The 72,089-nt window shown below is 44.5% G+C and overlaps 3 protein-coding genes and 1 non-coding gene across 4 annotated transcripts; 2 read left to right on the forward strand and 2 right to left on the reverse strand.

Annotated features, from left to right (window-relative positions):
- The first annotated feature begins 15,157 nt into the window (after positions 1-15,157).
- On the forward strand, positions 15,158-22,476 carry LOC127297207 (uncharacterized). The gene is made up of 13 exons (XM_051327508.2): positions 15,158-15,425; positions 15,574-16,879; positions 17,083-17,301; positions 17,424-17,644; positions 18,390-18,461; positions 18,637-18,708; positions 18,861-18,959; positions 19,072-19,143; positions 19,217-19,331; positions 19,419-19,487; positions 20,854-21,154; positions 21,472-21,577; positions 21,665-22,476. Exons 1-13 carry the CDS (start codon positions 15,297-15,299, stop codon positions 22,097-22,099), a joined length of 3,216 nt encoding a protein of 1,071 aa, XP_051183468.1. The 5' UTR covers positions 15,158-15,296; the 3' UTR covers positions 22,100-22,476.
- Positions 22,477-23,589: 1,113 nt separating this feature from the next.
- On the reverse strand, positions 23,590-26,191 carry LOC127297209 (probable adenylate kinase 1, chloroplastic). Its single transcript, XM_051327509.2, has 4 exons — positions 25,779-26,191; positions 24,784-24,924; positions 24,235-24,507; positions 23,590-24,033 (listed from the first exon to the last, which is right to left on the reverse strand). The coding sequence occupies exons 1-4, from the start codon at positions 26,058-26,060 to the stop codon at positions 23,890-23,892; spliced, it is 840 nt and encodes a 279-aa protein (XP_051183469.1). The 5' UTR covers positions 26,061-26,191; the 3' UTR covers positions 23,590-23,889.
- An 11,235-nt stretch (positions 26,192-37,426) lies between these two features.
- On the forward strand, positions 37,427-37,586 carry LOC127297701 (U1 spliceosomal RNA). Its single transcript, XR_007849392.1, has one exon. It is a non-coding gene; the product is annotated as a U1 spliceosomal RNA (small nuclear RNA).
- Positions 37,587-38,368: 782 nt separating this feature from the next.
- Positions 38,369-39,119, reverse strand: LOC127297210 (defensin Ec-AMP-D2). Its single transcript, XM_051327510.2, has 2 exons — positions 38,971-39,119; positions 38,369-38,858 (listed from the first exon to the last, which is right to left on the reverse strand). The coding sequence occupies exons 1-2, from the start codon at positions 39,032-39,034 to the stop codon at positions 38,668-38,670; spliced, it is 255 nt and encodes an 84-aa protein (XP_051183470.1). The 5' UTR covers positions 39,035-39,119; the 3' UTR covers positions 38,369-38,667.
- Positions 39,120-72,089: the final 32,970 nt, after the last annotated feature.

Below are 72,089 nucleotides of genomic sequence, written 5' to 3' on the forward strand. Positions count from 1 at the left end.
CTAGTAACGGAGAGCATGCAAGATCATAAACAACACATAGATATAACTTTGATAATCAACATAACAAGTATTCTCTATTCATCGGATCCCAACAAACGCAACATATAGAATTACAGATAGATGATCTTGATTATGTTAGGCAGCTCACAAGATCCGACAATGATAGCACAATGGGGAGAAGACAACCATCTAGCTACTGCTATGGACCCATAGTCCAGGGGTAGACTACTCACACATCACTCCGGAGGCGACCATGGCGGCGTAGAGTCCTCCGGGAGATGATTCCCCTCCGCAGGTGCCGGAGGCGATCTCTGGATCCCGAGATGGGATCGGCGGCGGCGGCGTCTCTGGAAGGTTTTCCGTATCGTGGCTCTCGGTACTAGGGTTTTCGCAACGGAGGCTTTAAGTAGGCGGAAGGGCAGGTCAAGAGGCGGCACGAGGGCCCCACACCACAGGGCCGCGCGGCCAAGGGGGGGGCCGCGCCGCCCTAGGGTTTGGGCGCCTCGTGGCCCCACTTCGTCTCCTCTTCGGACTTCTGGAAGCTTCGTGGCAAAATAGGCCCCTGGGCGTTGATTTCGTCCAATTCCGAGAATATTTCGTTACTAGGATTTCTGAAACCAAAAACAGCAGAAACAAAGAATCGGCACTTCGGCATCTTGTTAATAGGTTAGTTCCAGAAAATGCACGAATATGACATAAAGTGTGCATAAAACATGTAGATAACATCAATAATGTGGCATGGAACATAAGAAATTATCGATACGTCGGAGACGTATCAAGGGTAAAACTGAGCATATTGCACTAGCCAGTATTAGCACTCAAGGGGAAAACTGAGCACACAAAAAATGCTAGTATAATGCTTGAGGTTATACCTGAGTATATCTAAATTTCCAGGGTTAGACTCGAGGACGCGTGTTGCGGTGCAGAAATGAAAGACGTGCAATATTTGACGCGTAGACGCCGGTCGCGGTGCAGAAGTCGAAGACGTGCAATCGTGGACGCGTGGCGCATTGCAGAAGTCCAAGACGTGCAGACGTGCAGCGGTGGACGCGTAGGACGCGGGTCACATTAACCACCCCTTGCCTTTATAGACGCCTCCGCCCACTATCTCTGTCACTCTCACTCGCCTACGCAACGCCGCCTCTCTCACGTCCCATCATCTTCTCCAAAGCAAAAACCCTCTCCCTCTCCTCTGCCGGCGAGATGGACAAGGAGAATGCCAATCCCATCGTCCACGGCGCCGTCGGCTCCAAGCGCGACGCCTCCCTCTTCGACGCCGTCCCCTCAACGGACGTCGCCGCCGTCCCCTCAACGGACGTCGCCGCCGTCTCCGCCGGTGCATCAGAGGCTGCTGCCGCCGGTCGCGGTCAGATCCCGCCGGGATGGGACCCCTACGAGCTGGTGTCGTACGTCCCGCCCCCGAACCGCTACGACACCTCCATAGAGGACCCATGGAACGAGGTAACTACGGTTTGCTTCCTTTTTTGTTCCCCATTCCTTTTTGAACCCTATTTGTGCTGGTGTAGATGGATCTGTGGATGGATGAGTATTGGGCTAATATTTGCGCCGATTTTATTCCATTTTGCTTTGATCCCTCCTTGATTTCGTTCAAGATTTGGGTTTCGGCCGTTCGGTTAATTTATGCAAGTAATAATGGGATCTCAATCAATTAATTTATGCAAGTAATCATAGGATCTCAATCAGTTATTTTATGCACGAATCAAAAGATATCAACCGTTTAATTTTGCAAATAATCTGGAATGTGTTCAAGTTCAGATCTGGAATCTGTTTCTTTGCCTATGATGAATCGGTGGCACAGATTTTTACAGGAGGGTTCAGCGAACCATTTACGTGTACAAATCTGTTGTGCATGAGCTTTGGTTCGCTTACACCGTCCCTGTAGACATATAATCGTGTCCACTCTAACTGAGGCTGCCTCTGTTTTTCCTAACTTTGTTATCATGCACGTTTGCAACTCATTCACTAATAAATTCCCGTTTGATATGGATCACCTGTGCAGCGACGTCGGCAGCGACGACGAGCACCATGACGTCAAGACTCGCCAGTGCCGCGGAGGCTGCGGGTCGGCCAAGATGTCTCCTACCTCGACGTCGCCAAGGGTGTCTACAGTGCCCCTTCGCACTAGGAGGCTCGGCGGCACTGACTTCAACTGCGTCCTCACGCATGCCGAGAACATCGGCCACACCAACCCCAAGGTCGGCGCGTCGGTGAACCCCAACTCCTTCCGCGCCAAGCACTTGGCGCTCGGCATGCACCTCCGCAGCATCCAGCGGGTGGAGATCTCCGGCGGGCGCATGCCTCCGCTCAAGCCCAAGGCTCCCAAGGGGAGCAACAAGTGGAGGCAGAGGCAGATGGGGTAGGCGGAGTCCTAGACGTGCCGCTCGCCTCCTCCATTTTGTTGTTGGGATCCCTTTGTTGTTAGCTAGGGATCCCTCGTTGTTATGTTGTTAGTATGATGGTGTCAGATCGCTGTGAAGAACCTCGAACCCTACTATGTTTGGCTGCTGAATGCAGCTTATTATCTATATTATCTATCCCTATTCTACTATATGACCTTGTGAATTTATCGTACATTCCCTGTAGATTTGCTTCTAGATTTAACTACATACATATGGACCAGATGGAGTACTAGATTGGGCTCCCTACTAGATTTGCTGCCATATTGGGAAAACAACCAGGGCCAAAAGGCACAAATAATAATTGAAGAAAGACAGAAATGCAAGCTTCTCTAGATTTGATACTAATTATGTGAAAAAAGGCAGAGAGAAGGAGGCAGAAAAGGTACTCTTAAAAGGGAAATGCCAATGGCCGAGAGAGACAAAACCCAGCTCCTGCTCACGTGCAACCAAATGCTATCTCGTCCTGTCCCACGCGGTCCCTTTCTACCAGCCCCACGCGACGCGGGCCCACACGACGCGGCCCCACACATCAGCACGGAGCGGTCAACTTAACGGGAATCCTGCCGTCTGAGCTGCCTTCTGCGGGTTTCAAACAAGCACTTGGGGAAAACTGAGGAAAAACTAAGGAGCTGGGGAAAACTGAGCACAACTAAGGAACGGAGGGCACGAAAATAGAAATCCCATTTAACTATGGGTACCAACACGGAGAACTTGCATACCATCTATTGTCCTACCTGCCCATTTATCGGGGGCCATCGTGGGACTATAAGTAATTAAGGTCTATCATTTCGAATAGCCCAGAACAATGCATTAATACTTCATGAATACACATAATCATCAAACTAGACATATCCCCCTTGATATCCCCATCTATCAACATGGGGGTCGCAGGATCAACAGAATAGCAGGTAATACACTTTGCAGATAGATACCAATACTCATATATATATGATGAAGCAATAAGATTTCAGTACTAAACTCATGTCACTCGGGCTCTAGTATCAAGCATTTAACATATCAATAGTGCATCAACACCCATACAAAAATATCTTCAAGACAAACACCTCAAAACTCAACTTCTATAAATGATTACATGATTAATGTCATCCAATTCCCATGTACCTCACATGCCTACAGAGAACTACTCACACATAATGATGGAGAACAAGCACTTGGTTGGCGGAGACGCTGTTGACAATGATGGATGTGAAGAATCCCTTGAAATCCACCTCTCCGGTGTGAAGAACGGGATCAATCAAACTCCAAAAAATGAAGATCGTGGTGGTGGAGGCACTCTGGTCCACGAAAAGCTCGGTCCTCCTGGCGGTGTAGGTTTTCAGGGGTATATAAGGACGTGGCTCGAAGGAGAGGCCGAGTCGACATCCGAGGCCCAAACGGGCGTGGGTGGCGCGGTCACCCACCTGGGCCGCGCCACCTGGGCTCGTTGGCAGGCAACCAATGAGTGGGCTTCTATAAAGCATGATGGTTTCTTTGAGATGGTAGCCAATTAGTGAGCTTCTATTTTGAGCTAATTCGATGGAAAAAATGGCAGAATAAGACCAGTCACCTTCGACGGTTCCACACAAGTTGGGCTAGAAATCTGAATGGTACATAAAAAAGAAAAAAGAACACATGCTTAATATCATGGACATCCTAGATCGAATAGCAGAGTCTATTCCTTCAAATGAAGCCAAACGGAAAGCAAAGTGTGATGCTAATGATGAAGTTGTGAAATTGAGGCGTGATGAGGCGTCCAAGTAGGCTCAATGTGCAAAGGTCAAACATATTCAAGAAGGAGGAGACAACACTAAATATTTTCACCTTATTGCAAACAACAAACATAGGCGAAAAAATATTTCAACTTGAATATGATTATAGAACGATATTTAGTCAGGAAAGTATAAAGCTTGCATTTCAAAATACTTTAAATCTTTTTGGGGTACCACTTCAAAACAATATTACGCACATTGAATTGGTTAATCTAGACATACAACAGCTATCCAATGTTGAAAATGCTATATTAATGGCTGACTTTACCCCAAAAAAGGAGGTAGATGATGCCATTATGGAAGTGGAGAAAAACAAAGCACCATAACTAGATGAGTTTCCAGCTAAGATCTACCAAAAGTTTTCAAATATATTGGAAGGGGGTTTGATGGATATTTTTGTGGATAGGTACCATTGTTCCATCTCAATTATGGAATATATCCTCCCCCATAGAAATAAAATGCAATTTAGAGTTGTACCATCCCATTTGTCTAGTCAATGTTAAGAAAGGAAAACCATCAAGACTAGATGGTCCTTCAGTACAAGGGCCAAATACAACCTCCTTGATTTTTCTTCTTTAGAAAATTCAATATCTAATATGATCTTATGAGTTATTGATACTTCTTCCTTAGGTTCCCAAAAATCTCCATCTAAATTAATATACATCATATTCTTAATTCCAAAATTGATTCATAGGTTGGACTTCAAGTTTGATTGTACCTACAATATCATGTATCTCTTGTTGGGATTCATTGCATAGAAAACAAAAAATTTCCTACCGCGAGAACGCAATCCAAGCCAAGATGCAATCTAGAAGACGGGAGCAACGAGGGGATGATCAAGACTCACCCTTGAAGATTTCCAAAGCCTATAAGAGTAGGCTCTTATTGCTGCGGTAGACGATCACTTGCTGCTTGCAAAAGCGTGTAGAAGATCTTGATCACGGTGCCACGATCGGGCAGCACCTCCGTACTCGGTCACACGTTCGGTGTTGATGACGACGACGTCCTTCTCCCCGTTCCAGCGGGCAGCGGAAGTAGTAGATCCTCCATGGAATCCCGACAGCACGACGGCGTGGTGGCGGTGTCGATGGAGATCTCCGGCGGAGCTTCGCTAAGCATATGCGGGAGAGGTGGTGGAGGAGAGGTAGCTAGGGTTTGGGGAGAGGGGGCTTGGGCGCCGGCCCTCAAAGGGGTGCGGCCAAGGCTGAGCCAAGAGTGGCCGGCCACCCTCCCCTTTCCCCTCATTATATAGGTGGAAGCCCCAAGAGTTGTGGTCCAAGTCTTCGAATAAGACCCCAACACCAAAACTTCCCAAAGGTGGGAAACCTACTGAAAGTATAGAGATGGTAAACCTAGAGGGGGGGTGAATAGGTTTCTACAGATTTAATCCTTTCTTTGCAATATTAGGCTTTGCGGAATATAAAGGTGAGCCTAATGCAAACTAGGTGAAGCAACCTATATGAAGATACAACTATCTCGAGCACGAAGGCTCTCTCGGGCAGTTTAAATCACAAGTAAGGAGTTCGGTTAGAGATAACCGATAGCACGCGGAGACGAGGATGTATTCCCGTGTTCCCTTGCTTTGCAACAAGGTACGTCACATTTGGAGGGGTGGAGGTCCCACGAAGGATTCCCCACGCCACGAAGGCTCACCCTATTCTCCGGAGCCTATCCCACGAAGGAATAGCTCACTCACTTGTGGTAGACTTTGAGGTAGCCTCCAAACCTTCACAATCTTGCCCGGAGCAAATCCACAGCCCGGATGCTTCCGGACTCCTCTTGCCCACCTAGGGTTTCCAAGGAACCCTAGGAAGCAAGCTTCTCGATGAATACAAGGGGGAATGAGATTTGGCTTGGTAGAACAGTAGATCGGGTCCTCCTCTAGTGATTCCCCGGAGGGATTTGAGTTTTGGTGGAGGAGGAGGGAGATCGAAGGCTTTTGGTGTTTCTAATAATGGAGTAAGAGAGAGAGAGCTCAAGAACAGCTTGTAGTATGTTGCCTAACCCTTCCAAGGTAGGATAAGGGGTATATATAGTGTTCTTCAAAATCTGGCCGTTGCAACTTGCCACCTCAGCATTTTCCTCGACAAACCCGGTTGACCGGACCACAGACCGGACAGCCCGGTCGTGAGGCCGGTCAGACCGGATCAGCGACCGGATCCCCTTTGCGTCGTCCTGGCGCTCCTTCGGTTGGTGGCCGGTTGGCGCCCGGTTGGCGCCTGTCGACCGGACGGTGCGCCGGACCCGCGGTCTTGGGGGTTGACCGGGCGGCAACCGGATCTGCGGCTCTTCGTTTGAAGCCCGGTTGGCGCCGGTTGACCGGCTGCCAAAGACGTCGGACTGGCCGGTTGCTGGCCCGGTTGGACCGGGCTGCAGACCGGATTTCTCCTGTAGACCCTTTTTGATTGTTGTCGAAGTGGGGGGGTCTCCTTTAGCCTTTTTGTTCCTTTGATACACCATTTACGCCTCATTGCCTAATACCTGAGATTATCCTTATAAACATATTAGGCCAAATACTTTAGCACGGTGTCATCGTTATCAAAATAATGGATAAGGGTAAAATACCCTTACAATCTCCCCCTTTTTGGTATACGATGACAAACCGAGCTAGAGTCACAAATAGATATTATGATAAGCTCTAAACCTTGATTCCATATAAGATATTACGACAGCTCCCCCATAATGGTTGAGACTTCTCTCCGACCAATAACCAATAGCGGGATCTGGAGATCCATAATGGCTCCCACATATTCAACGATGACTTAGTGATCGAATGAACCATTCACATACGATACCAATTCCCTTTTTCACGCGATATTTTACTTGTCCGAGGTTTGATCATCGGTATCACTCTATACCTTGTTCACCTCGTCTCCTGACAAGTACTCTTTACTCGTACCGTGGTATGTGGTCTCTTTATGAACTTATTCATATGCTTGCAAGACATTAGACGACATTCCACCGAGAGGGCCCAGAGTATATCTATCCGTCATCGGGATGGACAAATCCCACTGTTGATCCATATGCCTCAACTCATACTTTCCGGATACTTAATCCCACCTTTATAACCACCCATTTACGCAGTGGCGTTTGATGTAATCAAAGTACCTTTCCGGTATAAATGATTTATATGATCTCATGGTCATAAGGACTAGGTAACTATGTATCGAAAGCTTATAGCAAATAACTTAATGACGTGATCTTATACAACGCTTAATTGGGTGTGTCCATTACATCATTCATACAATGATATAACCTTGTTATTAATAACATCCAATGTTCATGATTATGAAACTAATCATCCATTAATCAACAAGCTAGTTAAGAGGCATACTAGGGACTCTTTGTTGTTCACATAACACACATGTATCAATGTTTCGGTTAATACAATTATAGCATGGTATGTAAACATTATCATAAACTCAAAGATATTATAATAACCATTTTATTATTGCCTCTTGGGCATATCTCCAACAGTCTCCCACTTGCACTAGAGTCAATAATCTAGTTTACATTTGTAAAGATATAACACCTTGGCCTTCCGGTGTTTTATCATGTTTTGCTCACGGGAAAAGTTTTAGTCAACGATTCTGACATGCTCAGAAACGTATGTATTTTGCAATTCATTTGCGTCTTAACGCATCACTCATTTTCCAAATGAGTCGGCATTAAATATGTTTTGGTCTTCTGGTGGAACCTTAATTCCGCGGTCTGAAATATGTCACTAATATTGTCATACACAATATAGCTTCAAAGTTCTGACACTATCGGAACTACACCAAGTTCTCAAAGAACCTCTTTGACTTAACATCCTCAGTCATTGTCAAAACAATGACATACTCTGCCTTCGTTTGTAGAATCCGTCACAATATTTAGAACTCTTCTAAATCTAGCATAGACAACTTCTAGCTCATTGTGCTACCTTTTAAACAACACTTAGTCTAATTTGAGATTGAAATTTTATTTTCATATGTGACAAAACAAATATCGGTGCAACATCTTACAGCGATTTGTTTGTCATTTCTCCATACAAAACTATATATATATATACTTGGTTCTTCTTAAGTACTCAAGAATATTCTTACTGTTTTTCAATGATCATCACATAAATCATTCTGGTACATGCTCATAACACTTTTAGAGCATAGGATATCTGATTGTGTACATATTATTCGTGATCTATAATCACTCATGTGTTTTTACTCATTGAGTGTCAGATACACTCAAGTCTTGTTAAACCTTCACATGACAAGAACATTTTCTTAATATTTCTTTATTGAACTACTTCAATATCCATCCTATGTACTTTGACTTAAACTTATTTATGTGTTTCAATCTATCTTCATAGATCTTGACACTAAATTTATTTCAGTCCATATCCTTTCATTGAAATTAATTCTCAATGAAACCTTTTTAATCAAGTATATAATTACATCATTTATAACCAACTATATGTCATCTACATAAAGTATTATAAATATGTCTCAGCGCTCCCACTTAATTTCTTGCAAATGCAAGCATCTTCATCGTCTCTGATGAAATCAAAAACTCTTTGACTATTTCATCTGGTGAAGATTCCAACTCCGTGATACTTACTTCATCCAATTGAAGTTTGTATATCTATCTAGTATTCCACGGACTAGCAAAACTTTTGGTTGTATCTTGTATACACCTTTAATACACACTTCTTATAAGTAATGTATTTTGCAGTCCTACTAGCATATTTCATAAAAGAAATATGTAGTGATTACTAGAATAATCCACATAGACTATAAGCATTGCTACGGAAGATCTAATCTTATCGTAGTCAACTCTTTGAACTTTGTCGTAAACAAATTTTCAACAAGTCAAGCTTCATCAATTTTATAGATCCATTTACTTTCAAAAAGTATTCATCTATCTTGGATTTCATGGCGTATAGCTATTTTAACGGAGTCAGGGCCCATCATAACTTCTTTGTTTGTAGTTGGTTTATCATTGTTCAAAATCAATCTTTTGTCCACAAATCATTTATTTGATCACAAAGTAAACCATACCTACATGGTTCAATATGTACTTTGATCTCCATGGCTAAAACAATTTGTAGTCATGGGAGCCATGATCGTCGTGGCCGCTTCTGGAACCAATTCCGATGCTGCGCTACTCTGATCATTATGCTCAGGTTCATAAACCTTATCAAGTTCTATTGTCCTCCCACTCAAATACTTCGTTAGAAAACAATTTCTTGGAAATAAGCAAGTAACATTAACAAACACTTTTGTCTTTTACTTCATAGTGGAAAGAATTCCCAATCAATTCTTTGGGATAACCAACAAAGACATTTATCCGATTTCGGTTGTAAACTTTTAAACCAAAATTTAAAGAAAGGACTATTAGGGTTTATACCCATGCCATAACTCGTATGGTGTCATTTCTACGGATCATGATGATGCTCTTATTTAGTGTAAAAGCGGTAGTCTCTAAAGCATAATCCACAAAAATAAAATGGCATCAATATTTTATCTCATCATTAATCCAACAAGGTTTGGATACGTCTTTTGGATACTTTATCATCACTATGATACTCCAAGAAACGTGAGTTGTAGAACAATTTCATAACTCTCTTAGATGTTTGCTAAAACTCATAATTCAAATATTTTCCCAATGATCCAATCATAGATATTTGACTTTTCTATTACGATGATTTCCACTTCATGCTGAAATTTATTTGAATCCATTCAAATGTTTCAAACTTCTTCCTTATCGAATATATCCACATATATATACTCAATTCATTGTTTGAAGTTTTCATGAAGTAGAAGAATCTCCCGCACACAACTATGTTCAGTGAACCACATACATCATCATGTATGTTTTCACTAAGTTAGTTGCCCGTTCAACTCTTGGCCTATGAACGGTATTTTAGTCACTCTCTTTTAGAAAAGTTTTGCAAGCGCCAAACGATTCAAAAAATCAAATGACTCCAAAAATCCATTTGCATGGAGTTCCTTCATGCGTTCCTTTCTAACATGACCTAAATGGCGGTTCCACAAATAAGTGGAATTCAAATCATTTGCCTTATGGCATTTTAGCGTCAGTATTATGTGTGTGTGTTTCACCATTAAAATTTATAATAACTTATCCATCGTACATGGAGTAATGTCATAATTTGAACAACTCATTGTTTTCATTTGACCAGAGCAAAATAACAATTATTAAGTTCTTTATTATAAATTCTAAGGGCTAGATAGAATGCCAACGACGAACATAATAACACTTTATTTTGTTCCAGACGTGCATTCCTATCATATTCCTTGTCAGTCACTTAGGCCATTGTATTCTTGTATTGTGTTGTTTTGTATGACACTTCATACCAACCAATATGGTACTAATACCCAAGAATTTTATTGTGTGACCTAACTAGGAATACAACCATAACATGTATATCATTTATATACACCTGAGCTAGACTTTCTAGTCTTTTCTTTCTGCCAATAATCTTTTGTAGTTTCTCTTTTAGCTTTCCTCATTATTCAGAAAAACACTTCAACATTATTAACTTCTAGGTTTGTTGGTCAAATACCAATAACCTTGAGGTTCTTACTTTTAAGTTGATCATCATATGACAGGTGTTTTAGATTTCACTATTTCCGGTATAAATGATTTATATGATCTCATGGTCATAAGGACTAGGTAACTATGTATCGAAAGCTTATAGCAAATAACTTAATGACGTGATCTTATGCTACGCTTAATTGGGTGTGTCCATTACATCATTCATACAATGATATAACCTTGTTATTAATAACATCCAATGTTCATGATTATGAAACTAATCATCCATTAATCAACAAGCTAGTTAAGAGGCATACTAGGGACTCTTTGTTGTTCACATAACACACATGTATCAATGTTTCGGTTAATACAATTATAGCATGGTATGTAAACATTATCATAAACTCAAAGATATTATAATAACCATTTTATTATTGCCTCTTGGGCATATCTCCAACATCTCTCCATTAGGGCCTTCTAGGACAAAAATCTACTATTTCCGTTTCTTTTATTGGCCATAGCATGGAAGATGTGTTATAGTCACCCTCCAGCATATCCATCTCTCTAGAACTGTGTGCGGATTTAATCTTCGCATTCCTACTTATTTTCTGGAGTTCACCTGCATTTTTGTTTCATCTCTGTAGCTCGTGGAGATACAAGTTGACTATTTAAGAGAATATCTAAGACATCATATACATCGATAAGTTGCTTCTTATGTCTATACTGATCAATCTCTACATTAATAGCCCAACTCCTAACCATTTTTCTAAGATCTCTCCTTTGAACTGCAAAATGTCTATAGCTTTAGAACCATCAACTTGTTGGTACCATTTTTTAAATGAAATTGCTTTGCCTTTGGGATAGAAAGACCTCGTGTCAAACATCAAAGTGGATGGTCACTTTCCAATAGGTATTAATAAACACCTTGTCAATTACATCCATTATCAAATTGATTATTGGCCCAAGTAAGATTTTTTAGATGAACAAGGAGTGCTACCCAGCTCCATTTTCATTGAAATGAAACATAACAGCGCGGCTAGATTTTCAGCAAACTAAAACTTACAATAATCATCCATAAGCGGGAAAAGGTTCAGCTAAAAGACTCACTCCAGTCTAACTACTACCTGGAAGCTTTAGACGAAACACATCAAAGTTTTTAGCGACACCACTTAAACAGTAAGGACAGACATTAGCCGCCAACTGGACAAGTTAAACCTAGATCACCTCATGTTTCTCCAGGAACTCATTTCCCTTTTGATTGAAGCCTCCATCTTCAGGTCACCACACAAATGTTGTCTGATTATTCAGGGTGCTTCAGTAGGAAGGCTTCAGAGGCACGAACAACGTATGGGGATGATGAAGAGGCTTTCCAGGTTGAGATCCAATCAAAATAAGTACATCTCAGTATGGCATCAACGACGGCAAGCTCTTCGGCTTTCTAACCGGGGCAACTTTGTATCTTTCCACCTGATCCCACTCCAGGTTTTTGAAAGGCATCTGCCAAGTCCTTAGATATGAAAGGTGGTGTCCCCATACCTGTTTCCTAGAAATCCAAGTTCTCTTGTTAAACACCAAATGGTTTCTATTGCTCCAAATGCTCCAAACTACAACAGATGAAACTACATTGAACTGCTCAAATCTTTTATTGCGAAGTCATTTATAAGCAAGAGAGAGATAGTTATTAACTTCTACTCCAAAAATTTCTTGCACTTCAGACCAAAGCAATTTAGGTACTAGGAAGTCAAAGAAAAGATGTTTCATAGATTCAAACTCTCTACAGAGCTCACCATTCTAGAGGTTTTGGGATACCTGGCTAAGATTATCCCTAGTCATAATTTTATTTTGTGACAACAACCAAAGGAAAATCTGAACTCTAGAGGGAATTTTCAAGTCCCACACATCTGGCAAGTAGACAGGTTGCACCCCCCCTAAAATTTATGACAACATATAGATGTTTGGAAGAATAAAAACCAATAGACTCATATTTCCAGATAAGATGATCTTCCTCATTAGATAAAGTAATAGGTTTAGCAATTTCTACTATCTCAAACGACATATCCATCATATGTCGTGTGTGGTTCTCCTAAATCACACCTTAACTGTTAACCATCCCACATTTTAGCAATGGTTTCCATTTGTTGATTAACTACAAACTAGATATCCCAGTATTGACTAGAAAGAGGTGCATTTCCAAACCAGGTGTCTTCCCAAAATCTAATTGGTCTACCATTACATACCTTCCATTTATATCCAAACTTAACTGCTCTAAAAGCCCACATTAATCCCTTCCAAAAAATAGAAGGATATTCAAATCTTGACAGCAGAGTATACTAGGGGTTTTAGTGTTGTATTTAGCATCTACCACTCTCTTCCACAAACTTTCTCCCACATTAATATATCTCTTAATCCAAGAGCTAACTAAGCAAATATTTAAATCCTGAAGGTTTGGTATGCCAAGGCCACCAAACTCCTTTTTCATGCATACAAAGGGCAGTTAGCCAAATGGATCTTTCTATTGCCATCTCTATCATCCCACATACAGTTAGCTATTTGTGTATTAATTAATAAGATCTATGGCCCATTTTGAAAATCTAAATAAAGACAACATATATAAGGGAATGCTATAAAATAGTTTGGATGAGGATTCTTTTTTGATTCAGAGGAGAGCAATTTCCCTCTCCATCCCGCCATTCTACTAAGTAAACTATCTACTAGAGGCTGCAAGTCCTCCCTCTTAAGATTATTAAAATGCCAGCCACACATTGGAAAATTTCCAGGAAGGGATCAATCTCCAGGGGCTCCATGTTTATAGCCATTAACTCACTCTTGTGGTAATTTATTTTCATCCTAGACAACTGCTCAAAACAAGTGAGAGTCCATTTAAGATTAATGACATATCTCTCATTATTTTCGAGGAAAAGGAGAGTACCATCTGCATAGTGCAAACTGGGCACACCTCTAGGAATCAGATGTGGGCATAAACCACTTATCACCCCGCAAGAGGCTCCTTTAATTACCATTTTAGAGAAAACATCTACCACGAAATTTTAAAAAAAGGAGCAAAATGATCTCCCTGTCTCAACCCCTTACCAGTCAGGAAGAAATCCCCCTCAATATCATTTACTTTCACCCCACCAGATCCCCCCTGAGGGATTTGTTTAATCATAGCGATAATCTTAGGGCCAAAGCCTCTAAGATGTAGGATCTCATATAAGAAATCTAAATTAACCCTATCATAGGCTTTTCATAATCTATCTTAAAAACTAAACCTTTCTCTTTCCTTCTATGCACCTCATGAATTATTTCATGGGCAGAGACAACACTTTCCAGAATGAAACACCCCTTAATGAAGGCAGATTGTTGTTGAGAAATCAGTATGTCAATCATCAAGGCAAACCTATTTGTAATAACTTTGTGAAAATCTTAGAAACACAATTCAATAAACTAGTAGGCCTAAATTTTCTCATTTCTTTAGCATCATCCTCTTTTGGGATAAGAGTGATCATGGCAAAATTTAATATATAAATGTCCAGTCTACCGTTAAACCAATCCTCAAATAACTCTAACAAGTCATCTTTTATGATTTCTCATAAAGTTTGAAAGAATAAGAAAGATATGCCATGGGGCTCCTTCAGCATAAGAACCAAAGACAGACTCCCTGACTTCGTTTTCAGAGAAATTCACCCAAGTAAGCTTTCTATCTGTATTTCTTAATTCTGTCAAAATAAACTTTTTGATCCAGTCATTGAATAGATTGGCCCAATGGTTATTAATAATGCTAACTTTTTCTCTTTGCTTTTTCTAAGGAGATTAGAATCTCCCCTAATAAGTGTAGAGCCATCCCAACAAGGAGCCACATCATGGAGTTCATTAATAAGCTCTAATTTGAACCTCCATATACTAGAGTCACTTTTATTTTCAATCAAACAAGAAACACAATACTTATGAATATCCCAAGAGATAACCTTAATCAAACATTTTCCTTGATTTTTCTAAGTGATCTGAATAGATTATTTTTCCATCACTACACTTGTCTTTTTTTTTCATGGGCTTGAAACCCATCCTATCTGCATGAAATTTAAAGCCCACATAGGATCAACGTATTATTTTATATTTCAGAAAAATACTTGTAAGTTGGCTTTTCTTCCGGAGCATGGCTGCCACCTTCGAGTACTGTATCTAACAATATATCCCCTTTTTTGAGCTTGTTTAACCAATCTTCCTTATTTCAATTGCTATTTCTCTTGTAATAAGATCATGATCATAAAATAGTTCAACTTCAATATAGTTGAGCATTTCAGCGAGCACAAACTAATTTTAAATGATCAGCAATTCGATAGCACAATAATCTTGATTGAAAAGGCATGAGATGAGAGTGGCAATTAGCAAAGTTTTAGCTGCAACTCACCTTCCGGAGGACCCCAACCACTGCCCTCGCCCGCCCGCCCGCCCGCCCGCAGACACACAAGAGAGGTTCGTGCGACACGCTCCCCCGAGATCTCCCACACCACGCGGGCAGCAGATCCGCGCGGCCGCGGCCCCGTCGGCGAGGTCTCCGGCCCGGATCCCGGAGATGGCGGGGATGGAGGCCTTCGAGGCCTACTTCCGCCGCGCCGATTTGAACCAGGACGGCCGCATCAGCGGCCAGGAGGCCGTCGCCTTCTTCCAGGGCGCCGGCTTGCCGCAGCAGGTCCTCGCCCAGGTGAGAGCTAAACCCCCCTCCTCCCGCCCCAATTCCTGTCGCCCACTGGGCATTCTTCGAATTCTTGGTGTGATCTCCGTGATCGAGCAGCGTTAGATCTCCCGAGCCGCCAATTCGGAAGAGCTAAGGGTTGCTGGTGTGCGTGCAGGTTTGGATGCACGCCGATAAGAACAAGACCGGCTTCCTCGGCCGGCCCGAGTTCTTCAACATGCTTCGCCTCGTCACCGTGGCGCAGAGCGGGCGTCAGCTCACGCCCGACATAGTGCAGTCTGCGCTCTACGGCCCTGCCGCTGCTAGAATTCCACCCCCGAAGATAGCTGCCGCGGGGCCATCCCCTCCACAGCCGGGTGCGGCGGGTGCACCTAGGCCCCAAGTTAATGCTGCGGCTACACCCGCTCCGGCGCAGGCTGGAGCTGCGCAGATGAATCCGGCTGCCGCTCCGAGGCCACAGGGAAGTGGTATGATGCCGACTGCCACTCAAACACCGCAGGTGAATGCTGGCGCTGTTCCGAGACCCCAAGGCATCAATTCGATGATGCCGGCAGCGAGTCAGGGTGGCGCCATGCCAGCAAATCAGTTTGCAGGGCCGAGGGGCACCCAATCACAGCCTCCTAACATGGGATTTAATCAGCAGCTCCCCCCTTCAAGCACTGGTTTCATGAGGCCACCTCAGGCGGGAGCTCCCCCAACATCGCTTCAAACAGCTGGAATGAATCAAAGTCCACTGGGTGGAGGCAGCATGGGAGGATCACTTCAAGCAACTGGAATGTATCAGAGTCCACTGGGTGGTGGCAGCATGGGAGGATCAGTTGGCTGGCAAGGAGGTAATGCCGGAGGTTTCTCACAACCTTCCCCAGGACCAGCTGTTCCTCCGCAGACAACATCAGGTGGATTTGGTCTTGGAATGTCTAGGCCAATGGGCGGCCTGGCTTCTGGGCTGCTGGCACAGGCAATGTCTTCTTCATCGTTGCCTCCCCAGAGCAATAGTGCTGTATTGCCTCAAGATTCCAGAGCTTTGGTGCTATCTGGAAATGGCCCTGCCAGTAGCTCGGGACCAAGCACTGACATCTTCTCTGCTCTTACGCAGCCAAAGCCAAGTACATCCACACCTGCACTTCCAACAAGCACAATGCCCAACTCATCCAGCTTCATGTCCACGCCAACTGCCTCCCAGAACTTTGCTAATCTAACACAGCCTGGTTCTCTCCACGGTACCCCAACAATGAGTTACGGTGGCAGCCAATCTCAACAGACACTGCCCCCTGCGAAGCCTAGTGTTCCAGCTCCAGGTGTTTCTGCCGGGGTTTCCAATTCTACTTCTCAATGGCCAAAAGTTAATCAATCGGATATCCAGAAGTACACTAAAGTCTTTGGGGATGTGGACAAGGACAGAGATGGCAAAATAACTGGTGCCGAAGCTCGTACGCTGTTTCTCAGTTGGAGACTTTCAAGAGGTAAGGTCTCATCACCAACTTTACTGTCCTAGGCATGCAAATGTGTATGCCTGTATATAAGATACTCTAATGCATTTCAGTAACATGACCATTGTATTTTGTTTCTGTTTCTGCGATGGTTTCCATATGATCTGTGTAACATAGCCCCTTATGAATACCATTGCCACTGGTTAATGCAATTGTTGTTCATTTATACTTCGCAGATGTACTGAAACAAGTGTGGGACTTGTCTGACCAAGATAATGACGGCATGCTTTCTCTGAGGGAATTTTGCATTGCTCTTTATTTAATGGAGAGGCACCGAGCTGGAACTCCTTTGCCTCCATCGCTCCCTGATTCTCTTAAATTTGACGAGACTCTCTTACGAGCAACAGGCTTGCCTTCGACAGCATATAGTGCCCCATCATGGCAACAGAATCAAGGTAATAGTTGTATTGTCTGGCTGATCTCAGTTACATGAGATAATGTACCGCAAGTTGCAACATGGCATCTCGTGTTCAGTTTTCTTGGCCTGCTGCTCATAAGATATTTGATGTTGGGCTAGGGTTACCAAATAGGGGCCCTGCCACACCTGGCTTGCCTACTGGTGGTATACGCCCACCCTTGCCACAACCTTCGCATCCACAGACTGATGGAGCTACAAGACAAGCACAACCAAGATCTTACATGCCTGGTATGGATAATCATGTGGCACCTCAGGGAAGCAAAGATGACATAAGTGGGGTGAACTCAACTGCACAGGAGGTAGCTAATGCTCCTAAGAAGGTACTGGACCCCTCCCTTAAATCTGAAATTACTGTGCCGAACTTCTGATCATTTACCATTCACGCTCCAATTTGACCAGACAGGATTTATGGTGTCTAGCACCAGTTGATATACATTTAGAATGATATAGACTGCTTGTATTAATCATTTAAGCAAATACAGCCAAATACGTGATTTAACAATGACCAGGGTTGTACCGCTGTACTCTAGAAATTGGAGTCCTGGTGAAAAATCTAAATTAGGATCTTGGGAGAATCCAGTTACATAGAAAGTACATTCTTGACAGATACATAGAAAGTCTTTTATATACCATACCAGTAATCCAATTGTTTGAATAATTAAATTTAATTGAGCAGCAAATCTTGGAACTCTGGACTGGGTATTTAGTAGAAGCATTCCATCCGTCTAGCATTCCTTGATACAAAATCTGTACTTTTAGTTCTTAATAACCAACCTTTTCCACACCATTTAGAGAGGTATTACTACTTTCTCGTGCTTTTGTTTAGAATTCCTTTTGGACACTTTTTTACACTTATCTAATTGTGTGTTTGGATAGCCTTTTTCTATTACTCTACTGTAAACTAAAAATTTGTATAGCTCAACAAGCAATATCCTATAAATGCAGGAAGATGTTGTTATCATGCTCTGTAGCTGCAGCAGCTGCTTAATCTATTCCATGTGTCCTTCGCTGTGAACTATATATGAAACATTTTGTCTTTATTTTTGTATCTTTTGCATTTTGAAGGTTGAGGTGGAGAAGCAGATCCTAGACTCTCGAGAAAAACTAGAGTACTACCGCACAAAAATGCAAGATCTTGTAAGCACATTCGATTTTTTGTTAGTAGTTTCCATATGTGTACAATGATAAGGACTCCGTAAATAAATTCTGATCTGTATGCAGTATGTAATCTATTACTGTATTACATTTACTGATCTTATTTAGACGTGTCTTATTCATAATTCTTTTATTCCTTACTTCTCTTTTGTGCCAGGTCCTGTATAAAAGTCGGTGTGACAATAGACTGAATGAGATCACAGAAAGGGCGTCTTCTGATAAACGTGAGGTACATTTATGATGTATGTTGGCATTGTAGTTATTCCTTTAGAGCTATTTTCTATGGGTAAATGGTGCTTGTATGCAAATTCATTTTTAATCGTCTTTTTTTGTGGATTCATAATTCATTCAAAATGACGGGCAGTGTTTACTTTAATTCAGGTGGAATTGCTATCTAAAAAATATGAAGAGAAGTACAAGCAAGTGGCAGAATTAGCGTCCAAACTGGCAGTTGATGAAGCTGCTTTTCGTGACGTTCAGGTTTTGCAGCACTACACCTTAGAAAAAATTCATTTGGCGATTCTTACTGTGATTTCATTCTTTGATGCCCCCGTCTTCATTCCACCTGCCTCTTCTTAATAATCTCTTTCAGGAAAGGAAAGTTGAGCTTAATGAGGCATTAGTTAAAATGGTACAAGGTGGAAGTGTTGATGGTTTGCTTCAGGTATGTTCTAGCTCCACCTTCAGTCAGTTCCATTTTGTGCCTCTCTAAATAACACTGTGCACTGCACACTTAGGTTCGAGCCGATCGAATCCAACATCAGTTAGAGGAGATGGAGAAAGCTTTTAGCGAACGGTGCAAGCACTTTGGACTGCAATTCAAGCCATCAGCATCGGTTGAGCTTCCATTTGGTACCCAACTTCCCAACTTTCAGTTTTTATTTCACCTAAGATATGTAACCCATACATTCTTTGATCACTTGCGTCTTTGTTTGCTAGGTTGGGAACCTGGACAGCAAGAGGGAGCACTTGAGTGGGATGAAGACTGGGATAAATTTGAGGATGAAGGTCAACTACTTTCTACCCATCTTGCTTACTTAGACATACTTAAAGTACTGTGCTTGTTTTGAACTCTGATTTAATAAGTATTGAAGGGAGCAATTGTAGTTATACATTCTTAATAGTTAGAATGGGAATGGGTCGACCCGGACCTGGCCTTGGACTTGGCCCTATGGCCCCAAGGCCATTTTGTGAGGCCACGGGTCGACCCATTTCAAGAACACATTGTGGCCTTGCTGGGCTGCTGGGTACCCAGTGACGACCCATTTTCACGTGGAATAGAATATCATGTAACAAAATTCACCAAGTCATACCGGGAGTTGTTAATTATCAGGGAACTAGATTAAACTTAGGATCACTTGGATTGTTCAAGCATTCATGCATGTCGTAGGAATCCAAGAAAAAGATGGACACGACCTAGTCTGCAGCTAGCACCTAATAACCAACAAATGAAGCATGTGTCAGGCTTGAGACTAGTCGGAGTTGTGCTTGGCAGCGGCACTAGCGGACCAGAAGGAACTCGACTTGAATTGGACGGAAATGCGAACATAGCACCGTCGACGTCGCAGAGATGTGTCGGCCCCGCCGACCCATTGGGTCACTCAGGAGTCAGGACCGGCACCACCAACCCAAATTTCAATCAAGGCCGACCCACCTGCCCCATCGGCCTCGAGTTTTTGGGTCGGGTCAGTGACCCAGTGAGCTGACCAGGCCCATTCCCATCCCGACTTTTTAGTTCGAGAAAAAAACTCTGGTTTTATTTAAAACTGGGCCATAGATTTTGCTTGCCCATGAGTATGCCAATGCTGTCTGAAAAAATGGGCTAGAGTTGGTAATTGATATGCCAGAAAGTTGTATACTATCCAAAGAAAAACCAACCTTTTTCTGTCATGACCAAAGTATTGTTTTGTATCAATCCAAACATATTTCCTTTCGAAATTGGTCATTGTCTGTTTGTGGTGGAGTAATTTTGCATGCATGCAGACCATTCTTCCAATCCAAGATATCATGCTTACACCAGTTAAGTCCATGAAATATTGGAAAATTTCTAGTGGGTACCTTCTCTTTGGCTTGTCACCTACACCAGTTATGAAAACATAGTTGAAGAATGACTTCACATAGACCTATTTCTCTATTGTCAAATAATTTTTCACTGTGTATGATGTAGATAAAACTAATCTGCTACCTCATATATTGAAATGTCATGGAAGTCTGAACTTCTTTAATAGTGAACCTTTCTGCATTGCTACTGTGCAACTACACATTGATCTTGGCCACACAGACATTTATTTGTTCATGCTGTCTGCATCAGCAATGTAGTTCCTCCATTTTTGGTCAATCTTATGCTCTTAACTTCCCCATGTTGTCATAACAGGGTTTGGCCTTGTAAAGGACAATGGTACAATTGTTGAAAACCCAGCGTCTGAAAATGCAAAATCATCATCTCTTTGGGATGATGGTGTCATGGATTCCCCTGTTGCATCTTCTAATGGTCATGCCAAGGATTTCAATCATTACAGAGCTGGTGATCAAGTGCCTGAGAGTGAATTAGTGTATGATTTTGGTGACGAATCTGTAAGGAGCCCTGGCAGTGCTGGAAGAAGTGCCTCTGGGAGTCCATTTAAGTCTTCCCGTTTTGGGCATGACTCATCTCCCACCAAAAAGGGAACATACAGGTGTGTGTTTTCACATTTCTGTTCATGTAGAATTCTCAAGATTTAACCCTCAAGTTGTATGGCCTCAAGAACTGTCATATATCAGGCATAGTATACATGAACGTAATGAGCTATATTCCAATTATTTTTGTTCTTAATGAACTCTGAATTGTCAATCTATTTGTTGTCCTTTTCTAATTACAAGCCTTCCATTGAGCCAAACCCACTGTAATCTCGAGCAACAGTAGCTAGCCAGGATTTGTCGATTCTTATGGCCTGAAAGAGTTATACAATCTAAGTTTTTTGTTAGAGTGGTATTGATCATTATTTTGTAACAGTGATCACGGTGGCTCTGAGTCCGTGTTTGGTGATAATTATGCTGATGAAACTTCATGGAATTTTGATGACCAAGACACTGAATCTGTTTGGGGATCTAATGCGAATGTAAGCTTTGCAGTCGGTTCTTTCTAGTTCTGGTGATTTTGGTTCTGTCGGCCCTTTACCTGTTTCTGATGAATTGTCTTGGTACAGGAGGCTGGCAATCATGGAAGTAACTCTTTCTTTGGGTCAGACGACTTTGGTGGAAACTCTGTTAGAGTGAGCTCTCCAACTGGCCCTAGCGTCTATGGAAAGAAAAGTTCATTCTTTGATGAATCTGTTCCAAGTTCCCCTGCGTACACGTCTGGATTCTCACCGAAGTTTGGCGAAAGCCGTGACGGTAGCTCCTCGTATAACTTTGGGAGGTTTGATTCCTTCGCATCCCAAGACAGCGTCGTCCCACATGAACAAAGTCGCTTCTCCAGGTTCGACTCTATAAGCAGCTCAGCTGGCGAGAACACAGCAGGGTTCGATTCATCAAACAGCTCTAGAAATTTTGGCCGGTTCGACTCCTTTGATGAGGCTGATCCGTTTGGTTCGACCGGACCTTTTAAAGCGTCAGGAGCCCGGTCGCCCCCCAAGTTCTGATATGCATGTCTGGTGTTACAAAGGATTTGTCTCTTACAGAGTTCTTTGTCGATGCAAGGCTCAGATTGAGGAAACTACAGCGCAACGGATCCATTTTTTTGGTCAGCAAGTTATTCTGTTCGCCTTGTGTGCATTTTTTCCTGTACATTCCCACGTACAGAGTGGACATATTTTGGTTGTGCTATGTAAAGTAATATTCCAGAGTTCATTTTTTTTGTTTTGTTTATAGTGACTTGTATCTCTGGAACAGTTTACACACTGTGCGTGGACCCTGTTTCTTTCTCTTGTGCAATACAAATGTCAAAGTTCGTTGTAAGAGACAAGGGCAGCTTTTGCATCGTGTAATCGTCTTGAAATGAGTATTTGTTTTCTTTTTGTGACGAAAGATGTGCTGCCCTTGCGTATAATTTTTTGTGTTGCTATAATCCCATTTGAAGGATTTGAGCCAGGGGATTTACTTTCAATGACAGAAAACGACTGTATGTATACTTGCCCATACTACTATAGCATGCTGATAATTTGCACCTGATCTTCCCTAGTCAATGAATATAGCTGCTGGTTGTTTTCAACAGGAACCCAGCTGGGAGCCTGGGATCGATTTCCATTACTACCCAAAGACAACGGAGCATATGCTGCTGAAACCATCGACAACAGAAAATGGTGGATGCATCACAATTCACAAGTGACCTGTGCCCTGCAACGGCATTCTGAAGCCCCGAATTGGAACGAGCCGAGGAGATGGGATCGGGACTCGTTATCGTTAGCCCAACTGTCTTCTCGGCACAGAGGTGCTGGCGTCGCTGATGCATCATGCAATGGGGCCGTCGTCCCTTTGCTGCGATGGTCCACGCCATGTGCCCTCCTCTGCCTGGAGGCGTCCGCTTGGCGTGGTGTGGAAAGTGGCACATAGCCCCACTGCTGCACTTGTGCCCGGTAGTCCCATGTACTCAATGACGAGGTGGACATTCATACACGACCACGACCACGATGGAAGAAAAGTGATGTCAAGGATGACACAACCCAGTCTATTCCTTCCCACTTGGGAGTAACAGCAACATCATCAAAGACAACTTCACACATTAAGGGGAACTAGAGAACATTTGAATTTAAATTATGAAGCATGAGTGTACTTGGATGAACAACATGCTTCTCTAATCTGACCACCAATATTAGAGCATCTCCAGACGCATTCCACAAACGACGTTCGGCAAAAGCATTGGATTGATCGTTTGAGGGACGTCCAGACAAAATTCGCGTTTGGGAAGCTCCCATTCATAGCCCCATCCCCAAACGTGACCTTCAAATAAAAAGTTCAACATCCCTAATAGAACCTCTATACAGAGAGGATGGGCTAGGAACACCGGAAAATATTTAGGGCACATCCGGAAGCAGCCTTTGAAACACCCTCAAATCCCTTTGGAAGATGCTTTGGGAAACGCAGCTGAAGATGCTCTTAGACATCACCAAGGCAGAATCACACATGCACTATCTAGTAAAAATCGATCACTCTTCATCTTGAACAAAACATTACATCATGTCCAGATTGCTGATGATGCACTACAAACCGCGCAACAAGAAATGCTGCTTAAGATCAAAATTTCAATATGATCGTTACAGACCACCGGCTACTTCAAAACACCGGCAATAATAAATAGCTCACTACTGGTCAAAATTACTGCCACAAAGCCACACACACATCTATGGAATAAGAGTTTTATCTTCTTTCCATTATTGAGGCAAAAAATGTAAGGTATGCTTTGGACTATGTAAGGTCTTCCGCCCCACAGGACTTAAGCAGTGGCCAGCTTCAGCTCTTCTTGGTCCTCCAGATTTAGAACCTGGAGCAGCTTTGGCCAGGATTCTGGGATTCCTCCAGGTAAATCGAACTCCAAAACCTTTCCCTGCTTCTGGTAGAAATCCTCCACAGGCTGACTCTGAAAAAAGTGGGAAGAACAAATGTTACTTGTGATTACTAACTCCATCATGTAGGAAAGCAAATCTAAGCCCTACTGATGCTGTTCAGCAGCACACAAACAGAGTGCAAGAATCATATCCTTCAGAGAACACATTTATAACCAGCTAAACGACAAGACAGGAAGGAGTAATATTACGAATGGAAATGCAAAGTGCCATACCATTTCATTGTATATCCGTAGCCGATTTCTCACAACCTCGTCAGTATCATCATCTCGCGTTTTAAGCTTCGACATGCAGTTCTTGGGGGGTAACAATGGAGACATGTAGATAGGTGGCAGCCCATTTTCAGCCTTGACGTCAATGCAGGCCAGATTGAAGTTCTTACCACATTGGCCACAAATGCGTCTGCCAAGGCACTTCTGTACAATGATATCTTCTCTCAGCTTCAGATTAACCACCATATCAATGTCTGTAACTCCGTCAAGAATTTCCTGTTGTAGAGAGAAATTATTTAACTTGGAGTCAACCACTATGATTCAGTTAATGAACTATGAAAGAGTATCTGGTTGCAGCTTTTGCTCGACAGGGCTAGTTAACAGAAAGAAATTACTTCTATACAATCACACAACCAAATACAGTTTTTGTATATGTCATGAACAAGCAGGCAGGAAACATAAATAATTGAGATTGATCAAATCTATCACCATGTTCTTTCCCCCAGAAGGAATAAAAGCAGAAATTACTCATGGTATGTAAACAATACTCACAGCTTGATTTACGGTGCGTGGAAAGCCATCAAGAATAAATCCTGATTCACCCTTCTCTTCTCCTTTCTTAAGCCGTTTAGATAAAAGGCTGATGATAATTTCATCAGAAACCAACTTCCCTTGGTTCACAATTTCCTTGAGCTGTAAAATAAAAACCCACCATTGTCATTTCCAAAGGGATAGAAAAAATAATAATAATCGGATAGAGAGCAACACTAATACAGCACGATCATGCACCTATCTAAGGACAAAGCAAAGCAAGGCCTTGGGCAAATAGAGATGTCATAATAGGAAGATGCATCATTGCCATGAATTACATATTGAATTACACATTTACAGTCCATAAGACGCTTAGCAAAGAACTTTGGTGAAAGTATCTGTCGACTCTTCCTTTCTATCCACGCCCAAAAGTATTAGTAGGAAAAGTTTTAGCTTTAGCCCACTACCCTTTCCCAATTGGAAGTGCCTACTAGAAAAAAAGATGGTGAATAGCCTCCTACACTTTCCCAATTGGAATAATACATGGTCCTAGGAAATCAAGATATACAATATAACTGAACTTGTCATTGTTTACGGATTCGATAATAACAATACCAAATTTGCCAAAAAAAAAATCGTCATCAAATTAAGTCCACTATGTAAACGAAATGGATAGCAATATCACGCAGAGTCACCTACCAGATCACGTGAATGCTAAGAACAAATCTCAACATTTACTTGTCTGGATCTACATCTAGCTCGCAAAAAATGGAGTCAACAAGATGACCCTTCTGAGCTGAAATTCATCCCCGAATCACGCTTAGCGCAAGGCTATGCGGGCGCAGGTAATCTCTGCTGATCCGTGATCCGGACGGAGATCTTAGCAGAAACAAACCGGAATTCCAGGTCGTGGCTTACCCGCACGCACGAAACCAGATCGGGATTAGCGAACCGTGTGTGATGGGATCTGGATTCAGCAGAATAGGGCGTGGGAAAGGGGTGGGGTGGGGTCTGACCTGCGCAGCGAGCGGTCCGGTGGATGCGAGCTCGTCGCGGACGAGGTCGCCGGTGGCGATGTGGGGCACGGCGAGGAGGCGGGAGAGGCGGCTGGCGTAGGTGCCCTTGCCGACGCCGGGGCAGCCGAGGAAGACCCACTGCACGTTCCGGTCCTGCGCCGGCCGCCGCCCCCTGCTTTCCGCCCCCGCGAACCCCGTCATGCGCCTCGTGCCCGTGGCCGCGGCGGCGCCGGAGGACGACGACGAGGCCGCCGCGCGGAGGAGACGCTGTACGGCCGCCATGGGAGGCGCGCGGCGTTGCAGCGGCGGCGGGGTTTTAGGGTTCGGGATTGAGCGCTTGCTCCGCCTCCGGAGTATTTGTACGCGCGGCGGCTTTGGGACGGGGAAGGCTCGGAGGAGACGACGACGACGATGGTGGGCGAGCGAGCAGAGGAGGGGGAAGACCCCACCTGTCGGTGTAAGATGTTCGGTGCACCGGGTCCGCACTCCTTTTTCCACCCGTACGATTTCTGCGCTTCCACTTTCAATCGGCCTTGTGGGACCAAGTTGTCAGTGGGAGCTGGCTGTGTGCATCCAGGCTTGATCGCATCTCGTGAAGACGAATCTGCAGGAATATTCTTCTCGGTGCGGAGTGTAAGCTTGATTGAGATCACGTGGAGCTTGCTTAGATATCTGCGTCCTCCAAAACCTCTCTCAGAGCAATTTGGGATGCGCCGGACAAAAAAACTGTTCCAGTCGCGTCCCTCAAAACTCATTTTTGTCCGGCGCCGTCGATATGGTGGCTGGCACCCTCCGATACGGTATCCGGCGCCCTGAGCCCGTCCCAGTCCCACAGGGGACGCTCCGGGCACGCTGGACACAACGAAAAGCGAGGCGAACTGACGCGGGCCCGACGCATCAGCAAGTGGCGGAGCCAGAAACGCGGAAAGGGGGGGTGCTAACTAATTGCAAAAAAAATCTTCTTTGTTGCAACGAAAAATCTCCATGGTAAAAGTACATTGGTATACTAGACAAAACATATAAGTAGCTAATTGAGTAATTGATAAAAAATATAAATAAATGCATCCTCTCTAGAAATACCATCGTGACGTTGAGATATCCTCATGGTTGACAAATCATCGCCATGGTTCGTGAACTATGAACTTAAGACATCAATCTGCATATATGTAGAACAAACATCATGAATATGAACGAGAAATGATATTTAAGTTGAACTCAATAATAGACGGCATACCAGTAACTCGCTAAGTCATATTAATGGCTTTGGGTAATTGGCATGAACGGTTATTATAACCATGAAAACGCTACAAAATGGTGTCATCTTCAATGTCCGCAAAAATTCCTCGCTCAATGTAACACACCATGCTATGATCCACCCATTCATCATTCATCTTATTCCTCAACTCGGTCTTGATAATATTCATAGCCGAGAAAGCCCGCTCAACTGTTGCAGTGGCAACCGGCAAAATCAAAGCAAGTTCAATGAGGCGATACACCAATGGGTAGCATGTGTGTCTATCAGTTTGAACCATCTTTACAGCAAGATTGCCAAGATCATTGCACCTTGAGAACTCTTCGTCACTTCTCACATCAACAACAAATGTGGCAAGTTGATCCCTTAAGGTAACACACTCATATTCCAAGAAATCAGCAGCATATATCTTGGCAAGTTCAATTAATTTGTCTCCATCAAAGTTAGCAAAAGAATTCTTAGGATCAAGACAAACAATACATCTCAACAACTGAGTTGATTTTTCAGCAAAGCTATGGTTTAACTCAACTAGAATCTGATCAAGTACAACATTGAAAATTCCATAGACAAATATGCTCTTTTAGCTTCATCTCTAATGTTCGGATCAAACTCATAAATTGATTTTCGAAGCCCTGGATCAGCAACTATATCATCCATATCAAGCTCAATGCGAACTCTTTTTTGTGTCTCTAAATGCGTACCAGAGGTTGAGGCATCTTTTTTTGGAAAATATTTCTCCATCCTAGAAATTGACCTAATTATTTAACACAGTATAGTTAGACTGTAGACAATCAGAAAATCAAACCTAAATTTACATATCCATTAAAGAATAAGGGGATGCAAATCTCACATTGCAGGTAGCAGACAATCAAGAAGGAGCAGATCCTCGCTTCTTCAACAATCGGAACTTGCAACTTGCAAATTGTGGAGGCCGGACTGCGGTGTGCGGTCGTCTGTCCTGTCGCTGCTTGTGACGTCACTAAGAATCGATCTGGGAGTTTCGATCTATCACAAGACTGCCTGTCGCCTAGGGCAGCGCCGCAACGGAGAAGAAACGAAGCGATGAGACACACAGATGGGTAGAGGAGACGAACCGCGACTGGTCTAGCCGTCTGGGAGTTTCGATCGATCGATCAGATCGTGCAGAGTGCTGAGCGTCGGCCGAATGGGCCAGCAGTGCTAGATGGGCCAGCGGCCAGGTGGTGCTAGGATGGGCCAGCGGCCAGGTGGTGCTAGAATGGGCTAGATGGTGCTAAGCTAACAGGGCAGCAAGTTTTTTTCCCTGATTACCACATACCTGCTCCCTTGGTATATTGGGCTGGACCGGTGCTACATCACCGGTAGCACCAGGGCCATCTCCGCCCCTGGCGTCAGCGGCTCGGAAGGCTAAAACCCCATCGCCTACCTTTGGTCAAGCGACGTTAATGGCATCCCTGTTTTCCGAGGCGACGCAGGGACGCGCCTCGTCATGCATGGCCGCGTGGCCGTCCGCGCCGGCGTTATTGCCGTGCAACTACTCGCTGCCGCCGCTGTTTTAAGACGCCCATGCAGTTCTCACCGCTCACAAACCTTCTCGTCACCGCCGCCTCCCCCCTCCCAGATCTTGTCCTCGCAGCTCCAAAAATGTCGAGCTCGTCCTCCCGCAAGATCGCCGCGGCGAACGGCTTCGGCCGCGGCAGCCTCACCGTGCTGGAGGCATGGGCGCTGTACCACGCCCGGTATCCAGTCCCGCCGGACATGCGGCTGCCAAGTAGCGGTGGCTGGAAGATGGCCGTGAACGGCATTGGCGTCCCGCCGCCGCCGAAGCCGGGCACGGAGCAATGGAGGGACGCCATCAAGGCCCGGCGGGCTCAACTCACCGCCGAGGAGCGGTTGGATCCGACGTGGGCGGCCAACAACAACGACGCCTGGTGGACGACGTACTTCAAGGCGAAGTACGACATCGAGATGTACAACACCGACGGGCTCGTCGGCGGCCCCAACAGCTGGAACAAGGACGGTTGCGCCCTGTTCTGGGGCGTTCCGGGGCGCACCCTCGAGAACGTCATTCGCAACGGCGCTCCAAGGTTGGAGATGCCGTCGTCACCGCCGCCGTCTCCTCAATGGCAGCCGAGGAGGACGATGTACTCGTCCTCCTCGCACTCTTCTTCCTCAGGACCGGCGCGATCGATGCCGTCCTCGTCGTACCGCTCGGCGCCCTACACCGTCCCCAAACGGGAGGTGAAGGAGGAGCCGGCGACGCCCGTCAACACGAGGCGTGGCGGCAGCCGGTAGCAGCAAGGGAGGCGCGGCGGCGCCCTCCTCACCCCGAAGCCGGAGGTGAAGGAAGGAGGAGCTGAGGAAGCGGCCGCAGCGGCGCCGCCGGGCGGAGTACGAGCGGCAGCAGCGGCTCGTCGCCCGCAGCGACGACCCCGAGGACTGCCCAGGGCTGCGTGCGGCGTTCTTGGCGTCCAAGAACGACAAGGACGCCTGGAGGGGCGAACTCGACACGGCGATCGTCATGTCCATCCGCGACTTCGGCAAGCCGCTGGTGGATCTCACCGGCGACGGCGAGACAGGACCAAGCGGCTTGGTGAAGGACGAGCCCGTCGACGAGCGCGTCAAGCAGGAGGTCGTCACCGACGACATGTACAACTTCCAGCAGTACTACGACGCCTCCGGCCGCCGCAAGTACTTCTATATTAGGTTTAGTTTAAATTTAGTCAAATTTCGTTCGAATCTATGTAAGTTTGGATGAATCTAATCGAATCTCGTTAAGTTTAAAATTTCTGAAATTTTATTTGGGGGACGCGACTGGGGAGCGACGTCCCCCAAACGCGGCACGAACGAAACACGTCCCCCAAACGCTCAATCCGGCGCGTTTTGGGGGACGCGGCTGGAGATGCTCTTAGGTCTCATACTTTGGGTCGAACCACAACACCTCCTTCTATTTGCACCGGAAGACATCATATCCGAAGTACTCCGGAGGTGATGGTGAAGCCCTTCGCCACCGTCGCTTCCGGCGGCGCGAGTATGCCATACAAGGCGAGCACAGTGGCCTCGTGTCAGGACAACCAATGTCTACCCATGGTGTCGATGGGAGAGAATGCTTCAACTGCCGGTGGTCTATGAAGCAAGCAAGGTTTGCAGGGGCAATGGCCAGCGACCATGGCCGGGTTCTTACTCGTTTTGAAGGACGCTCGATGGTCGTTGTCAATGCCGACGTAAGTGCCGAGCTGGCTTTGATGACAGGAGAGAAGGCGAAGAGGGTACTCGGCCACTGACAGGCGGACCCGATGACAACACTAGGGGACACACGAACGGTCTCAGCCTGTCTGTGCCGATGAATTGCATGTCCAAATTTCAGTGACGGACCTAGCAATTTTTTTACAACCTGGGCACACTGCAAATAAAAGACTTCACTTTGGTCGAGCTAGGGACACGAGCTGTCGCCGGCTAGCAACGGTCCGGTGCCGCCACACTCCTCTCGCGAGTTGAAAAACCGATCAATTGATTCCAGTTCGGTCTACCTTCATGAACATGAGAAATGGTCTAAAATTTTGTTATTTTGAGTACCAGAAATGGACTATGAAATGAAATGGGCCAAGTTAAGCTGCCAAGGAACACGCGAACATGCCTATGCTGACCCAGTTAATGTGAAACACGTATTTTTCAGCAGAACTTTGTAGTTCCATCTAAGTACGTCGCACTGGGACCTCGCCGGAGTGCCTGCAAGCGCCAGTGTTGAGCCCGGGCACGTGCCCAGGGTGCCCACACGGTAAATCCGCCCCTGCCAAATTTGAACCGTAAAGAGGTCACCATGAATAAGCTGGTTGGTTGTGTAGGGCCGCTGGGTTGGTGTTTTAGTGGCTAACTATCTGCGTGGATCAAAATGAACAAACATGAACCGTTTGCATCGGACCACTAGAGATGACCTAATAGAAAAAAAAGTGCTATATACTACTACTGCTAATACATTTCACCGTCCACTGCGTGAATGGACCAGGAGAGTTGAGCATAGTTTTGCGTTTTGAAGATATATCTCGGCAAGTTATGCGGTAGACTCAATTAGTTTTGTTTTTTTGAAATGGTAGACTCTATTAGTTACAAACTCAAGCACATGATGATACCAAACAAGAAATAACCTCATAACAAATAATTAAAACCCCCCCTAGAAAGCTTCGAAGCGGGACGATATGACGCTTCGCCTCTCTGGCGAAGCTGGAGGCGATCCTGGCGATTCCGCCTGTACGGATCCGAGGAGAGGATCTGTGAGAGTGAGTGGGGAGAAGATTACACCCAAGAGAGTAGTGATTGAGGAAGAGCCATCTCCGGCCGCCCTGACCGCCGCCACGCCCGCCGCTAACCACGCCACCACCATACTGAGCCGCAAGTGTATCGCCGATTTCATTCCCCTTGCCACAAAACAGAGATTGAGAGAAATCATCCGAAGGTCGACAAATCCCCGAAAGAGCCTTGATTACTTCCAGTCTAAATGCTCCACCCTTTTCGACCGGTGCGTCGATTTGGGACCGGCGAGTGTCCCGAGCGGAGCTAGCCGCGAAGCCGATCCGCATCAGCAGTCCAGCCAGGAGTCAGAGGAGACGGAGGAAATTTTGGCAGAGATCCCGCTCGGGATTCCTTCCGGCGATGGAAGGCTTGACCATCAGGTATGCCACAATTTAATCCCTAGTCAGCCAACCTTGGAGTGCAAGGATTTACGTATCATCAAAATGATAGAGGGAACCGTTCTGATTGAGAAGCACCTAAATCAGCAGCATATCCGTGTGAGCCTGTGTGAGAATATTGATACAGTAATCAGCATTGTGGCAAATCTTCCTGCAAGGCGGACAATTCTCCCCCATTTTTCGGGATTTTTCAATGGCAGTAATCACAGAATAAAGTGTCTCAGAGAAGGGGAATCAGCAGAAACCTTCAGGTCTGAAATCTATCCCGAGACGATCGCCGTTACCAGCTGGAGGCCTAGGCGTAGGGTGGAATCAAGGGAGGCGATTACCCACTGGGCTCAATGGCTTTTGATCACTGGAACCAACCTTGCGATTACTATTGAGTTTAAAGGGCTATTGATCACTGGGAACATACGTGCAAGCGAAAAATGGATCGCAGACCCGGGAGGAGATATACTTCAGATGAAAATGGACACGAATCATCACATCACCAGTCCTCAAAGGTATCAGTCCAATCATGCTCCATCGTTTTCCATGGCTGAGAAAAACAAGGGCGTGCCAATTAATATCGCACAGTGGGAGGGACAGCGGTGGCATTCTCGCCCGGCCGGCAAGGCGAAGGGCATCATGGCAAACATCTGCACAGACCCGACCTTGCCCAACAGTGAAAATTGTGGGGTGGACGGACCATCTCGTCGTTGTCCGAGGAAACAACTTTTACAGGAACTGGACACAGAAAGGGAGAAGGAGGCTACCATCGCCAACATAACGAAGACTGACCTCAACCTTGCGGTGTTGTTACGCGCGCTGCAGGTCCAAGATACGTATAAATCACTGTCAGTGATCGGGGAAAGCTGGTGGCATCAATGGGACATACTGAAAAATTCTTTGGTGGAAAACATACCGGAGCTAGAGGATATAGTGCACCTTGTCTTGCCTCAGGTTGCTTTTGTGCAGCCACTGACTATGTTGCAGGGTCCTCTTCGCCCGGGAATCTCTGATATGGTGCCAGCCTTGCATGGTCTAAGATCTTGGGTTCCCACGAATGCCATTGTAAAGGAGAATGGGAGTGTGCATAAAAGAGAAAAGATGAATTATGTGAATGCTAGAGTGCCGAATGCAGGAGAGAGGGAGAGAGTAGCATCTTTGGAGGCAGCCAGCCATGGGGCCGCTGGCCAACTGACGGGGACGCATGGAGCGCCCCGTCAGAAGCAATGAATTGCCTCGGATGGAACTGTCGGGGAGCGGGGAACAAACCGACAGTTCAGGACCTTGTTGCCATTATAAAAGCGACAAGGGCGAAACTAGTTTTCCTCTGTGAGACAAGGCAGAAATCTGATAGAATTCGTCGTCTTCGCAATAGATTAGGCCTGCGTGGTTTTGCAGGTCTGGATAGTGATGGTATGCGAGGAGGTTTGGCTCTCTTTTGGTGTGACCAAATCTTTGTTGATGTGCAGGAGGTTACTGAGAGATATATTGATGTGCACATACGTCTTTCTCCAAATGATCCGCTCTGGAGGCTAACGTGTGTGTACGGTGTACCCCGCACGGAGAATAGGCATCTGATGTGGAGTAAAATGAGGGAACTAAGGCGTAGGTCAGATTTGCCTTGGTGTGTCATAGGTGATTTTAATGAAGCTCTCTGGTCCTTTGAGCACCAATCAGCTACACCACGACTGGAGTCTCAGATGCTGGCTTTTAGAGACACACTGGAAATGTGTGAGTTAGTAGATCTTGGCTTCTCGGGGCCTGCCTTCACATATGACAATAAAAGAAGAGGTCGAGCCAATGTCCAAGTAAGGCTAGATAGGGCTGTTGCTGACAATAGATGGAGAGACATCTTCTCAGAAGCGAGAGTAATACACCAAGTGTCACCATGCTCTGATCATTTACCAATACTGCTTCGATGTGAACACGAGGAGGTTAGTGGGCCTAGCCCCAGTGGCAAACGGTATGAAGTTATGTGGGAAAGGGATGCCAGCCTTCCGGAGCGGGTGGCGAACGCATGGGCCGATGCGGGACCAAAATCAAATCTGAAAGATGTTCACAGAGGCCTGGGTAAGGTGATGGGCCAGCTGCAACAGTGGAGCAAGCTAAAGTTTGGTGCTGTTACAAAAGAGATTGAACAATCAAGAAATAAACTTGAGGAATTAATGAGAATGAATGCAGACCGGAATGAGATACGCGCTGTCACGGACAAGATGAATGAGCTCCTCTACCGAGAGGAGATGATGTGGATGCAGCGATCCCGGATAAATTGGCTAAAAGAAGGGGACAAAAATACAAAATTTTTCCATAGCCGTGCTATTTGGAGAGCTAGAAAAAATCGGATAAAAAGGCTTAAAGACGATGCAGGTGAATGGCAATCTGATCCAAAGGTATTGGGTGATATGGCTACATCTTATTTCCGTAACTTGTTTGAAGCAGATCAAACCTTGGATCCCACTCCCCTCATACACCTTTTTGAGGAGAAGATTTCACCGGAGATGAATACAAAATTATGTGAAGAGTTCACAGACAAGGAAATTTCAGATGCTCTTTTCCAAATAGGACCGTTGAAAGCCCCAGGGCCAGATGGCTTCCCAGCGAGGTTCTTTCAACGGAATTGGGGTACTTTAAAGGAGGAGATTATTGTGGCTGTCAAGGAATTTTTTAAAACTGGAAGTATGCCACCTGGTATCAATGACACGTCTATAGTGCTTATTCCAAAAGTTGACGATCCAGAGGGTATGTCTCAGTTTCGTCCAATAAGCTTATGCAACGTTATTTATAAAGTGATATCCAAGTGCTTGGTTAACCGGATGAGACCAATCCTTGGGGACATCATTTCACAAGCACAAAGTGCATTTGTCCCAGGGAGATTAATTACAGATAATGCGTTGCTGGCTTTTGAGTGCATCCACCACATCAATCAAGAGAAGAGACCAGGAAAGGAGTATTGTGCATATAAGCTAGACCTTTCAAAGGCGTACGATCGAGTGGATTGGGGTTTCTTGAAGCAAGTGATGGTGAAGTTGGGCTTTGCTCGCCAATGGGTACAGTGGATAATGTCATGTGTGACCTCGGTGAGATACTCCGTAAAATTCAATGGAGCCCTACTGGATTCATTTGCACCGTCGCGAGGGCTACGGCAAGGTGACCCCCTCTCCCCTTTTTTGTTCCTCTTTGTTGCTGACGGTCTATCAGCTTTGTTGAAGCAAGGTGTGGATAACGAGGAGATAGAACCACCAAAGTGTGTCCAGGTGCACCAGGGGTTTCACATCTTCTTTTTGCGGATGATACCATTCTGTTCTTCAAGGCAAGCAGAGTGCAGGCAGAACATGTAAATCAGATCTTGGAGACCTATGCAAATGCCACGGGTCAGCTCATTAATAGATCAAAATGCTCGATCCTCTTTGGTACACACTGCCCAGCAGGGTTACAGGAAGAAGTGAAGGAAGCGCTGCATGTCCAAGCTGATGCTTTCGAAGAAAAGTATTTAGGTCTCCCAACACCTGATGGGCGCATGCACAAGGGGAAATTTCAGAACCTACAGGAAATGTTAACTCAGATAATCATGTTGTGGGGCGATGGCCTTCCTTCTCAAGGTGGAAAAGAAATTCTGATCAAAGCTGTCGCCCAAGCAATCCCTACATACATCATGGGGGTTTTCAAGTTGCCCAGATCGGTGTGTGATGATCTGACCCGGCTTGTGAGAAACTTTTGGTGGGGATCAGGGAAAGGACAACGAAAAACGCACTGGCAATCATGGGACAAGGTGACGCTACCTAAGGCTTTGGGAGGATTGGGGTTCCGCGACTTCCGCTTATTCAACCAAGCACTACTAGCCCGCCAGGCGTGGAGGCTGCTGACTGTTCCACACAGCTTGTGTGCCCAGGTGCTCAAGGCAAAATACTATCCTAGAGGACAGCTGCAGGACACAGTGTTCTCGGCTAATGCATCGCCGGCCTGGCAAGGTGTACAACATGGCCTTGATTTGCTCAAGAAAGGGCTCATATGGCGTATTGGAAATGGTAATCAGATCCGTATCTGGCGTGATCCATGGATTCCACGGCCACATACTTTCCGGCCTGTCTCCAAACAGCGCAGTTGCAGGCTGCGACGTGTTTCTGAATTGTTGAATGGACAAGGGGAATGGAATATGCATCTCCTGCATCGATACTTTAAGCTTGCAGATGTCGAAGCGATCAGTCAAATGAAGCCTCCGTCAGTACAACATGAGGATGTTCTATCCTGGGCTCATACACATACGGGTGTGTTTACAGTGAAGAGCGCATACTGGCTCGCCATGGAAGAAACAAATCGGCCAATTCGTGGCGCCACGAGCGGGGCACCGGATGGCCAGAGGGCCATTTGGAAATCACTTTGGGGGTGCCCTGCCCCCCGAAAGGTACACATATTTGCTTGGAGATTGGCTACTAATTCCCTTGCTACATGGGAGAACAAAATGAAAAGAAATATGGAAGTAACTGATACATGTGTTGTTTGCGGTGTGGAATGTGAGAGCACATACCATACTTTTTGCAGATGTCCCCTGGCAGTTTCCCTATGGTCGGCAATGGCGGAAGAGTGGGGTCTGCCTGATTTGGCTGACATAACCAACACAGGGTCGGAGTGGCTCTTAAACCTGCTAGATCACAAGTCGGAGACGATGAGAACGATGATCCTCATGACGTTGTGGAGGATTTGGCATGTCCGCAATGAAGTGGTACATCACAAGCCTGCACCAACAATCGAGAGCTCGAAGCGCTTTCTGTGCAGCTATCTAGAATCCTTGATTTCTATAAAGAGTGCCCCAAATGCGGATGTGGTTAAAGGGAAAACAATTGTATCCGCTCACTACAGTGATAAGAAAGAGAAGCAAATCTCACCTACAGCGGATCCTCTGAAAAAATGGTGCAAGCCACAGCCTGGAACGATCAAGCTGAACGTGGATGGAAGTTTCAATGCGACGCTAAGAAACGGAGGATGTGGCATAGTATTGCGAGATGATAGGGGCGCTATAATCTTCTCAGCATGCAAACACCTTGATCGATGTGCGGATCCTTTGGAGGCGGAACTCAGTGCATGCAGGGAGGGCATACTGAAAGTTCAGCAAGCTGATGCCAGACCTTGTATAATAGAGATGGACAGTGCCGAAGCTGTCACAATGATCCAGGAGAAAAGGCTAAACCGTTCACATGTTACTTTCATAGTCGAAGAGATTAAGAGGCTGTTGCAGGTGCGTCCATCCATGGAGCTAGTAGCTATATCTCGGGATTTAAATTCTGTAAGCCACCTGTTGGCAAATATCGGTCGCTCCCAGATTCGTAGTATGTTCTGGAGAGGTTCTGGCCCAGAGAACGTTGATGACTAATTAATATATTTCACTTCACAAAAAAAAATGATGATACCAAACAGTCCACGTCATCTTTTTTTTTCCACTGCAGTTCACCACCTCCTATCCATTCCTTTTTAACTCACTCCTCTCCACTCCATGGTTTTCTTTAGATCCCACTCTCGAAAGAAGAAAAAGGAAGACGGAATAGTAGAAAAACTGGGCCGGGGCCATCCAAAGCCTGCTTCCTGCCAGACGCCCAGCAGAATTAGGCCCAAAACGAACCCACCCACCGTCCTTCCTTCCGCGGCTGCACCAGGACGCCCTCCTTTATTAGTACCACCTCGCCAACCGAAGAAGAATCGCACGGGAGAGCTGGCTATAAAGAGGCGCCTGGGTGCGACGTTGCAACATACTTACCTGGACGGGGTCGACGGCCGATCAAGAAGGGCCGTGGCCTAGATCAATGGTCCACATTGCACTTGGTGGATGCGTTGGTCTACCATCTCCCCAAGTGGGAGAGTGGACGTCATAATTTGTGCTAGAGGGGGTGCGCGTCCGCGCGGCCCCTGCCAATCCTTTGAAATTAAATTTTGGTCCTTAGTTGCTTTTGTTCAGCGAGGAAAGTTGCATTAAGCCCCCTCGTTCACCTGTATTTAGACCTTGATTACATGCTTCTAGTAGCTCTGTGCTGCTTGTTTTAGGGTTGTTTTAAATCGCATTTGACAATAATACTTCTCACGAAATCTACATTAGAGGTCAATCTGAAGCCAGTGAACACCTTTTTCTCTCACGATTTGGTCTCCAACTCTGCGAGGGTGCAGCCGATTGCTCTCTGAACTTTTCCTTTGAGCTTGCTCTCTGAACTTGGGGGTGTCCACACCCTTAGAGCTGATGTTAGCTTGGCGGCAGTCAGATTCTAGACGATCATCCGCGGTTGGGGATTAAAAGTTGAAGGCGAAGCGACCTTTCGATTTTGCTCTCTCTGATTTGTCTTTTACGGATGCAAACAAAGTGGCAGGGCACACACATGTTGAGATGACGAGACTGTTCAGGCGGGAGATTACACGTAGCGAATCGGTCGTCCATGCGTGGCGCCAGGTGTTGGCACTGGCAGCCCTCGTTGCACAGACGCACGACACACCATAGCATGCATGCTAGCTATTCATTTTGCAGAGAGAGTGAGTGGCCAGACATCATGCTGCATATATAATTAGATTTGTATAGTACTTGAAAATTCCAATAGATAAAAAGGAAGATAAAAAATTCCAATAGATAAAAAGGAAGAAAAAACTTACTAGTACTATATCTTCCTTTTTATCTATTGGAATTTTCAAGTACTATACAAATCTAATTATAGAATGACGGACACGAATAGATAAGTTCCAGATCTTACATCAACTTTTGAGGACGAACACGAATATGGAACCATGATGGGAAAGCCACGGCCGGCCGAAGGCCACAAAGTAGATAAAAAGGAAGGAAAAACTTGTTAAACCCAGCTTTGCCAATCGAGAGACAAGCTGAGATTTATTCGTGGACACACAGAATGACGGACACAACACACAAAAGTGGAGGGACGACGCGCGCAGGCATGAAAGGGCCGGCCGGCCGGCCGGCGGCGACGGAGGTACGTAGAGGTTAATCGTGGTATCAGTGGTGGTGGTGGCAGTGGGTGGTGCAGAAGCAGCGGCGCCTGAAGCCGCGGCACTTGCCGTCAGGGAAGCCCTCCGTCCTGCAGACGTTGGCGCAGTTGGAGCGGCGCACGCACGGGCCCCTGAACCGGTGGCTCTGCGACTGGCACGTCCTCGCCTCCGCCACCATCACAGGGCCTCCCAGCTCCTCTGCAACCCACATCAACACACAGATGCAACGCCGGTCAGATCACAAGTTTTCAGAACCAAATCAATGTCACAACTAGGCACTACTTGCTGCCTTGCGACTAGGTGTACGTACCGGTGGCCGCGAGCAGCAGCACGACGAGGAGGGCGGCCGCGAAGAGCTTGCGTGAAGCCTCCATGGAGTTGAGCTTCTTTCAGTACTCAGGCGTCAGGGTAAATGGCTGTGGATGGAGCTGGCGGTGTGATTGCTCTGAGCTCGGGTACCTGCCATTTATAGCCGGCTGGGCAGCTAGCTAGCTTCGCGAAAGAACTTCACAAAAAATGTGAAGGGCATCCACGTGGGGGCCCTGCCTGCGCTCGTTCCACAAGCAAAATGTATGTGCCGCGAGATTGCGTCGGGCTTTTTAGCTTTGCCACCTCGACAGGCGTCGGCTGCAGCTAGCTAGCTAGCGGTCGAGTCATCATCGCCGGCGGGCGCGCGCTTCCAGAGCTAGGTAGCCGTTACTGCTGATGCAACATATGAATGATTTGTCTTCAAGCTAGGTATAGCTGCAACATGTGTGCGAGTTACCAAGAGGAATTCACGTGAGCTGCGACGTGGACGGTTGCCGTGGGGTTTGTCGCCAGCGCCGACCTGTGGTGAACGTACACGGAATGCTATATCGCCATGCTAGCATGTAGCTGCAGCTCTTTGTCGTCGCGCACGCCTCGATCCGGCGAACGTTTCTACTTTGCCAATTCAGAATTAACTATCGTAAATTTGCCTAGATCTACAGTAATTTAGGGCATTTCGAGTGGAAGGATCCATTTCGGACATAGAATGTGTTTGTTTTGGTCTATTTCGATCAATTTGCGGGCAGAAATACGAATACGGTGCCACCTCTCGGTCCGTTTGGGTCGGGTATACTAAGGGGTTAGAGAATTCTTTTATGATAATATTTCATTCATAAAAAAATTATTTACATAGGGATGAACTTGGGCGGAGCCCACAAAAACGGCTAGGGCACCAGCGGCGGGGCAGGACGCAGCAGCAAGCACCCCCAAACACACCCGAGGGCTTTGTCGTAGCTGAGATTGTCTAGCTGATAGGGGAGCTCAGCCTCCATCTTCGTGGTCCTCTTGCTCATGCTCCGACGCCCGTGCGTTGAGGGTGTCAAGGGTGTCGTCCCGTGACTCCTCGCTCTGGATGTTGTTGCCGCCCAACATCGGCTCCTCCTTCACCATGGGGGCCTCATCGTAGTCCCACTCTTCATCATCCAGGAAGGCGTCGCGGGTCCCATTCCCACCGCCAGAATGTGTCCCACACCTGCGAGTTGATGGTGTAGGCGAGGGGTCTTCCCGTGGACCAGGCAACATGAGCTCCCGACGACGCCCGATCTCATGGCGCCGCACCCGTCCTTCCCTGTGGCACCAACACCCTCCACGCGTTGAGTTGCAAGCCCGTGGGGAGGTAGATGCCGGATCAACCCACCGGCGTCCTTGTTTCCCACAATGACCACGCAACGTCCACGTGGACATACTAGCGGTTCCATTGAGGCTTCTTGCCCGAAGGGGGAGGGCATGGCCTCGTGGCTGTGCTTGGTTTTCTTGCACGGCCACGACTTGCCCAACGATGGTGGTTTTGCTCTAGCTGTCGGTGGTATATATCATACCTAATGGAAAATTCTTTTGGTGCAATTTTTTTTATTAAACACAGTACAAACATAGACGCTTACATATACGCACATACACTCACCCCTATGAATGCACGCATGCACACCCTACCCCTATGAACACCTCTCAGAGACTGCATCCAAGAAACTTCATCCGACGGGTCTTGAGATTGATGAAGTCACCACAGACGCGTCGTTATCAACGGGAATGTCGTCTTCCACTGAAAAAGATTACGCATTTAATGAGATACTAACAAAGTGTTAAACCTGAGGTTTGAATTCTGGTGGATTGGGAGTGCCACAACCCTCCTAACCTTTGGTGCATTTAAAGAGAACTCATCTTCACATAGGATTAAACTAATCATGACATCTCAATACTATGATTTTTTCATTCCTATATTTTTCCTAATCTTATAAATAAAAGGAGGGTTTAGTTATTTCCATACGGAGGAAGTAGGACCGATGTGGCGACTGACGGCGTGGGTTGCAACTGCAACTGATTCTTTCCCTCTTCTTGTTCGCGAGGGGTTTATTCGATGAGTTTCTTGAGAAGCAAAAGTCGTGTCACGAATAAAGTAAAAAAGGGGTTCAAAGTAATTTAAAGGCAGGTTATTCCTGTCGGTGCCGACGCGCAGCTGCGGCATGTCAAGAAAGGGCTCCGATCCGATCCGCGGTGCAGATCACCAGGCGAGTCGCGTGCGTGCGTGCGGCGTGACCGTGACTGGGACTGCAGCTAGAAAGCGGAACAGGGCTCGTTTTGCGGAAAAAGGAAAGCCGAGCAAAGTGAAAAATACTCGATAGGTTTCAACGTGTTCATGTTACTAGCTTTTCTACAGCCTGCTTTTGTGTTCATTTCCGGCTTCATTTCTTTTCAGCTCTTGTGATCAAACGGCAGGAGATTAGTTTAGTAGGCTTTGATTTTATTTATTTTTATCGGAATTTGATCAAACGGCAGGAGATTAGTTTGTGATCAAAATTTTCGAAGTGCTAATTTTTTCTATGCTTTTTAGAGATGATGTGCACGGATAACATGTAGAGATAGACTAATATTAATTTTAATTACTGTAGTAGAATTTAACTATATATGAAGTATAGATTCCTTTACCGTGGATCTTTCCGTATAAGATGATGTATTAGCATCCGTGCAGCATCCGAGTCGTGGATTTTGTTAATTCTAATCTAACTAAGATTGATTGTTTACATACGGAAATGGTAGCATCCGAGTCGTGGCCGGTGGGGTTGTTGTAGGGCATGAGGACGCCGAAGCCGGGGCGCCTAGTGTGGGACTAGAGCGGTGGAGGGTGTCATGGGCAAACCCTTTCGGGTACTCATTATTACTATATTTAATTTGAGGTGTACTAGCATAAGAACTTAACAAGTTAAACCCGCATGTAATATTGACTTGGAGTACAAGAAAGAGGATTCTGAGAAAGCCCAAAAAGACATCTTGAATACGTAGTCGACTAGAACTCTTATAAACCCTTGGTTGCATATATAAAGGGAGGAGCGCCCCTTAGACATATCGCAACATAGACAGGATAGACACAGCTCCGCCTACGACAGATCCCTGTAGTAAAATTACTATCATATACTGGATTGCTTGCAGGACGTAGCGATCCTCCATAGAGGAGACGTGAACCTGGGTACGTCCTACTCTCGCTCCCAGAATCTCCATCATCGTCTTCTCCCTAAAACCCAAGTCCATGATCCATGGGCATTGCCGAGGTTAATCCTCGTTAGAGGGGAAGGGCCACGATAAACCCCGCAAAATGGGCAATGTAAAATACTGTCAGCGAGGAGGAGCTTGACTGCGAGGAGGGATTGAGTTCCTGGAGAACAAGAATGTTGCATAGTTGAAGAAAGGAAGCGAACAAAGTGAGAAGAGGAGCGAGATTCCCGATGTCCTTGTAGTGGTTGTTGAGGCCTTTGATGGTGTGGATCATTGACGTTGGCGAGGGCATATGCAACCGTCATTTTCTCGAGGAAGTAGGCGGTGACATTGTTGTCGTCTTGTGCGATGTTGCATAACTTCTGCCCAAGGTAGCCCGCATGGGCTTGCTGGTTGTGGCGGAATAGGGCGGTGATGGCGGTGGTATCCGCGAGCATGACCATGTCGGTGGTGTTGGGGGTGATAGAGTCATACAACCAATCAGAGGACCATGGAGTCCATCTGCAGCCACTCCTCGTTGGTCAGAGGGAGCAGCGTGTTGTAATGTCCCAGGTTTAGAGACGATCGAGGGGTAGATTTTAGAAAGGGATGTGCATTGCATCGTAAATTCCGGGGAAATTTCGCGCTTTTAAAACAAAACTGCATCGGAGGGGGACAAGTTTCTCTCTCGACATCCTACAGGGTTAGGGTTTCGAGAGTGCGATGAACTTGTTCCTACTTAACTAGATTAGGGTTTTGAGAAGAGAGAAGAGAAGATGCATCACAATCTTAAGTTGCATGATTGAATTCAAAATTAAGTTGTATGATTGAATTCAAACCAAATTTGAATTTGAATTTCAAATTCAAACATCAAATGGATATCACATAATTCAAACTTGAGATAATTTAATAAACAATTATCATTAATCAAGATTATAAATAATACAACAATTATATAAAGCTCATTAAGGAAAATGGGAGCTTTATTGATAATCACACACAATACAATGTCATTTACAATATCCAGAATAGTAATATGAATTATTACAACACATTACACAAATTGGAAAAAATAGAAAAGAAAATAAAAAGAAAGATTACAAAGGAATGAATCTATCCTAAATACTACAAAGTAGTCTTCATTTGATCTTGGACTTGCATCTTCAGGATCATCTTGATCAATTGCTTGAAACCTGCACACATACAAAACCAACACAATATTATGCCAAGTGGCAATGCCACTTGGCAGGTTAGCAAAGAAATGAAACAGAGAGGATATGAACAAAGATCAGCCGAGCTGATCCTCTCCAAGTCCAAGTGCACAGCACCAGGCTACACACACACACACAGCCTGCTCACATGGCTGTGTGCATGCAGCACACACACACAGTGAGTCACCAAAGGGAAAGGTGGAGCTGTCGACCAGAGGAGCAAGGGCCAACCATATAAAACCTTTTCCACGGTAAACCCTAGCTCAGTCATCGACCAAGCAGCAGGGTAAGTCACCACGCACCAAGAACATCCAAGAACACCAAGAACAGGTGAACAGCTAGAGCTGTTTCACCTATTTCCAATTACCAGAAATAAACCAAGATCACAAGCTCACAAGGAGGAGCAGGACAAGCACCAGTTCATCACTGAAGCAAATCAACCAAACAGAAGCTATCCTCTACACCAACACCCAATTTCTAGGAGCTGGAGAGAGGTATACCACAAATCATGAGCAAGCAGGGTTTTGCTCATACAAATCCATCATTTGCACAAGTCACAGAAAGCAAAGTGGGTAGATACCCTATTTTGTGTCATCATCTGGCTACTAAGCCATTTGGTGCAAGCAAATATGGTAAAGGCCATTAGGAAATCACCCTGTGGGAACAACAGCTATGTAAATTAATGCATAACTGAAGAAACCCAGCAAAAGATGAAGACACAGCTAGCCTAGCCACATACCTAGCACCTATAGCTATTGATGCCATCAGACTGATAGACAATCTGTGTCTATCCATGTTTGTCAACATCAAAGTCCACTGGGAATCCATCAAGGGATTAACCAGTACTGCATTCACCAAATTACAGCAAGCCAAATGGGTGGGAGCTACCCTACCAGCAAAGATTTGCTGTCAGGGCCACCTCAACCACTTCACCAAATCCCACAGAGAAACCAACACTTATATCATTACCCAGAAGGGTTCAAATGGAGCTAGGGTCCCCAATAAATTATTGGCATCCCTCTAGCTCTACTAAATCAACTCATATGATCATCACTGCAAGGTAGTTCACATCATTTATCTATTTAATGAATCAAAACTACACAGATAAATGAAACAGAGAGGTAAACTATGCACCAGGCCTTGCAGATGATCCAATGGATCATTGCAGATAGGCATAGGAAATGAGCAAGCATGCAAGCAACAAGCAAGTGGTGATCAATTGATCACCAGAGCCTGCTAGAGCATGCCAAGGCATGTTAGAATCAATCACTAGCATCACACAAGAATTGTATGAATTAAACAACCACAGTTACTCAAGAGATGCTTCACAGATAATCAAATAATAACTCATGATTGTATCCAGAGCACATCAAAGGCATGATGAGCCACTGGATCAAGGTGCACAAGTAAGGCACACATCAAAGCATAATTGAATAACACTGTAAGCTCACAGTAATGCTCAATTGAGCACAATCCTAATTCTGAGCACCAGAATAAGCCACCATGGCTCTGGCACTTGCAAATTTGCAAGAACTTGCACACTGTAATCAAGCCAGGGTCAGAATTATGCACACACAACATGTCCAAATGGCAGTAGCACTAACAAGAGCAAGTCAGTAGGCCATGAGCATCACTGGATGCTCATGAGCAATTACAGGAGGGCCACAGCAGGAGATCACCATGAACAGAATTAGCTAGGAAGCACAGAAGCTATACACAGCAGAAGCACAAGCACAGGAATGGCCTTAGAAATAATGGCCATGGCCAGAAGAGCACAAGCAGCAGCACACATCATAGCGGCATAGGCACAGCACCAGCATACGCAAAGTAGAGCAGGCAAGGAGAAGAAGGAGCAGAATGGGAGGAATAGAAGGAGGCATGGGTACTCACCGGAGAAGTGGGCCGGCGAACACGGCCCTGGAGGCCACAGCGGCACGCGCCGGGCGAACGGCGGCGCCAGCAAAGCCGCGGCGAGCAGAGATCCAGCACCATCTCGGCGAAGCTCGAGGTGGCGTCATGGCGCCAGAGACACCAGGAAGAAGAACCACAGCATCTCCAGCGCACGACGGCGGCGAACGCCGAGAGCCAGGCGCACTGGAGGGTCGAGGGCGAGCGAACGTGGCCGCCAGCGTCAGATCGACGCGGACCACCGTGTCCGCCGTCGAAGGGCGGTTCAGACCCACCTGATCTCGCCGGCGGCGACGGCCAGAGTAGGCTGGAGGAATTCAGCGAAGGGGGCGGCGACGAGGGAATCGCCAGAGAGGAGAAGGGAATTAGGGTTTCGACGCGAGGAGAGAGGAGAGAGCGAGTGGGCCGACCGAGCCAACAGAGTGGCTCGGGTGCGACCTAACCCGTTGGGCCACCCTGACAGGTGGGGCCCAGGGGCATTATGGTCATTTCACAAAATCATTTAAATACAGAAACTTTGAAATTTCATAAGAAATGTTTAAAAGATCTAAAAAAATAATTAAAAATATGAAAATTGATCAGCATAAAATTCTCTATCTAAATAAAATGTGAAAGGGAATTTTTGAAGACAACTAAGAATAAGTCTTAATTTGATGATTTAAATAATCATTTAAATCACACATATTATTTTCAAAAATGAAAATAAGTCCATTAATGCATTTGGACTTTAAAAACACGTTGACAACATTTCAAGGTTGTATTCTACTTTAAATAGAGTATCTCCAAATCAATCTTAGTATTAACCTCTGACTTGAACTAATAATGCCATCGGAAGGGGGGAACAAACCCTAAAACTGGAATCATGCATAATTGCTTCTTTAACCATTGCCCTTATCGGACAATGATGCTATTTTTCAGAAACAGAGGACAAGGGTCAGTCCACACCATCCAACTGCAAAACTTTGCAGTGTTCAGGCAAGTTCATCACTTGCTCATGTCATTTGAGTATTTCTATCAACTTACTTGCAAAGTACTATGGTTATCACTATTGCACAAAAACCAAAACTACTATTTTCATAACTATGAATATGACTATGTGGTGGGCAATGGAACCATGGATTGTGTTGAAATGGTGGAGGTTCCATTGCAAGGGTTTATATCCATCTAGGATTAAACAACAAATGTCGCCAGTGATTCTTGTGCCGTAATAACCGTGTTAACCATAAGATCCGGAGTGGGACGGAGTAGTCAAAAGTGTTTCCACCTCTCGTTCATCAACGGATGCGCTTTACCATAGACACTTGTATCTGTCGGGGGCGAGCGGTTGGCTGGGGAAGCCTTAAGTCCCCACGGCATAGTCCGTAGACACTTGTCGCCCGAAGAACAAGCGGTTGGCTGGGGAAGCCTTAAGTCCCCACGGTATTGCGGTCTAGGATGGGTTGCAGCGACCGGCGAAGGAGTTTGGTTCGATCCCAGACTATCATCGTGGTCGGGGTCCACCCTGAAATCTATGGGAATAATGGGACCGGCGAGGACCCATGGTCGGGGCATGCAACAAAGGGTGGGTGTTCGAGGTAGCGGAGGAACATGATTGGCTAGACCTTATACCGGGCCTCACAGCGAAGGAAGTGTGGACGGGAAAGCTGCCCGGTTGGCACCAAGGTTAAGATCTCTTATGGGTAAAGCAACACACCTCTGCAGAGTGTAAAGAACCGTGACCTGTCACTCCCTGTTCCGGGATATGGAACTGCGGACGCTGCCGGAAAGGAGCTCCATGAAGTTCTAGTAAACCGGTGAAGGCTGACGGACATAGCTCTTTGAAATAAAAGCAATCTCTTGAAGAAATGTTTATCAAAACCTGCATTGGTATTAGACTTTATGGTCTAATATCGTAGCTAGTGCATTAAACACCTCTTATCTATAATGAACTTGTTGAGTACGCTCGTACTCATCCCACTCTTAAATCCCTTGCTTAGATTGTCTGAATCGTCTGGAGGAGAACTACGACAATCCTGAAGGAGCCGAGATCATCGGCTATGAAGAACCAGACCTCTCTGGAGGTATTGAAGGTGTAGACTACCTTATAGTCTACGGAACCGGGGAGGCTTCCGGAGGAGATCAAGCCTAGAAGCATCGAGTAGTAGTAGTAGCCGAGCAGCGCGAACTCTTAATACTTAGCTGCTCGAGAGAATAAATGTATAACTTAGTGAAACTTCTATATTGTAAGTTAAGTTGGGTTCGCCTCGAACCCAGGAGTATCCCTCTTAGGACCCAAGAGGAGCTCCGAGACGATATGTGTATTATGCTTGTAATAATAAATGAATGAGTTATGGACCTGCTATGTTCTGTTGTACTACTCTGAGGGATGTAATATTTGCGGAATGGTACTTCGTGAATGTTATATCAACGACTGACATACTACAACATGCAGTGGTATGCAGGGTCACCACAGTTGGTATCAGAGCAAAAGCTTTGACCTTAGGTTGGAACCTAGTAAATGGGACCGAACGTTAGGAGTCAAATAGGACTAGTAAAGAATTCTCTAAAAATATGGTGTATATTCAATTGAGAATACAACAATCATATCTTTTAGTGCGATAATTCTTTATTATCTCTATTATGATGCATTATTACTAATCTTATATTCTTTCTATTTCTACAGCCAACAATGGCAAGTTCACGTCCGGGACGAAACGTGAAAGTGATGGATTCCATACTGAGTGAATATGAAGGAGGACTCGCAGATATTCTTCGTGCCATGTTACTTGAATTTAGGTGTGATCCCCAGATCCAAGTAAAGAAATACATGTACTACGATGGTACTGTATTGGCAAAGTGTAGGGTAGGGCTACGACTTCCCGAATCTTTGGGAATGAGCGTAGTAATGCCAGCAGGTGAGGCCAGAACTATCAACACAGCCTACCATATAGCCGTCATGAGAGCCATAACCGATATTCGGGAGCATAAGACGAAAGAGCTTATGGGTTCCGAATTTACACACATTCCTCATATGGAGGAGGAAGAGGATCCCATGCTTAACCACTTCAAATATGCAAAACGCAAACCAGCAGAAGCTGCAAAATACATGGACAATAGCCGCAACTTACTATCATTGTTCTTTCAGTTGAACCGTCATTTGACGGGAGCAATTGATACAATGCTAGAGGAGTTTACTGAACCCAAGGAGGAGGCTAAGGGGAAGGAACCTATGGAGAATGAGGTGCACACACCAGTCTACTCAGCTGGTGACTACATTAGTATTGACCACCCTGAACGAGAAACTACACCCGTTACACCTGGGAACTATCTTAGTAGTTCCTATAGAGGATATGAGGGTGGAGAGGAATCCGGAAACAATCAGCGTTCCGTGACTCCTATAGAGAACTCCACGGGTTGGCGTTGGGGGTCTGATACTGGAACTCATAGTACTTCAGTGTATTATGACGGGGAGATGAATGAGGACGCCACGACCCAGAACCAGAATTATCCGTGGAATGGGGAAGAAGATGGAGGGTATCCGACACAGGTTGAGTCGGATACGAATGTAGGAAATACCTATGGTGGAGGCACCGGGGAGTACACCCGATGGGTGGACTATGATGCACTGAATTACCAGTTCGTGAACACTGATTTCTCCCTAGGATCATCATCCGATTCCGACTACCAGCCGACGGGGAGACCTTATGTTCCAGGTTTTGTCAGGAGGACGACACGTTCGACCGGATGGAAGCCTGGGATGTACCGGGAGTGAAGCACGACTAGAGACCACCAAGGGAGGCGAGACTATAATACACAAGTACCACGTGTATTATAGTATGTAATATTTGTAGAAATTTGTACATATACTTCAATAAGTGAGTTTGCATACTCACAACGTCACTGAGTATTGTAATAAGACCACTTAAGTATGTATATACATGGTATATGTTTTGTATGATTTGGATTTGCTTCTTGATTTCCATTGCGTGACTAGTTCTGTGCACAAAGTTGAGCTCAGAAATTTTTTTGCGCATGGAGTAATTATGAGTATCATCTTATGTTGCAGAACTAGGGGCTTATGTCGGGACCGGTAGGAGAGGAGACAGAAGCGCAGCGCATGGAGCGTGAGGCTAAGCAAAAGGAAGAGGCTGATGAAGCAGCCAGGAATCAGTTTCCACCACCACCACCACCAATGACGCAGCAGAATTTCGTCCAGTACATGCAGATGGTGGAAGAGAGACAACGTGTAACGTTGGAGCAGCAGAATAAATTCTTCCAGGAGCTGCTGCAATAGAACAGGGTGGAAAGACCCGAGAATCAGGGAGTCACTTTGTTAGACTTCCAGAACACCAAGCCTATATCTTTCGCATACGCGCCCGAGCCAATGGACGCGGAAGACTGGCTTATGGACACTGAGCGAAAGCTCAATACTGTAGGTTGCAATGACCTGGAGAAGGTCTGTTATGCTACACACTTGTTGTGTGGACCTGCCGCATCATGGTGGGACAACATCGTAGCCGTTTATCCGGCTGGAAAAGTATTCACCTGGGAGGAGTTTGCAAGGAAGTTCAGGGAATCCAATGTCCCTGAAAGTATTGTGGAACTGAAGCGTCGAGAATTTGAAAGTCTCGAGCAGAAGGATAAGGCTATCCTGACTTATGTCAGGGAGTTTTCTAAATTGTCACGGTACGCTGTTGAAGAAGTCAACACCGAGGACAAGAAAAAGAAGAGATTCTTGCGGGGGTTAAGTCCCCAGTTCAAGGTACAGCTCCGAATGATGAGAGCGACGGAATTCCAAGAGTTGGTGGATGCAGCCATCACTCTTGAAGATGACTTTAAACAGCTGCAAGAAGAGAAGAGAAAGAAGGCCAAGTTTGAGCCTAAGAGGTTTGTCAGCAACAAGCCAAATACCAGCTTGAGTTTCAAGCCAAGGTACAACAACAACTACTATAATAGCAGGAGGAACCAAGCGTTTCAGACTGCAAATCCAATGGTTTGCCGAAGCTGTGGACTTCCAGGGCATTTTGCCAAGGATTGCAGGAAGCCAAGGATAATATGCTTTGGTTGTTGCCAGGAGGGGCATATGCTGAAGGACTGCCCCAAGAGAAATACTGGAGGAGGACAGTCAGGAGGAGGAGGAAGCCGAGGAGGAAACGCTGGAGGGAACTGGAAGAACAAGAAACCCTTCGGCAAATTGAACTGCACCATCTTGGAGGAGGTGGTTAACTCCGACCAGGCAGTGATAGGTACGCTCCAGATACTCACTCATCCTGGCAAAGTACTTTTTGGTACTGGTGCAACTACATCATTCATTTCTCAGCAATTCATCATCAAACATGGGATTAGTTGCACTAAGTTAGATACACCCATAACCATACTTTCTGCGGGGGGAACGATAGTAGTAACTGATACGTCTCCGACGTATCGATAATTTCTTATGTTCCATGCCACATTATTGATGATATCTACATGTTTTATGCATACTTTACATCATATTTATGCATTTTCTGGAACTAACCTATTAACAAGATGCCGAAGAGCCAGTTGTTGTTTTCTGCTGTTTTTGGTTTCAGGAATCCTAGTAAGGAAATATTCTCGGAATTGGACGAAATCAACGCCCAGGGGCCTATTTTCACACGAAGCTTCCAGAAGACCGAAGAGTCAACGAAGTGGGGCCACGAGGCGGCCAGGAGGTAGGGCGGCGCGGCCCAAGCCTTGGCCGCGCCGACCTGTCTCCTGGGCCCCTCGTGACGCCCCCTGACCTGCCCTTCCGCCTACAAATAGCCTTCGTCGCGAAACCCGCAGTACCGAGAGCCACGATACGGAAAACCTTCCAGAGACGCCGCCGCCGCCAATCCCATCTCGGGGGATTCAGGAGATCGCCTCCGGCACCCTGCCGGATAGGGGATTCATCTCCCGGAGGACTCTACGCCGCCATGGTCGCCTCCGGAGTGATGAGTGAGTAGTTCACCCCTGGACTATGGGTCCATAGCAGTAGCTAGATGGTTGTCTTCTCCTCATTGTGCTTAATTGTCGGGTGATGTCTACGCCCCCTCCTTTTCCTGTAGACAGTGTTGGGCCTCCAAGAGCAGAGGTTTGTAGAACAGCAGCAAGTTTTCCCTTAAGTGGATCACCCAAGGTTTATCGAACTCAGGGAGGAAGAGGTCAAAGATATCCCTCTCATGCAACCCTGCAACCACAAAGCAAGAAGTCTCTTGTGTCCCCAACACACCTAATAGGTGCACTAGTTCGGCGAAGAGATAGTGAAATACAGGTGGCATGAATATATATGAGCAGTAGCAACGGCACCAGAAAAGTGCTTTGCCCCAGGACAGTAAACAAGCAGTAGTAACGCAGCAGTAGTAACGCAGTATAACAGTAAACAAGCAGCGATAGCAGTATTTAGGAACAAGGCCTAGGGATCATACTTTCACTAGTGGACACTCTCAACATTGATCACATAACAGAATAGATAAATGCATACTCTACACTCTTGTTGGATGATGAACACCATTGCGTAGGATTACACGAACCCTCAATGCCGGAGTTAACAAGCTCCACAATGCAATGTTCATATTTAAATAACCTTAGAGTGCAAGATAGATCAACACGACTAAACCAAGTACTAACATAGCATGCACACTACTACCATCACACTATGAAAGGAGGAATAGATCACATCAATACCATCATAGTAATAGTTAACTTCATAATCTACAAGAGATCACAATCATAGCATAAACCAAGTACTTCATGATGCACACACTGCCAACATTACATCATGGAGGAGGAATAGACTACTTTAATAACATCACTAGAGTAGCACATAGATGAATTGTGATACAAAACTCATATGAATCTCAATCATGTAAAGCAGCTCATGAGATTATTGTATTTAGGTACATAGGAGAGAGATTAACCACATAGCTACAGCGGAGCCCTCAGCCTCGGGGGTGGATTACTCCCTCCTCATCATGGAGACAGCGATGGCGGTGAAGATGGTGGTGGAGACGGCGGTGGAGATGGCTCCGGGGGCAATTCCCCGTCCCGGCAGGGTGCCGGAACAGAGAGTTCTGTCCCCCGAATTGGAGTTTCGCAACGGTGGCGGCGCCCCTGGAGTCTTTCTGGAGTTTCGTCAATTGGTACTGCGTTTTTAGGTCGAAAGGGGTTTTATAGGCGAAGAGGTGGCGCAGGAGGGCTGACAGGGTGGCCTCACCCTAGGCCGGCGCGGCCAGGGTCTGGCCCGCGCGGCCCTATGGTGTGGGGCCCCCTGGCTCTCCTCCGACTCTCCTTCGGTGTTCTGGAGCCTTCCGGGAAAAATAGGAGGTTTGGCGTTGATTTCGTCCAATTCCGAGAATATTGCCCGAACAGCCTTTCTGGAACCAAAAACAGCAGAAAACAACAACTGGCCTTTCGGCATCTCGTCAATAGGTTAGTTCCGGAAAACGCATAATAATGACATAAAGTGTGAACAAAATATGTCGGTATTGTCATAAAACAAGCATGGAACATCAGAAATTATAGATACGTCGGAGACGTATCATCGGGTCTTGTGAGCTGCCGAACATGATCAAGATCATCTATCTGTAATGCTATATGTTGTGTTTGTTGGGATCCGATGAATAGAGAATACCATGTTATGTTGATTATCAATTTATATCTATGTGTTGTTTATGATCTTGCATGCTCTCCGTTACTAGTAGATGCTCTGGCCAAGTTGATGCTTGTAACTCCAAGAGGGAGTATTTATGCTCGATAGTGGGTTCATGTCTCCGTGAATCTGGGGGAGTGACAGAAACCCCTAAGGTTATGGTGTGCTGTTGCCACTAGGGATAAAACATTGATGCTATGTCCGAGGATGTAGTTATTGATTACATTACGCGCAATACTTAATGCAATTGTCTGTTGTTAGCAACTTAATACTGGAAGGGGTTCGGATGATAACCTGAAGGTGGACTTTTTAGGCATAGATGCATGATGGATAGCGGTCTATGTACTTTGTCGTAATGCCCAATTAAATCTCACTATACTCATCATAATATGTATGTGCATGGTCATGCCCTCTCTATTTGTCAATTGCCCAACTGTAATTTGTTCACCCAACATGCTATTTATCTTATGGGAGAGACACCTCTAGTGAACTGTGGACCCCGGTCCATTCTTTATACTGAAATACAATCTACTGCAATTGTTCTACTGTTCTCTGCAAACAATCATCATCCACACTATACATCTAATCCTTTGTTACAGCAAGCCGGTGAGATTGACAACCTCACTGTTTCGTTGGGGCAAAGTACTTGGTTTGTGTTGTGCAGGTTCCACGTTGGCGTCGGAATCCCTGGTGTTGCGCCGCACTACATCTCGCCGCCATCAACCTTCAACATGCTTCTTGGCTCCTACTGGTTCGATTAAACCTTGGTTTCATACTGAGGGAAAACTTGCCGCTGTACGCATCACACCTTCCTCTTGGGGTTCCCAACAGTCGCGTGCTGTACGCGTATCAAGACTGTTTTCTGGCGCCGTTGCCGGGGAGATCAAGACACGCTGCAAGGGGAGTCTCCACATCCCAATCTCTTTACTTTGTTTTTGTCTTGCTTTATTTTATTTACTACTTTGTTTGCTGCACTAAATCAAAACACACAAAAAATTAGTTGCTAGTTTTACTTTATTTGCTATCTTGTTTGCACTTTATATCAAAAATACAAAAAAATTAGTTACTTGCATTTACTTTACTTATTTCATTATGTTTCCTTTTAATTTTACCGTAAAAGACATGCCGGTAGGACGTGGGTCTATAATTGGGAGAAATAATATAGAAGAATTTTTCAATCATGTTAGTACCGTTGAAGATTTTGAAGATAGACACTTGGTAGAACTTGCTCCTACTTATGAAATTGCTGCTGCTGCTTTAGTTCGCATGTTGGAAACTAAATTTGTTAATCTCAATCCTATAATCCAACACATGTTTCTTACACTCGGTGATATGGAAGAAGGGGAAAAGAAAGATTTTGTTTTAGAAACCCTTCTTAGAGAATTTGGTGGTATAGCAAGAGAGGCTAGAAAGGTCTTTATTAAATATAAGATGCTTGGTTCTTATACCAATTTTGTTAGTCTCCTTGAAAAGATGGACATGGAGAGAGTAAGGTACACTAATAATATTAATGATGGTGGGGAGATCAAAGCACCAATACCATGTAAGCTCCTAGTGATGAATGACGCACTAGAAAATAACTATGCTTGGCTTGTTCCTGAAAATTTGTTTGATGAGAGTAGCAAGCCCAAGACTAATGAAAAGGGAGCCGCTAAAACTTATGTATCCAATATACTATGCATGGTTGAGAAAACTCCACACCCCGCTGTAGATGCACCATCCTTCGATAATACTTGATACACACTTTCTGCGCCTAGCTGAAAGGCGTTAAAGAAAAGCGCTTATGGGAGACAACCCATGTTTTTACTACAGTACCTTTATTTTTATTTTGTGTCTTGGAAGTTGTTTACTACTGTAGCAACCTCTCCTTATCTTAGTTTTTTGCATTGTTGTGCCAAGTAAAGTCGTTGATAGTAAGGTTCATACTAGATTTGGATTACTGCGCAGAAACAGATTTCTTTGCTGTCACGAATCTGGGCAAAATTATCTGTAGGTAACTCAGAAAATTATGTCAATTTACGTGAGTGATCCTCAGATATGTACGCAACTTTCATTCAGTTTGAGAATTTTCATTTGAGCAAGTCTGGTGCCTCAATAAAATTCGTCTTTACGAACTGTTCTGTTTTGACAGATTCTGCCTTTTATTTCGCATTGCCTGTTTTGATATGTTCGATGGATATTTCGATTTTATTAACTTTCAGTAGCTTTGTGCAATGTCCAGAAGTGTTAAGAATGATTATGTCACCTCTGAACATGTATATTTTGATTGTGCACTAACCCTCTAATGAGTTGTTTTGAGTTTGGTGTGGAGGAAGTTTTCAAGGATCAAGAGTGGGAGATGATACAACATGATCAAGGAGAGTGAAAGCTCTAAGCTTGGGGATGCCCCGGTGGTTCACCCCTGCATATATCAAGAAGACTCAAGCGTCTAAGCTTGGGGATGCCCAAGGCATCCCCTTCTTCATCGACAACATTATCAGGTTCCTCCCCTGAAACTATATTTTTATTCCATCACATCTTATGTGCTTTGCTTGGAGCGTCGGTTTGTTTTTGTTTTTGTTTTGTTTGAATAAAATGGATCCTAGCATTCTTTGTGTGGGAGAGAGACACGCTCCGCTGTTGCATATGGACAAGTATGTCCTTAGGCTTTACTCATAGTATTCATGGCGAAAGTTTCTTCTTCGTTAAATTGTTGTATGGTTGGAAACGGGAAATGTTGCATGTGGTAGTGTATAATAAAATACTTGTAGAACATTGAGCTTTGATAACTTGATTCTTTGCAAATGTTTTGAGATATTTAGATGGTAAGGTTTGCTGGATAAATAAGTTAAAATTAGTAGTGGATTGTTGTCTTTAAGCTTGTGCCGTACTACAAACTCTATTTAAATAGTTGAAGGCGTAGTTGGACTTGATAGCTTTCCATGTCTGAGAGTTCATCGTAATAACTAAGTTGTGCTGAAGGTCGAGGGAGCTAGCGGGGTACTTGTGCCACCGTGAACGGCCCTCCTTGGAGTAAATTTTAATCATGCTCTTAATGATGAACCTGCTAGTTGTTTGCAATAAGCTTGTGAGTTCTTTTTGACTAATGTTAAGCTACGGTTTTTGGCACTTCCACCATCCAAATTTGCTAGCCTCTTCGGTACTGTGCATTGCCTTTTGCTCACATTGAGAATTGTGCATACTTCGCCGGTACATCCAAACCCGTGGGAGAACTTTCTCTTGTTCTCCTACACATAAGCCCATACATCACCTCAAAACAGCCACCATACCTACCTACCACAGCATTTCCATAGCTGTTCCGTGATATATTGCCATGCAACATCCATTTTACATTACATGCCATGTTGTCATTTATTATTTATATATTGCTTTGCATGATCATATACAGCTGATGTGTGGTTTACCCATGTTACGCTAGATCATTGCACATCCTGCTACACTAGCAGAGGCATACAATTTCATACATCATGTTTCATTCATTATGAGTTATTTGTACCAAAAAGTGTGTTGTCATATTAGGATGTTGCCCCTAAAAATGAAAAGAGCCGTGGAGGCCATCAAAAAGAAAAAAAAAAGAAGAAAGAAAAAAAAATGAAAAGAAAGAAAAAAGAAAAGAAAAAAGGAAAAAGGAAAAAAGAGAATAAAGAAAAAGGGGGCAGCATTACTATCTTTTATCCACACTTGTGCTCATGTTTTAGCACCCGCATTATTCATAGTCATCATTTGTGCTCATGTTTAGCACCTACATTCATATGAGAGAGTTTTCATGTTTTACTAGTATAACTATGTGGGGAATTTACACTATAGAACTTGGGTTGTATATATTCCAATGATGAGCCTCCTCAAAAGTGCTCTAGGTCTTCGTGAGCAACCAAGTTGGATGCACCCCCACTAGTTCCATTGGAGAGCTTTCATACACATATAGCTCTATGTGCATCCGTTGCATGGCAATCACTACTCCTTGCATAGCTTCGATCATAAGGCTTCCTCTTGTCTAATGGTAATTTACAGCTTTGCAAGCCTTTCTTCCATTTGGCCTTCCAAACCCCCATTAACGTTCTTTATGCCATAACATCCTGGTGCTAATACCAAATGCTTGCGCTCACCGGTTGAGTAGACTTCGAAATAGTTGATTCATGACGTTCATGTTTATGTTTACTTGACTGAATCCTTCTTATGTTGTGAAAATTTACTTGATGCTTGGAATGAAGGATAGAACTTCTATGCTGAATACTTAATACATCTTTAATGAACTTTGTACAGTTGCATGTCTTTAAAGCAATAGTTCATGAAAACTTCTAGCTTGTCTAACTCTTGCATTATCATCTCTTATATCAATATAGATACTTGCTTTGAATGATTTGATCTCAGCTCATATGCTTTACAATAGTATGATCAAGGTTATGATGGCATGTCACTCCAGAAATTATCTTTGTTATCGTTTTACTTTCGGGACGAGCAGAAACTAAGCTTGGGGATGCTGATACGTCTCCGACGTATCGATAATTTCTTATGTTCCATGCCACATTATTGATGATATCTACATGTTTTATGCATACTTTACATCATATTTATGCATTTTCTGGAACTAACCTATTAACAAGATGCCGAAGAGCCAGTTGCTGTTTTCTGCTGTTTTTGGTTTCAGAAATCCTAGTAAGGAAATATTCTCGGAATTGGACGAAATCAACGCCCAGGGGCCTATTTTCACATGAAGCTTCCAGAAGACCGAAGAGTCAACGAAGTGGGGCCACGAGGCGGCCAGGAGGTAGGGCGGCGCGGCCCAAGCCTTCCAGAGACGCCGCCTGACCTGCCCTTCCGCCTACAAATAGCCTTCGTCGCGAAACCCCAGTACCGAGAGCCACGATACGGAAAACCTTCCAGAGATGCCGCCGCCAATCCCATCTCGGGGGATTCAGGAGATCGCCTCCGGCACCCTGCCGGAGAGGGGATTCATCTCCCGGAGGACTCTACGCCGCCATGGTCGCCTCCGGAGTGATGAGTGAGTAGTTCACCCCTGGACTATGGGTCCATAGCAGTAGCTAGATGGTTGTCTTCTCCTCATTGTGCTTAATTGTCGGGTCTTGTGAGCTGCCGAACATGATCAAGATCATCTATCTGTAATGCTATATGTTGTGTTTGTTGGGATCCGATGAATAGAGAATACCATGTTATGTTGATTATCAATTTATATCTATGTGTTGTTTATGATCTTGCATGCTCTCCGTTACTAGTAGATGCTCTGGCCAAGTTGATGCTTGTAACTCCAAGAGGGAGTATTTATGCTCGATAGTGGGTTCATGTCTCCGTGAACGGGGAGTGAGAAACCCCTAAGGTTATGGATGTGCTGTTGCCACTAGGGATAAAACATTGATGCTATGTCCGAGGATGTAGTTATTGATTACATTACGCGCAATACTTAATGCAATTGTCTGTTGTTAGCAACTTAATACTGGAAGGGGTTCGGATGATAACCTGAAGGTGGACTTTTTAGGCATAGATGCATGCTGGATAGCGGTCTATGTACTTTGTCGTAATGCCCAATTAAATCTCACTATACTCATCATAATATGTATGTGCATGGTCATGCCCTCTCTATTTGTCAATTGGCCAACTGTAATTTGTTCACCCAACATGCTATTTATCTTATGGGAGAGACACCTCTAGTGAACTGTGGACCCCGGTCCATTCTTTATACTGAAATACAATCTACTGCAATTGTTCTACTGTTCTCTGCAAACAATCATCATCCACACTATACATCTAATCCTTTGTTACAACAAGCCGGTGAGATTGACAACCTCACTGTTTCGTTGGGGCAAAGTACTTGGTTTGTGTTGTGCAGGTTCCACGTTGGCGCTGGAATCCCTGGTGTTGCGCCGCACTACATCTCGCCGCCATCAACCTTCAACGTGCTTCTTGGCTCCTACTGGTTCGATTAAACCTTGGTTTCATACTGAGGGAAAACTTGCCGCTGTACGCATCACACCTTCCTCTTGGGGTTCCCAACGGTCGCGTGCTGTACACGTATCAGTAACCCATACCAAACAAAAACAAGTCATCATGATCAATAAGTGCGCGTTTGACGCATACCTGTTCATTTTACCAATGAAGGACATTGATGTCATTCTTGGTATGAACTGGTTAGAAGCTAACGGAGCATTGATCGACTGTGTGAACAAGACTGTATCTTTGAAAAGCCCCGATGGAAGTAGAATGATCTACCAAGGAGACAAGCATACCCAGATCGAAGTCGAGCTACAGCTGAACAACATGAAGGAGGTGAAGTTAGAAGATATACCTGTAGTGAATGAATTCCAGGATGTGTTTCCTAAGGAATTACCTGGAATGCCACCAGATAGGGAGATAGAATTCACTATCGACCTAATTCCAGGAACAGCTCCGATTGCTAAAGCACCATATAAAATGGGGCCTAAGGAGTTGAAAGAACTAAAGGAGCAACTGGATGACTTGGAACAGAAAGGATTCATACAAGAAAGTATTTCACCATGGGGATCACCTGTGATTTTCGTTGATAAAAGAGATGGAGGTAGAAGGATGTGCGGAGATTACAGGAATTTGAACAACGTTACAATCAAGAACAAGTATCCACTTCCAAGAATACAAGATCTATTCGATCAAGTTAGAGGCGCGGGAGTCTTTTCCAAAATTGATCTAAGATCCGGTTATCACCAGATAAAGATCAAGAAGGAAGACGTTTCGAAAACAGCCTTTGTCTCAAGGTATGGACATCATGAATACCTTGTAGTGCCTTTTGGATTAACCAATGCCCCAGCAATTTTCATGAATCTCATGAATAAGATTTTCATGCCATATCTAGACAAGTTTGTCATTGTATTCATCGATAATATCTTGATATACTCCAAAGATAAAACAGAACATGCTGAACATCCGAGGTTAGTGTTGCAAACACTAAGAGAACATTGATACGTCCAAAACGTATCTACTTTCCCGAACACTTTTGCTATTGTTTTGCCTCTAATTTGTGTATTTTGGATACAACTAACACGGACTAACGCTGTTTTCAGCAGAACTGTTCTGGTGTCTCGTTTTTGTGCAGAAATCCAACTTTCGGGAAAATCCTCGGAATTTATGCAGAAGGCCCTATTTTCCCAGAATACTGACGGAGCCAGAAGGACAATTAAGGTGGAGGCCCGAGGGCCCCACACCATAAGGCGGCGCGGCCTAGGGGGGCCGCGCGGCCCTATGGTGTGGCCCCCTCGGCCGGCCTCCGACGCCCTCCTTCGGACTACTTATCGGCCTCGACCTAAAAACGCACGGGGAGAAGTCGAAGTCGCCAGAAAGCCTCCAGAACGCCGCCACATCGTGAAACTCCGTCTCGGGAGCCAGAAGTCTCCGTTCTGGCACTTCGCCGGGACGGGGAATTGGAGGAGATCATCGCCATCATCACCGTCAACGCCTCTACATCAACCAGCCATGTTTCCCCCATCCATGTGTGAGTAATTCCCCCGCTGTAGGCCGAAGGGGATGGTAGGGATTGGATGAGATTGGTCATGTAATAGCATAAGATTGTTAGGGCATAGTGCCTAGTGTCCGTAATTGGTACTTTGATGATATTGTTGCAACTTGTTATGCTTAATGCTTATCACTAGGGCCCGAGTGCCATGATCTCAGATCTGAACATGTTATTGTTTCATCATGATATTCATTGTTTTATGATCTTACCTGCAAGTTGTATACACATGTCACTGTCCGGAACCGATGGCCCCGAAGTGACAGAAATCGGGACAACCGGAGGGGATGGTAGTGACGTGAGGATCACATGTGTTCACGGAGTGTTAATGCTTTGCTCCGGTACTCTATTAAAAGGAGTACCTTAATATCCAGTAGTTTCCCTTGAGGCCCGGCTGCCACCGGCTGGTGGGACAAAAGATGTTGTGCAAGTTTCTCATTGCGAGCACGTACGACTATAATTGGAATACATGCCTATTGATTGCTTTGTACTTGGATACCGTTTTATTATTATCTGCAAATGCCCTGCTATGATTGTTACATGAGTTTCTCTCATCCATGCAACGCCCATCATCCGTCCCCGTGCCTACAGTATTTTAATCCTGCTGTTTACTATAATTACTACTGCTGTCTCTGTTACTCTGCTCCTGTTATTTCACTACTGCTACTGCTATAAAACACATTATACGATAAACTCTTGCGAGCAAGTCTGTTTCCAGGTGCAGCTGAATTGACAACTCCGCTGTTAAGGCTTTCAAGTATTCTTTGTCTCCCCTTGTGTCGAATCAATAAATTGGGTTTTACTTCCCTCGAAGACTGTTGCGATCCCCTATACTTGTGGGTCATTAAGACTATTTTCTGGCGCCGTTGCCGGGGAGCATAGCTTTATTTGGAAGTTCACTTGGATTAATATTGTTCGCTGCAAATTCTCCATCATGGGTAAACCTCGCGATTCTAAAGTCGCCATATTACCATCCACTACAAGAAAAGGTACAATTCTGAGTACCTCCGCTACACTTGATTCACCATCTGTGATTGATAAACTTGTTTCACCGCCACATGCTTCACATGCGGGTACTTCTGCTGAATCTGAAAACTCTCATAATATTGATAATATTTCTGCTGTGCTTGATGATAGTGGTTCATTGGGATCTTTTCTAGATGCTACAATTGCTAGGTCTAGACAAATTGAAAATACTGAAACTCCTAATGCTACTACACCTGTCAATTCACCTGAACTTGATTATTCTAGTGATGATCCTGATGAAGATTATGTGGAGCTTAATGATGATTTTATTGAAAAATGCAATGCTACTACTGATGCAAGAAAAATTAAAAAGTTGCTTGCAGAACATGCTGTTAGATATAAACTGTCTCCTGATCCTAAGTTTGCCACATCTCCTATAAACATTAGGGATAAAGATTATGATTTTTCTCTTGATCTATCTCATATAGCTATTGTTGAGAAAACACCCTTTTGTGGTACTGAAAAAGAAAGTGCTGTTGAACACATGATTGAGTTATCTACTCTAAGTAGTTTGTTTTCTGATGATGTCAAGATGCGTACTTACTTTGTTGCTAAAATCTTTCCATTCTCATTAAAGGATGACGCTAAAACTTGGTATAATAGTTTGCCACCTAATTCTATTAAAAGTCCAAAAGAATTGCTTGATGTTTTCTTCCGTAAATACTTTCCTGCTAGTGCTCAACATATTGCTTTGCAGAGAATTTATAATTTTGACCAGGAAGATGGAGAGAAATTGCCTGAGGCTTGGGCGAGATTTTGCTCTCTTATTAGAGCTCGGCCTGATCATGATTTGGAAAAGCATGATTTACTTGATATATTTTATAGTGGACTAACCATTGAGTCTAGGGCATACCTGGATAGTTGTGCTGGTTGTGTTTTCAAGAAAAGAACTCCAGACGACGCTGAAGAATTATTGGCTAAAATAGGCCGGAATCATGATGATTGGACTACGCCTGAACCAACTCCAACGCCAATATTAAAGAAGAGGGATTTAATTAAATTAAATGATGAAGATATGAGGGAAGCCAAGAAGTCTCTCAAGGAGAAAGGTATTAAATCTGAAGATGTGAAGAATCTTCCTCCCATAGAAGATATATGTGAGATAATTCCCCCTTCATCCATGATTGAGGTAAACTCCCTTCAACGCTTTACTAGGGAAGATATTCCGTATTCGAAACCTCCTGCACAATGCTTAGATGAGTTTGATAATTATATTGTTAAGCAAGAAAATTTTAATATGAGAGTAGAGAATCATTTAATGGAAAATTCTCGAGCTATTAGTGAATTGCATGATATTGTAGAGAGAACCTCCAATGATGTTAAGATGCTTGTTAAACATTTTCATATGGTTCAAACTCAAATTGATCAACTCACTAAAGTGCAGAATGACTTGTTGGGGAATAATTCTAAAGAGAAACATGCTTATGAAGTAACAACTAGAGGTGGTGTCTCTACCCAGGATCCTCTATATCCTGAAGGGCATCCCAAAAGAATTGAACAAGATTCTCAACGCATTGAACCTAGTGCTCCTTCTAAGAAGAAAAAGAAGAAGAAACATAAAAATGTTGTAGAATCCTCTGAACCTGCTAATGATCCTAATAGTATTTCTATTTCTGATGCTGAAACTGAAAGTGGTAATGAACATAATAAAGATAATGATAAGAATGATGCTTCTGATAAAGAAGAAGTTGAAGAAGAACCTGAAAAGCATGCTAAAAATAAAAAGTACACTAAAGAAGATTTTATTGCTGAGAAACATGGTAATGAAAGAGAACCTTGGGTTCAAAAGCAAATGCCTTTTCCTGCTAAGAAACTAAAATCAAAGGAAGAAGAACACTATAATAAATTTTGTGATTGGATGAAACCTTTATTCTTGCAAATCCCTTTGACTGATGCTATTAAATTGCCACCTTATTCAAAGTATATGAAAGATATTGTTACTAACAAAAGGAAAATTCCTAATGAGGAAATTTCCACTATGCTTGCTAATTACTCTTTCAATGGCAAAGTTCCAAAAAAGTTGGGCGACCCAGGTATACCTACTATTCCTTGTTCTATTAAGAATAATTATGTTAAAACTGCTCTATGTGACTTGGGAGCCGGTGTTAGTGTTATGCCTTTTTCTCTTTATAAGAGACTTTACTTAGATAAGTTGATACCTACTGACATATCTTTGCAAATGGCTGATAAATCTACTGCTATTCCTGTTGGTATATGTGAGGATGTTCCTGTTCAAGTTACTACTAACTGCTTGATATTAACTGATTTTGTTGTGCTGGAAATGCCTGAAGATGATAATATGTCTATTATTCTTGGGAGACCTTTTCTTAACACCGCAGGGGCTGTTATTGACTGCAATAAAGGAAAGGTTACTTTTAATGTTGATGATAAGGAGCATACCGTCTATTTCCCCAAGAAGATTGATAAAGTATGTGGAGTCAATACTATTTTTAATGTGAGAACTATCAAAGTGGGAACTATTGATTGTCCTATATATGAGCCTAAAGAAGAATATCAAACTCTCATGATTGGATCCATATCAATACAATTCAAGGTAACATGATTGATTTGATGTTTATTTCTTCTTATGCTATGTAAAATTTATTTGGTGGCAAGACTTGATCAACCTTGTTAACAAATACTTTTTATATGCATAGAGGAGGTAAACAACATCTCTTTCTTCCTCCACTTGCTCTAGTTGCTGTAGCACTTTTAATTTGCAAAGTTCCTTAGTTAATTGGAGATTTCAAAAAATTTCCTGGCCAGTAATAATAAACTTAATACCCAGAAATGTGCATTTTTCAAAGTTTTCAAAAATTCACAAAAATTATACCGTTGGTCCTATTTTTCGATGAGGCACCTGGGAGCACCAGAGGATGACCTGTGGGGCACCAGAGGGTGCCACACCACAGGCCGGCGTGGCCAAGGAGGTGGGCGCGCCACCCTGTGGTGTGGGCCCCTCCTTGCCCCACTACTTCATCTCTTTCTCCCAGCATCTTCTCTCTCCCGAAAAACTCGAACCAGCTTTCTCTCACTCGCGTTTTTGCTCAAGAGCTCAGGATTTTTCGATCTCTTTGCTCAGCCCAGATTTCTGTCTGAAATTTGGCACATTTGCTCTCCGGTATGTGACTCCTCCACCTATCCAAGTAGAATTTTGTTTGGTTGAGTATATCTTGAATATTTTGCTGCTGTAGGTAACATGTTTAGTGAGCTTGCATGCTTGTTCTAAGTTGTATAAACAAGTTTTGATGCATGATTAGTACTCTAGCAAGTTCCTATAGTAGTTCTCCTTGATTATATGTCACCAAATCAAATTTTATATCACTTGTTGAAAATTTCAGAGAAGAGATGAAGAAGTTCAACTTTGGAGAGTTGTTCAAGAAAGGAACAACCAGCACCGGGAGGCCTTCTAGGGCCGCCACCCGGCTTAGGTGATCGTACAATGAGGATATCATCGCGCCTAGCTTCGCGCCCGAAGAGGACAACGGGGCTCCTAATGCTTCATCTTTTCCATGCTATGATTTTCTGAGAAATGCAGGGATATTGGATGATTTCTTCACCCTTGTCAATAGGGCGGGCTTAACCACCTACGTGGAAGACGAAAGGGAGCAATACTATATGCTCACCAAAATTTTCGTCGAGAGCTTCAGGTTCAACAACACGCAATACGAGCCGACAGTTGCATTCAAGATCTATGGTAATCCTGTTACTATGGAATTGGAAGATTTTTGTCGTGCATTGGATATTGCCCCTGTAGGTACAGCAAGTAGGATTGATGACAACCCCCGGGACTTGTTGGAGCTCTATCGAGGGATCACCGATGATGATTGTCGCACCATTCAGCGTGGCAAGATAAGGAACATTCAACTCCCCGCCATTAAGTATTTTGCATATTACATTGCTACTAGCATTCTTGGTAGGGAGAACACTAGCAATATTTCTAGTTACCATCTTGCTTTCTTGAATATTGCACTTACTGGTCAGACATCTTATCACCTTGGTTCTCTTATTGCTCGCCGCCTGTCTAATAGGGGGCCTATTTTTGGAGGAACTATTGCACTGCGCGTTTTAACATATTTAAGACTTCCTCTTGATCCTAATGATGTGCCATTGACCCCTAGGAGACTCGATATTGTTGCTATGAAGAGTCATCATTTTGTTACCACTGATTCTACTTTAGATAATATGGTCTATAGAATGTTGTTTGCTGACGGGGATGAGAAGGAAATCCCTCTTCCCCAACCAGGTTTGTTCAGTATTGACAGGCAATCATGGTCGTGCACTAAGGAGGTGGTGGATGAACATATGAAGATACAAGACTTCCACCAGCAGCATGACTCCGAGGACGCCGAGGCCTCCCACGACTACACCGTCACGTATCCGGGTGCTTCTTCTAGCACATGCCCGGAATATGATCCATCTTCGTCGTACTACGGAGATACTACCTCATGGTCTCGATGGGATTGAACTCCACTTAGGCCAAAAGCCTAAGCTTGGGGGGAGGTATACCGGCATCACTCATTCTTTGCATATTATGGTTGCTGGATACTTGTACATATTTGTTTTGTTCGTTTGAGTGGTTTTCTAATGAGAGGGAGATGATATTTGGGGAAGTGCTGCCTGAAAACAGATTCTGGACTGTTACTAGAAAAATTCGTGCGCACAGCCAGAACATTATTTTGAGCTGCCAATTTTTGTGCAGGTTCCCCAGGTTGTTATCTAACTTTCATTAGTTGAACACTTTTCGAGCTGAGCAACGTAAGATTTTTGTAAAAATCGATTTCTGTACTGCTGTCAGGTTTTGGCAGATTTCTGCCATCTCGCTTTTCTGTATTTCTTCTAGTTTGTTATTTCTTGTTTTTGCTTTGTTTCCTTTCCAAAACACAAAAAGACCAAAAATATTTCTATTGTTTCTCTTCATAATTTGTTTGCTTTGGTTTCTTGCATTTGTTTCGCTTTATTTGCTATTGCTAGTTTGCTACAAGAAAACCCAAAAAGATTTTGCTTTGTTTGCTTGTTTCCTTTTGTTCTTGTTTCTAATTCGAAAACACCAAAAATATTTGCTGTTCTTCTTTGGTTTGTAAAGTTCATCTTGAGTTCAATGGTCTTCGGTGGCTGGAGCGTGGTTTTCATTTCATATTATCCAAGGTACACAAGTGAAAAGCAATAATGACGATCTACGGCAATTGGATTGTGGTGAGAGGCTGGTATGAACTCTATTTGTTTTCATTTTTGTACATATACTCATCCATGTGAGCATGCTTAGTTGGTTCATGTGAGGCATATGTTATTTGAGAAAGTCTAGTAGTTCATGATCTCTCATGTTTAACTCCAATTTATTAATATGAGTAGCATGTCATGGATGTTTGCTTGCATTGTTTTATTCATAAGTAGGTATGGCATTGTGGTATCCTCCTATGAATAATTCATTTATATCGACTTGGCACATGCTCACGCATGCATATGACTGAACAAAAAGTCAATTAAGCCTCGATGATCTATATTGCTTCAGAGTTCTTGTATCACTTTTATGCCTCCATTAATTTATTTTGCCGCAAGCATGATTATGACAGTTACTGCTCTCTTGATTTGTCGCTCCCTAGTCTATTGCTAGCCTTCACTTGTACTGAGCGGGAACGCTGCTCGTGCTTCCAAATACCTGAAAACCAAGTTGTTCCAAAGTGTCCACCATAAATACCTATGCATGGCATTTCAAACCATTCCAAGTAAATTCTCATGTGCTACCTTTAAAACCTTCAAAATGCTTCTCAATTTGTGTTTATGTTTCATAGCTCATGAGGAAGTATGTGGTGTTTAGCTTTCAACCTTGTCATTTACTTTTGACGGACTCTCACATGGACTAGTGGCACATCCGCTTATCCAATAATTTTGCAAAAAGAGCTTGCAATGGGATCCCCAGTCCCGAATTAATTAACTTAAATAGACACTCCTCCATGGTTTGTGATTGATGGACGGCACCCGAAGATTCGGTTAGCCATGGCTTGTGTAAGCAAAGGTTGGGGGGAGTGTCATCATCATAATAAAACTAAAATAAAAAGGCACTCCTTCATGGTATGAGATTGTTGGCAGGAACCCGAGGATTCGGTTAGCCATGGTTTGTGTAAGAAAGGTTGGAAGGAGTGCCACATTAATATGCAAATAATTCATGGGAGCCGCTCTTGAAAGTCCGGTTGGCGAGGTAGTTGGTGTACCCATTACCATTCGTTGAGAACAACAAACACCTCTCAAAATGATTTTACTCCTGATTTCAAAAATGAAAAGCTCTAGCGCATGTTAATCCCTGCTTCCCTCTGCGAAGGGTCAATCTTTTACTTTTATGTTGTGTCTCCATTATTTCTTTGAGCACTATCTTGAGTCTAGCGCATGTTAATCCCTGCTTCCCTCTGCGAAGGGTCAATCTTTTACTTTTATGTTGTGTCTCCATTATTTCTTTGAGCACTATCTTGAGAGCACAACTGTCATTCTTAGTATAATATGCTTGTCTCAAAATATGATTGATTGTGGTATAACTTTGATGCTTTTATCTTTGACAATCACTACTTCTAGTCTTTCTATGAACTCCAGAGGTGCCTGGGCATTTATGTTTTGCCGATCAAATACGGGCAAGCGAGATACCACTTTATCATACTCTCTTATGAACATTGCAATCATGCTTACATACATGATTCATGATGCTTATTATTAATTGTTGGTACCTCTTCATGATTGACATAGCTGTTAGATGATCTTATTTGCATGTATCTCACTATGAACTACTTAAGTATTAGCCGTAGCATGAGAATATATACATCATATGAGCAAATGTGTTCGTGAAAGTTCTTTTATCGCTCAGTTGTTAACTGAATTGCTTGAGGACAAGCAATAAGCTAAGCTTGGGGGGAGTTGATACGTCCAAAACGTATCTACTTTTCCGAACACTTTTGCTATTGTTTTGCCTCTAATTTGTGTATTTTGGATACAACTAACACGGACTAACGCTGTTTTCAGTGAAGCTGATTCAGTGTCTCGTTTTTGTGCAGAAATCCAACTTTCGGGAAAATCCTCGGAATTTATGCAGAAGGCCCTATTTTCCCAGAATACTGACGGAGCCAGAAGGACAATTAAGGTGGAGGCCCGAGGGCCCCACACCATAAGGCGGCGCGGCCTAAGGGGGGCCCGCGCGGCCCTATGGTGTGGCCCCCTCGGCCGGCCTCCGACGCCCTCCTTCGGACTACTTATCGGCCTCGACCTAAAAACGCACGGGGAGAAGTCGAAGTCGCCAGAAAGCCTCCAGAACGCCGCCACATCGCGAAACTCCGTCTCGGGAGCCAGAAGTCTCCGTTCTGGCACTCCGCCGGGACGGGGAATTGGAGGAGATCATCGCCATCATCACCGTCAACGCCTCTACATCAACCAGCCATGTTTCCCCCATCCATGTGTGAGTAATTCCCCCGCTGTAGGCCGAAGGGGATGGTAGGGATTGGATGAGATTGGTCATGTAATAGCATAAGATTGTTAGGGCATAGTGCCTAGTGTCCGTAATTGGTACTTTGATGATATTGTTGCAACTTGTTATGCTTAATGCTTGTCACTAGGGCCCGAGTGCCATGATCTCAGATCTGAACATGTTATTGTTTCATCATGATATTCATTGTTTTATGATCTTACCTGCAAGTTGTATACACATGTCACTGTCCGGAACCGATGGCCCCGAAGTGACAGAAATCGGGACAACCGGAGGGGATGGTAGTGATGTGAGGATCACATGTGTTCACGGAGTGTTAATGCTTTGCTCCGGTACTCTATTAAAAGGAGTACCTTAATATCCAGTAGTTTCCCTTGAGGCCCGGCTGCCACCGGCTGGTAGGACAAAAGATGTTGTGCAAGTTTCTCATTGCGAGCACGTACGACTATAATTGGAACACATGCCTATTGATTGCTTTGTACTTGGACACCGTTTTATTATTATCTGCAAATTCCCTGCTATGATTGTTACATGAGTTTCTCTCATCCATGCAACGCCCGTCATCCGTCCCCGTGCCTACAGTATTTTAATCCTGCTGTTTACTATAATTACTACTGCTGTCTCTGTTACTCTGCTCCTGTTATTTCACTACTGCTACTGCTATAAAACTGTTACTACTGATAAACTCTTGCGAGCAAGTCTGTTTCCAGGTGCAGCTGAATTGACAACTCCGCTGTTAAGGCTTTCAAGTATTCTTTGTCTCCCCTTGTGTCGAATCAATAAATTGGGTTTTACTTCCCTCGAAGACTGTTGCGATCCCCTATACTTGTGGGTCATCAAACATCAACTCTATGCCAAGTTCAGCAAGTGTGAATTTTGGCTAGATCAAGTGGAATTTCTTGGTCATGTCATTAGCAAAGATGGAATAGCTGTTAACCCGAGCAAGGTAGCAGCAGTTCTAGAGTGGGAAGCACCTAAGACTGTCAAGGAAATCCGAGGATTCCTAGGAATGGCAGGATACTATCGGAGATTCATTGAAGGATTCTCCAAGATAGCAGGACCAATGACGAAGCTGTTAAGAAAGAATACACCATTCGTGTGGTCAGAGGAGTGTGAGAAGAGTTTTCAAACTCTGAAGGAGAAACTCACCACAGCACCGGTGTTAGCAGTTCCTGAAGTTGGCAAGGATTACACCGTGTACTGTGACGCATCCAAACATGGATTGGGTTGCGTACTCATGCAAGATCGGAAAGTAATATCTTATGGATCGAGGCAACTCAGACCTCATGAAGTGAATTATCCAACACATGACTTAGAATTAGCAGCAGTTGTATTTGCACTCAAAACTTGGAGACATTTTCTCTATGGAGCCAAGTGTGAGCTCTATACGGATCATAAGAGTCTCAAGTACTTCTTCAGTCAGAAGGAACTCAATATGAGACAGAAAAGATGGCTTGAACTAATCAAGGATTATGATTTGACCATCAATTATACTCCAGGAAAGGCCAATATTGTAGCAGATGCCTTGAGTAGGAAGAGCACTGGAGGAGTGGAACAAGAGTTATCACCGGAGTTGAGGAAGGAAATAAGCCAAGCCCAAATACAACTTTGGGAGAAAGAAGCTCATGAAGGACTATCGGCTTTACAAGTAGCCGATGAGCTAAATGTTAACTTAAAGAATGAGATAATGATGGGTCAGTTGGACGATCCATTCATCATGGAGGAAATGAGAAGGATAGATGAAGGGAGACCATCAGAATTTCACCGAGGAGAATCGGGATCATTATGGTTCCAGAAGAGGATTTGTGTTCCGGATATTGCTGAAATCAAGGAAGTGATACTCCGGGAAGCCCATCAAACACCATACTCCATTCATCCGGGAAGTACAAAGATGTACATGGATCTAAAGGAGTTATTCTGGTGGAACAACATGAAAAGAGAGATAGCACAATACGTGGCGGAATGCCATACCTGCCAGAGAGTGAAGGCTGAACATCAGAGTCCGGCAGGGAAGTTACAACCTTTACCCATTCCAGAATGGAAATGGGAGGAGATAGGAATGGATTTCATCACCGGACTACCCATGACTAATAAAAAGAAGGACATGATATGGGTAATCGTGGACCGGTTGACGAAAAGTGCACACTTCTTAGCGGTAAATCAGCAAGATAAAGGAGAGAAACTCATCGATCTTTACATCAAAGAGATCGTGAGTAAACATGGAGTGCCCAAGAAGATCTTGTCGGATCGAGGATCCGTGTTCACGTCAGCATTTTGGAAGCAACTACACGAAGCTTTAGGATCCAAGTTGGACTATAGTACCGCCTATCATCCCCAGATAGGTGGACAAACGGAGAGAACTAACCAGATCCTAGAGGATATGCTTAGGGCTTGTGCCCTAGACTTCGGAGGATCATGGGAGGAGCACTTGCCACTGGCAGAGTTTTCATACAATAATAGCTATCAAAGCAGCATCAAGATGGCACCGTTCGAAGCTCTGTATGGAAGGAAGTGTAGATCATCCATATGCTGGTATGAAGCTGGAGCAAGCAAAGAGTTCAATCCTGATTATGTCAAGGAAAAGCAACAAATTATTGACATTATAAGAGATAGGCTCAAGATCTCCCAAAGCCGACAGAAAAGTTATGCCGATCAGAAGCGAAGGTCATGGGAGCCACAAGTTGGAGACATGGTATATCTCAAGGTGAGCCCGATGAAAGGACTCCAGAGATTTGGAGTAAAGGGAAAATTAAGCCCTAGATACATCGGACCTTTCAAGATTCTGAGTCAAAACCGAGGGTTAGCCTTTGAATTGGAACTACCGGGAAGGTTATCCCAAGTTCACAACGTATTCCATGTGTCGCAACTCAGAAAGTGTTTGAAGACCCCAGATGAACCAGTATCACACGAAGAGCTCGAGTTACAACCAGATTTGACCTACATCGAGAAGCCAGCGAAGATTCTCGAGGAGAACTGGAAACAACTCAGGAATCGAGCCATAAAATACTGCAAGATAGAATGGAAGCATCATCCCGAGAGGGAAGCCACCTCGGAAAAAGAGGAAGACCTGAGGAAAACATACCCCGAACTCTTCAGGTATTACAACCACAACTTCGGGATGAAGTTTTCGTTAAGGGGGAAAGGCTGTAATGTCCCAGGTTTAGAGACGATCGAGGGGTTGATTTTAGAAAGGGATGTG

The sequence above is a fragment of the Lolium perenne genome, chromosome 4 (assembly GCF_019359855.2).
Source record: "Lolium perenne isolate Kyuss_39 chromosome 4, Kyuss_2.0, whole genome shotgun sequence".
Taxonomy (NCBI): Eukaryota; Viridiplantae; Streptophyta; class Magnoliopsida; order Poales; family Poaceae; genus Lolium; species Lolium perenne.

What these genes read in the sequence shown, in the direction of transcription:
- LOC127297207 (XM_051327508.2), top strand. Translation starts at nt 15,297, where the DNA reads ATGGCGGGGATGGAGGCCTTCGAGGCCTACTTCCGCCGCGCCGATTTG. An exon ending in ATCATGGCAACAGAATCAAG is followed by an intron (nt 17,302 to 17,423) that starts GTAATAGTTGTA and finishes ATGTTGGGCTAG; the next exon opens with GGTTACCAAATAGGGGCCCT. An exon ending in GCACAAAAATGCAAGATCTT is followed by an intron (nt 18,462 to 18,636) that starts GTAAGCACATTC and finishes CTTTTGTGCCAG; the next exon opens with GTCCTGTATAAAAGTCGGTG.
- LOC127297209 (XM_051327509.2), bottom strand. Translation starts at nt 26,060, where the DNA reads ATGGCGGCCGTACAGCGTCTCCTCCGCGCGGCGGCCTCGTCGTCGTCC. An exon ending in CCGGACCGCTCGCTGCGCAG is followed by an intron (nt 24,925 to 25,778) that starts GTCAGACCCCAC and finishes TTTATTTTACAG; the next exon opens with CTCAAGGAAATTGTGAACCA. An exon ending in CACGCACCGTAAATCAAGCT is followed by an intron (nt 24,508 to 24,783) that starts GTGAGTATTGTT and finishes TCTCTACAACAG; the next exon opens with GAAATTCTTGACGGAGTTAC.
- LOC127297210 (XM_051327510.2), bottom strand. Translation starts at nt 39,034, where the DNA reads ATGGAGGCTTCACGCAAGCTCTTCGCGGCCGCCCTCCTCGTCGTGCTG. An exon ending in GCTGCTGCTCGCGGCCACCG is followed by an intron (nt 38,859 to 38,970) that starts GTACGTACACCT and finishes TGTGGGTTGCAG; the next exon opens with AGGAGCTGGGAGGCCCTGTG.